The sequence below is a fragment of the Physcomitrium patens genome, chromosome 22, assembly GCF_059467195.1.
Source record: "Physcomitrium patens ecotype Gransden chromosome 22, ASM5946719v1, whole genome shotgun sequence".
Taxonomy (NCBI): Eukaryota; Viridiplantae; Streptophyta; class Bryopsida; order Funariales; family Funariaceae; genus Physcomitrium; species Physcomitrium patens.
This window is the reverse complement of record NC_143431.1, coordinates 13,208,355-13,280,443: the sequence shown is the minus strand read 5'-3', so window position 1 is coordinate 13,280,443 and position 72,089 is coordinate 13,208,355. Positions and strand designations below refer to the sequence as shown.

General features: G+C 29.3%; 1 long non-coding RNA gene and 3 other non-coding genes across 4 annotated transcripts; all 4 read right to left on the bottom strand.

The window, feature by feature from the left end:
- Window positions 1-33,762: 33,762 nt before the first annotated feature.
- Window positions 33,763-35,763, bottom strand: LOC149986661 (uncharacterized). The gene is made up of 2 exons (XR_016500091.1): window positions 34,671-35,763; window positions 33,763-34,516 (listed from the first exon to the last, which is right to left on the bottom strand). It is a non-coding gene; the product is annotated as an uncharacterized LOC149986661 (long non-coding RNA).
- Window positions 34,811-34,898, bottom strand: LOC112275423 (small nucleolar RNA U36a). Its single transcript, XR_002967736.1, has one exon. It is a non-coding gene; the product is annotated as a small nucleolar RNA U36a (small nucleolar RNA).
- Window positions 34,939-35,060, bottom strand: LOC112275425 (small nucleolar RNA SNORD14). Its single transcript, XR_002967738.1, has one exon. It is a non-coding gene; the product is annotated as a small nucleolar RNA SNORD14 (small nucleolar RNA).
- Window positions 35,114-35,203, bottom strand: LOC112275410 (small nucleolar RNA Z103). Its single transcript, XR_002967723.1, has one exon. It is a non-coding gene; the product is annotated as a small nucleolar RNA Z103 (small nucleolar RNA).
- Window positions 35,764-72,089: the final 36,326 nt, after the last annotated feature.

The window sequence follows — 72,089 nt, the reverse complement described above, 5'->3', positions numbered from 1 at the left end:
GAAGAAAAAATCTTTTGTAGAAAAAATATATTTTGGATGATTTTTCTACAATTTGGACATTTTATATAAAGTGAAGAGGTTTTGAAAGCCAAGAATTTGTAGGTAAGTTGAAGGTGGAATAAATCACTTGTTGGAGTTTAGTCAATAAGTTAAAACTGAACTCTCTACAGCTAGATATTCTATGTATTTTTAGATTTCAAATCATACTTCATAACACCAAGTAAAGACAACTTGGTATTAGATGTATTAAGTAGAAAAGAAGAGTTTATAGAAAAGAAGCTCTATGATAAAATGGCACTAAAGACAATAGTGTATTGTAATGAATCTTTTTTCTTAAAAAGTATTAAAAAAGATTATAAAAAAGATGAAGTTATATTTGAAATAAAAAAAATATTTGCTCAAATCAAAACTATAAAGAAACAAAGAAGATTCATGGGAGTCTCTTCTATAAAGCATGGACTTATTTGATTAAAAAAAATTATATTTTATGAGCCATAAGATAAATAGAGAAGAAAAGTAATGTATAAAGTATATGATTTTTTGTGTAAAGGACGTAAAGGTGTAAAAATCACACTAAAGGATATGACAAAATATTACTATTGGCCTTCTATAAAAAAACATGTAGAATAATATGTAAGAAGTTGCTTGATATGTCAAAAGAATAAATACTCTATACAAACAAAAGTAGGACTTTTGGAACCATTTCCATTTCTATTTCTATTTTATAGAGATATCTCAATAGATTTCATAATCAACTTATTAAAATGTAGTGAAGATAACTTTATATTACTAATTGTTGATAAGTTTAGTAAGACTGTTAGATTCATATCAATGACAATGTTTTCAAAGGATTCAAAAGAAGAATTGGAAATTGCTCCAAAGATAACAGTAAATCTCTTTTTTAATGGACAGATCTCTTTGTATAAAGTGCCAACCTCAATTGTGAGTAATAGAAATGTGAAATTTATAACTCAATTTTAGTAATATATTATAAAGAAGTTGGATTCTAAAATAATCCTAATAATTTTTTGGCATCTATAAGAAGATAGCTAAACTAAAAGGTTCAATAGAATTCTTTCAATCTACCTAAGGCACTATGTGGCAAGTGACTATAAAAATTGAGTCAAGTAATTTCCTATAGCCGAGTTCAATTATAATATTACTTAGAGTAAATCCTTAAAAAATACACTTTTTTAAGTGATTCATGGTTTTAGTATATTCAGGCCAATTGACTTGATAGGAGTTAGGCAAAGTCATGAAATAACTTTTGGTATCTATTCAGTAGAAGGAATAAAGTAGATGGCTAAAAGAAATGTTATAATAAAAATTTCCAAATCTAGGCTTGAATTAACTCAAAGAAGATATAAGAAAAAAACTTACAAATATAAGAGAGATGTGTATTATATAAAAAGACACAAGGTGTGGTTGAACACAAGTAATCTTATTTGCCTAGCATATCTCACTTCTAAATGGACTTAAAAGAAGATAGGCTCTTATGAAATTTAAAAGAATGCTACACAAAAATGTATATGTTTTGGATATACCAAAAAGATTGAAGTGGCATCTGGTTTTTTATGGAAGTATCTTTAAGAAATTTGTGGAGGATGTGAGAGGCTGTCACAAAAAAAAGACAAAGTTTTCACCTCAAAAAGAGGTGTAGGATCAAACCATAGATTAAAAAAATATAATACTTGATTAGAAATAACTAAATATTAAAGAAATTGAATTCTTATAATATTTAGAAAATTAATACTAATAAAAAATTTAATACTTATAGACTTAGTATAAAGATCAAAAAATTTGACCTTGTCACTTGCTTGTTTAAAGAAACTTGTGAAAAAATTGAGGAGGTAAGATTAGCCAAGGCATTCTTGATATTTAAAAAAATACCATGGCAAAGTGGCAAAAGAGTAGTTGAAAGGGCCACCTTCTTCACTGCAAGATTAATCTTGTACAAAGACACAAGGTATGGTACAAAATTATTAATAACTAGGAGTAAGTCTTAGGTGCTTTAAAGAAAAGACTTGTGATTTATCTTCTCCTTAGAGTCTAAATTATAATTTATGCTTAATTAGAAAGTCAAAAGTCAATTTGAGAGTAAAAGGCAACACCTGAAGTAACTTTCAAACTTTGACCTTAAGAAGTCACGTTGTTATATTATGTATATTCTTGCATGAGAATGCATTGGGCATCTATTTGTAAAAGATAAATAGAAATGCAACGACAATCCTATTGAGTCTTATAGAATTTTAAATAAACTTTAAATAATCTTTAATAATATTAATCAAATTTTATCCAATTCAAAATAAATTTAAAAGAAGTTAAAAAAGAAAAACAAAGAAGTCTTAAATTAGTTTTTAAAAAAATAATAAAAAAATCTTTAAAGAATGTAAAAATAAACCTTTAAAAAAATAAAAATAATCTTAAAGAAATATTATAAATAGAAAATAAAAAAAATAATAAAGAATCCTAAAGAAATATTAAATAAATCCTAAATAAATCCTAATAAAATCTTAATTTAATCTTTCTTAAAATTTTAATGAATCTTAATCAAATTTTAGATCAAATCTTAATTGAAATCTTAATTAAAATCCTAATAAATCTTAATCAAATTTTAGGTCAAATTCTAATGAAATCTTAATGAAATCCTAATGAAATCTTAAATCCTAGACCAACCTTAATGAATCCTAGTAAAATCTTAATTAAAACCTAAAAAAATACTAAATAAATCTTAATCAGATCTTAATTAAATCTTAATCAAATTTTAATCAAATTCTAATCAATCTTAGTCAAATCCTAATCAAATTCAAACAAAATCCTAATTTCTAATCAAACCTTAGATCTTTAATCAATCCTAATTAATCTTTAATCAATTCCTAAATCTTAAATAAATCTTAATAATCCTATAGTAAATTAAAAATTCAATAACTAATGATTGAACTATTGATTTGGAGCTATAATTTGAACACTTTACAAAAACTAAATAAGCAACAAGTATAAAAGATTTGAAGAAGATCACACATATCAATAGTAAGCAAAGCTTCCAAAACCTCTTAGTTGTTGGCTGCCCTCCTTCTTTGATTTGAATGTTGATCTTTCAATACAAATTTTTCCTTGCTTAACCATTCAATTACTCCACAATTTAGATTATACTTAAACATTCTATTCTAAATTACTCTCATCAATTTTTGATTCAATCAAATTAATAAATATTTTCAAATCACCAAGTCCTTTATTAATCCTAAATCTCAATTATTTGATATTATAATCCACAAAAACCTTCAAATTCTTCAATCTAATTATTCAATTGACTTTAAATTTCTTACACACATCCACAAGAAGCACAACAATAAACTTTCCAATTTTCACTTGTAAACACATTATAAAATTCACAAAAGCTTAAAATTTGTAAATTTTATTTTATTTTTTAAAATCTCAATCCATTGAATATATTATTAACTTTAAAAATCTCTCAAAATCTCAATATTATATCAAGTGACATAAAACTAATACTCAAAAATCTCTTCTTAAGTTTACTTTTAAATTCCACTCTTTGATTTACAAAAGTACTTTAGAATCGCCATAAGGATATAATTTTATATCTTAGGATCTGGTTTCGGCTTTGGTTGACAACCTATCTTCTTTAGGTATCAATTTTTAGTAATTTGAAATATTTTTTACTTTATTCTATAGTTAATATTTTTTTAAATATGCTTATATTAATTTCTTATTTTATTTACTTTGATTTGGATTATTTCTATTTTAATAAAAATAAATATAAGTTTCTTTTAAAAAAATATTATTAAGATTAAAAATTTTATTACCTTTTTACTAAATTCTTCTATAATAATATTCATATTTTTATTTTTTACTCTGTAGTCATATTACCACATGACCTCCATCCTCTCAAAACTTGTGCATCTTTTGGTATATACCAAATAATTCAAATCTTATTTGCTTCATATTATGTTCTCTATGTCTTCATTTAAATCATCTTCATTATTTTTGCTATTCAAGTTAAAATCATTTTATTTTCTTGAAATATTTTATTTTTTCTATAAGGCTTGATAAATCTTCACAAGCTAAGATTAAATATCTCATTTTTCATAATCTACTTGTGATTATAATGAAATCAACAATCCATTTAAAATAAATAGCTAAAGAATATTCTTGGTATAAACCATCTTCATGACATATATTAGAATATGTTTGATAAGTTTCACACAATTCTACATACAAAGTATTATCTCAATACATTTTTTTTTTCCAATATTATTCTTTAAGTTTAATAAGAATAGTACAAATTTTCCTATATCATGCCCATAAACTATTGTGAAATTATTTTAGTAATTTTTGTTGCTCTTCCATATTTCCTATCACTTATTGTGGCATCATGTTCTTTTCTTTGATCTTTGTAATATCTTCTGGTCTTTAAAAAGATTCAAATGCAGAATAAACCTCTTTTGAATTAATTTCTACAATCTTATCATTATCTTCTAATTCAATAGATATAAGTAATTCTAAAAATATTTCTAATCTATTTTCTCCATAAACATATAAAATCTTCTTATTATCTTTTAATATCTCTAATTCATATTTATATATATATATTTTAAAACTTCAACTTTCTTATACATAATACTTCTATTTTTAAAAATATTAATAAAGCTTGTATCAAAAGCACCTACATCTTGCAAGAGTACCTATCTTTTTGTATCTTAATAATCTTTCTTTATAGTGGTACTTTTTAAAAATCCTTAAATCCTTCAACAACTCTTAACAATAGCTTCTTCCTCAAATTATCTTGATTTCATTCATAATTAGGAGACATAATTAGAAATTATACCACTTTTCTTTCATCTTCACTATGTATCTATAAATAAACTAAACCATTATCAAGTACTTTTGTTTCCATTTGTATTGCCATAATATATGGTTGTCCTAAAATTATTGGAAATTTTTTTGTATCTTCAACAAAAAAATGTTATTATATTGTAACATCTCCAATCTAGATTTTAACATTTGGATAAAATCCATATGATTTATTTTATATATTATTAGCTCTTCACATTATCCATCTATGCTTCATATGAATTGGCCATCTCTATTTCTTAGACATAAGATTTATTTTTGAATTGTATAGTTGCCTTTGTCTAATGCTTTTGAGTATAATCACTTGAAGCTTCTATTTCCTTGTCAATATAATCCTCAAAATGAACTTCTTAAATATAACTATCCTATTCATTTGTTGATTGCTTGTAACCATTATCAACCTCTTCTTTGTCCTTGTATATCTTTGTATCAATAGCATGATTTATTTTAGCTTCACCTATTATTTTTTTATTTTTTTTATTTTTTACAATTCTGTTAATAATATCATAAAATTCCTTATTTGCAATTTCTAAAATCTCTTTTAATGTGAACTCCATTTTAGCATTTAATACACATTCTTCCAACATCCTTTTTAAATATGTTGCTATAATATTAAAAAGTAGTCTACAAGTTATTGATTTATTTTTATTCTTTATCTCCTTTTTTTTTTCTTCCAATGTAATTGAATTATTCTTTGTTGGTAATTTTTACAAAGCCATCTCATGAACCTTATTTCCTTGAATTTACTTCTTAGAAGGATTTTCTTCTTTTGTATCATCAATTTATTTTTGTCGCTTTTCTTCTATTAAGGTTTCATGTTGGCTCTTCTTAATATATACATGAATTAAAATGGTGTCTATAAGATCTTTCTAACTTGTTGTACTATATATTATTGCTGTAATTCTTAATAATGCTTTCCAAGGTGTTTTTTTTTTTTTTTTTTTTTGTATTATAGAAATGGTAAAAATTCAAAATCCTCTTATTTCTATACTTTCATCAAAGTCGTCATCTATCCTAATACCATAACTTGTATATTATAGTGTTTCTACTCTATTTGTTACTAAATAGTCTTGAACTAATACTTTCATACCTCCTTTATTAAAATTGGTTTGAAAGAAGTCTCTTATATCTTTTAATACCATCTTTTCATCTTTTCAAAAAATATTTCCTTATTTGGTACCAATATTAATTTATCCACCTTTAATAATTAAAAATATTACCTTTAAAACTACTTTAATAGCTTTATTTTTTGTAAATTCTTATTAGGCCACTTAATCCATTTTAGAGATAATTTCTTTGTAAAAAAATTAGTGTCTTCTAAGAAATATTTTTCTTTTAATGCATGTAAAAATTTCTTTCATAAACTCCTATAATACTTTATAATTGATATAAAATGTTCTCTTATTTTTGGTACTATGGCAAGCTCAAATAATTCAATCATCTACTTCTTAAAAATTTGATTTAATTCTATTTTTTATATATAACATCTTGAATACTTTAAAATATCTCTTCTATCAATTTTATCAACTTTGTTATCCACTGCTTGCAATACTTTAGTTGCCAAAGCGTCTTTGCAATTATCACTTTGTTATTGTTGCATAGATAATTTAAAAGCTTAAAATATACTTGCAATGATTGGATTTATATACATAACTTGTCTTTTAGTAGAAACTCCATTAGAAGCTCTATTTGAATTTCTTTCCATAGCTCTTTTAAAACTCTTACTCTTATTCTCCATTAAATAAAAAAAAAATAATAAAAAAAAAAACTCCAAGACCTTCTACCTCAAGCTTTCACGTTGGATTCAACACTTACGTTGTCATGTTGTGATTTGGTTACTATATGAAAATAATGTAATTATATATTTAACATATAATTTACTAAGTAACATGGTGAGAGCCATGTCAATAGATTTTAGTTGGTTGAAGAATATAATTTGATTATTACCTTGAAAAGAGGTTGTTTAAAAAGATTACTATAGAATTTGTATAAATTTAATTTTCTTTTGATAGTGGCTTTTAAGATTGGTTTTGGTTGATAGTAACTTCTCAATATTTAGAGCCACCTTGTTAGATATTGGTGACTTTTGAAAACTTATTTTGGTTCTCTTATATGGTGTTTAGAGCATAAATTATGTAAATCTTATAAGAAAAAGGATTGAAGGATTTTGGTAGCAAAGGGAGTAATAAGGGCACCAATATAGATGAATGGAGATGGATGATGAAAATCTCCATTCTTATTGGTCAAAAATCATGACCAATGGACTTTGAGGAGGCTGCCCCAGGCCATATTAGGGATTAGGATTAGTTTTTTGGGGCATTTGAGCTTTGAAGGCTAGGATCAATAAGTTTAGTTTTTTTGCTATGATTTTGGTATAAAACTTATATGATTTGGAGTTTATATGAAGGAGATATAGGCGCTCAAAGTTAAGGTGTTGATTTGGGAGCTATTGTCACTCTTTTTGACATAACGCACGCATACAAAGGACAATTGAGGATCGATGACTGCGACTAGAGAAAGCAGTTTTGCGGCTATACTTTTTGCTTATTGCTTGCTGGATTCCAAGTTGGAATGAAGGAGTTATTAGATTTTGAAGTCAGCATATGCAATCTAATGGTAGTAAGTGACCCGATTTACTAGTGGTTGTGTCTTGAGCTATATCTTGAGCAATTTGATAAGATTTTAACTCAAAATTTCAGGAAATGTGTAAATTCATGTTAATAAACTTTTCACATAAGTTTGATGACATTTGAATATTGGATTCTTAAGATATTAAGAAAATAAAGCTCGGATTCTTGTAAATTAGGGTTTAAAGTATTTACTATGGTTTCTTAGATGCTAAATGATCGGAAGTAAATTTGTCATTGTTTTATTTTGTGGTAAAATTTAAAGGTGAATTCTACCTATCCTATAAATTTTAGACAAATTGAACAGTTAGATCAAGAGTTATGAATTTCTAAAGTTCAAGAAGAGAAAACCCTTCTCTGGAAAAATATGTTTTGAAGGGATTTTGTTATATTTTGAGTTTTATGCAAAATAAAGGAGTTTTGGAAGCTAAGACAAGATTCATATAAAAGGTTTAAGCTACACTCTCTACAGCTAGATACCTAGTGTATTCCCAGATAACAAATCACGCTATATGATAACGTCATATTATATGTGATCTTATTTGAGAATGCATTGGGCACCTAAATATGGAAGATAAATAGAAATGCAACAACAATCCTTTCAACTCTAATATAATCTTAAATAAATTTTAAGTAATCCTTAATAATCCTAATCAAACTTTAATCAATCCAAAATAAATTTAAAAGAAATTATAAAAGAAACAAAAAAAAAGTCTTAAATTAATCTAAAAGAAAAATAATAAAAAAATCTCAAAGAAATATTAGAAATAAAAAAATTTAAAGAAATAAAAAATAATCCTTTAAACATATTAAAAATAGAAATCTTAAATAAAGCCTAAATAAATTCTATTTAAATCTTAATTTAATCCTACTTAAATTTTTTATAAAACTTAATCAAATCTTAGGTCAAATTTTGTTTAAAAAATTAATTAAAATCTTAATTAAAATCCTAATTAATCTTAATCAAATTTTAGGTTAAATCTTTATGAAATCCTAATAAAAATCCTAATGAAATCATAATGAAATCCTAATGAAATCCTAAATTCTAGACTAATTCTAATGAATCTTAGTAAAACTTTAATTAAATCCTAGAAAAACCTTAGAAAAATTCTAATCAAATCTTAATCAAATCTTAGTCAAATCTTAATTAATCTTAATTAATCTTACTTAAAAATTTCTTTATAAGTTTGATCTCAAATTTCACTCTCTAATATATAAAAGAAACTTAGAATTGTTGTAGATGTACTATATTATGTTTGAAGATTTGATTTTAATCCAAGTTGACAATTGGTCCTCTCTAGGTATCAAAGTTTTGGTAATTTGAGATAATTTTTGCTATAACCTATCGCTAATTTTTTCTTAAATATGCCTAAATCAAATTCTTATCTCATTCCACTTTAGCTTATTTATATCTCTATTTAGTAAATAATAGTTCTTTCTATAAGAAATAGCATTAAGACTATACTTTTTGCTACCTTATTATAATTTTTCTTATTCTTTTACTACATCTTTTTATTAGGCTCTTCTATAATAATATCCATATTTTTTTATTTTTTACTATATTGTCATATTATCACATCACAATATTGTGGAGCAATATCTCAATAGAACCTCAAACTATGACAAGTTGGAACTAGAATTGTGGTGTAGTAAACCTAGGATTGTACTACATCTTGATGCAATGTCTCAACATGATATAGTGCCACAAAGTGCCCTTATGTCAAGATATGACTATTTCCAAGACAAAAGTCTGTTATCATTCCATTTTATTTTGAAACCTCAAAGAAACTTTATTACATTGTTTTGGGCCTGTTTTCATATTTGTATTTAAGTGAGTAATAATATTTAATTGGATATATTTATAATTGAATAAGAATTCAAAATGAAGCAACATTACACATTGTAACTTGCTTGACTGGGTATTCTATATTTTTAATTCATTTTGATTTAAGTAGCTAAATAGTCTCTTTTACTTTCTCTGGATTTGAATACTATATGACATTTATCAATAATTTTTCATGTTATATCATGCTTTGGCTTCTCCATCAAAAGAACAAATGCTTTCATGTCTTTAGAATATTTCATATATGGATAGGAATCCAAATAAGATACAAACTCTAAGTTCTTTGTTCCAATCAAAGAAAAAAATAAATCTTCTTTGATTTTAATCAATATTTAGAAATTTATAGTATTCAATATTAAATTACTAGGGCATATATTCTTTGTTAAAATGGCATTGGAAAACAAAGAAATTGCACTCTTCTCAATGCCATTAGATGTATGCTCTATGAAGCTAAATTATTACAACCATATTGAGGCAAAGGTGTCATATGTACCACATACTTTCAAAATTTTTGTCCTATCAAAATTATTTCAAATGACACAACTTCCTTTAAATTATGACTCAAAAAAAATCAAATATTACTTATCATTGCATTTTTGGAAGTCAGTGTTTTATAAAAAAATTTTATCTACTCTATATTAAACTTAACAATAAAACTTATGAATTTAAATTACTTGATTATAACTCCTTTAATAAAGGATATAAGCTTCAAAGAATCATCAATGACATGCTTCTTATATCAAGAAATGTTGTATTTTAGAAAAAAAATGTCACACATTTTTTTCTTAATATGTACTTTTTAAATCTTCATGACCAAATAATTTTAACAGATTTGTGTATTTTTTAACCTATAGGCTCTTCTATTTTAGAGCCCATCTAAAGCAACCTTGGGCTAAGACTTCATAATTATCTAGAGCCTCTTCTAAGTAGTCTAGGACCTCATCCTAGTTGTCCAATACTCCCCTTTAGTTGCTTTGGCATAGCAAACTCCTATGGCCACTTGGAATTTTCTTTCATAAAAAACCTACTTAGTCTAAATATTCTCTTTAAATGAAATTTCCTTAGCTACCTCTGCATCTCCTCCAAAAAAAACTCACTAAGAAGTAGCTATAGATTCCTTAAGTTGTAGGCAGTTCCACAATTCTTGCTAAGTGACCCTACTATAATAATCCTTGAATTGCAAGTAGACCCACATCCAACACAAAGTGACCATGAGTCTCTTGAAATATAAAAAAACTTCTACCTTGTGCTAGAAGGCAATAGATTCTTTTTGTTCTAATTTGTGAGCAATTCAACTTTTGAAGACTCTTTTTGCTTGATTTCTTTACTTGTGCTAAAGAATGTCAACTTGCATGAATATGTATTAGATCCCATTTAAGATTGAACCTCATACCATATCTTTGCAAGTATATTTAATCTCCCTACTTGCTTAGAACTCATTCTAAATCTAATCTAAATACTCAAGTAGAAGTTGGTGATTTATTTCCTACTATTCCAATATGATATTCTTCTCAACATAATAAAGATGTCTCTTTATTTTATGATCCTACTAAAAATTATACCATGGAGTCTCTTCTTTCTAATACTAAACTAAGTAAAGTAATGTGGTTGCTCGTTTTACTTATTCCGAAAGGAACCTCCCAGAATAAACCTTTATAGGGAAATTTGAACACGGGGAGTGACTAGTTGCTTAAGCGTTCACGTTAGGGTCACACAATTAATTACCTCCTATGTATCGTCTCTATTTCCATTGTCTAAGCACACAAGGAAACTATAATCTCTCCTTTCACCTTATCAATCTCTTCCTTACAACAATTCAATCATACCAATAACTGTTATTTCCACCAATATATCTTCACTCTTATAATCTCCAACTGTAATACCGCAACATCACAGCTTCAGCACACAATTATCCTCATTCCAATTACCGGAATTCTTCACACAGAACTACCATTCACATTACAGTGTTTCACACAACCACAGATTCATTCTTTCTGCTGAACTACATTCAAATTTCAGCATTCAATCTCTCTTCTTCTCATTCAATAATATATAATTCCAATCACACTTTCATTCCATGATTCACTTCACAATATTCAGAAACTCTCAATACTCTTATTTCAAAGAACATAACAACAAAAGAAAAGAGGTAGCACCAAGCTTACCCTGGCTCACACTATCACAGTAATGGCCGTTTCTTCCTCTCTCTCATCCTCCTTATCCTACCACGAGATACCAACTGCTACATCTCTAATGAAAACTACTTTTCCTAACTATTCATCCATTTTAACTACTGAACTACCTTTCCAACAGTCATCTATCCATGTTTACACTATAAACTAAGTATCTACAAATCAGCAAATAACTACTTATTCTACAAGCAACAAAAAAAAATTACACTTTAATTATGATTTCTATTGTTTTTATTCAACCTACAAGCTATTCTCAAGCAATCAATTTTCTAAAAGAATCTCAATGGCAATTGGCAATAGAAGAGTTTAATTTTCATGTTGTCAAAGCTATATAGTCGTTTGCCAAACTTCCTATTAATTGTAAGTCCATGACTTAAAAATGGATATTTCAAATCAAGCTAAAAAATTAAAAAGTCATTGTGAAGGTAAAATTTATTTTTCAAATAAAATTATCAAATGGCCTCAACTAAAAATTGCTTGTAATTAGTAATATAAAGGAAAAAAAAATAACAAGAACAAAAGAAGAAAAAATAAAAAATAATCGAAATAAATAAAATCAAGTAGTTACACAATCTAAAACTTTATTACAATCTGTTCATTGAATTTTTATTTAATAAAAAATAAGTATAAAAGTAAAATCTATTTTTATAAATTTAATTTTCTTATCTTTTCAATGATATAAGAAATATATAAATTTAAATTACTACAAATTATGAAAGTTTAAGAATAACAAGTATATAAATAAAAAATTAAGTAAAAATATTTTATTTTAAAAATATTTTATTTTAAAAATATTTTATTCACAGATCAAGGATTTGAGCCTCATTAAGGCTCACATGTAGTATATATGGATGTATGAGAGATTCCATGAGGCCTTAATCTTATCCTCCTAACTACCTTTAAGGTGTTATAATCTATGTGGAACTTATACACCTCCCTTCTTATAAGGACTACATTTGCTATTGATCATTCTATTTTCTACTAGTAGATCCAATATTTTTATATTTTTGACTTAATCATAGTATTAAAAAAATCTAATTAGTCTAGGAATCTTATGTAACCTTCAAATCTTGCTCCATTTCTTCATAATGGCTCCCACAATAGTAAAACTCATTTTTATTAAAGTCTTAAAAATTACTCTAAACATTCTAAGTAAATTCTAAATAAATTCTAAGTAAATTCTAAAAATTCTTGTAATATTTCTATAATTCTAATATCAATTCAAAGCTATTATTTCCTATCTTGATAATTTTTTATAGTATAAAAGTAATTTAATCCATTATAAATCTTACTTTCTATATAAATAACTAAAAAGACATGAGGTTTTTTTTGATACTTCTTCTAACTATTAATTAAAATTTTTAGTTTTTTATAAGTAATACATATAAATAAAAGGCCAATATAAATATTTATCTTAATAAATAATCCTTCATATAGGCCATAAATTCAACCAAATTTTGAATTTGGATCATAGTAAAACTTTTCTCTATTGTTCAAATCCAATCCATTTGTGTTATCCTTGCTTTGATGGTTCAACTTGATTTATATGTCCATCAAATGGACATTACAATTGCTTTCTTAAATAGACATCTTTAAGAATAAATTTACATGAAGATTTCAAAAAGAGTCATCTCTGTTCATTTAAATATGGTGTATTGACTTCATAAGTTTTTTTATGGATTAAAAAAATTACCTTATAAATAATTTAAGGTGATCAATATTTCTCTCATTACATTTAGATTTGCTAATTTGACAGTGGATGGCAATGTATATCATGTCAAATATAGCTCAAAATTTATCATTTTTACCTCATACATAAACAATACACTCATTATAAGTAGTAGCATGTTATTTCTTAGTAAAATTATAATCCAATTCTATGCACATTTTCTTCTTTCACATTCAAGCAAAGTTCATCATATTTTGAGTCTCAAAATAATCCGCAATTGTACTCAAGATTGGCTTTGCATTTATCAATGACTTTATTTCATTCAAAAATTATAAGAATTTGGATTTATTGAGTCCAAGCAAAAGACCACTCCTCTTGCCTTAGACATTAAGTTATCTTTTATCAATTTCTTAACTATCAAAGATGAAAACCATGAAACTAATTTTTTTTTTCTTATATTAATGTTATCGGGTCTTTAAATTGATCTACAATTTGCACATAATCCAATCTTATTTTTGTGACAAGTGTGTTGAGTTAATACATGCATATTCTCAGTGAGGTTTATGTGTGGGCTTGTAAACATGTATTCTATTATTAATGAGGCTCAATAAACTATAACTTCAAGTATTAATAAGAACTATAGACTTTGATGCCACTATATAATTTATCTAATGCAGATTGGATCAACGATTTGAATGAATGGTACTCAACATTAAGCTATCATTTTTTATTGTCAAAGTGTGTAGTTAACTCAAGCTCCTTTCATCAAAGGTCAACTATACTTTTCAGCACAGAGATAGAGTACATAGCCATAGTCATTGTTGCTTCCAAGTTGGTGTAGCTATAGCATCTATTATATGACTTCAATTAGTTCAAAGTCCTAACTCCTCTGATGGTGATTCATTACAATAATCAATTGGCCCTTATACTTGTTGATACAATAAAATTTTATTCAAGAAGAAGGTATATTAATATTTGATATCACTTTATTCAATAATTATTTATCCTTAATAAATAATAATTTTGATATCTTTTCACACTTAATATAAAAAAAGATTTAATTATCAAGTTATTTTTTGTACCAAAGTTCATCCAATACCTACTGTTATTGAGCTTGTTTAGAAGAGCAAACCTAGCCTCACCATGATATGGTTAAGAGGATGTAATAGAATAAATTATTCATTAACGATATTCATAAGATGAGCAATTAGGATGATGATTAGAACTCATCCAATGTAGAAATACAAACTTTCAGAAATATCTCCCTTTATAGATTATACATGTATAAATACACATAATTTTTTATGCATTCAATATAATATTATCTTATTATATAATTTATTATTATATTATTTATTATAAAAATATTATATTATTCTAATATCTAAAATCAACTAACTCTTGTCCAAATATTTGTGCTTATAGGTTTATGTAAAACAAATAGTAAAATGGGTCTTTTACAACTCAAGGAAATTGATGTGAGTTTAGAAACAAAGACAAACGTACTATTGAGAACTGGTTGTATCACAAGCTTTGGCTTACAAAAGATGCACAATTTGAACCACATCAATTTGAGTTTGTTATATATAATTTTGAAGCATTATTTTTTTTTATCCTTCCAAAGATGTGATATTACAAAGATATATTAGGAATGTGTAAATTTTGGGCATTTGAAAATTAGCAAGGATAGATAATAAAGATATTAAAACTAGTATCTTTTAAAAATATTTTATTTTTTTTATACATATTTTTTTTTGTATAAAAAAAATCCATGTTGTTTCAAAGGCTATAATCAATAAGAAAAATAAGTCTTGGAATTTTAATTTTTTTCTTAAAAAATAGAGCTTTTTTCTTCATGATATAACTTAACAATAAAGATATTATGATTTAATAATAAAACCAAAGAATTTGCTATTGCCAAATACAAGTAAAGTTATTTATTGGAATTTAAGTTATAAATATGAAGTGGAAATAGTAATAACATTGTTACTATATAATTTTGATAGATTTAAGTAAATTTCATATCATAGATATATAGAATCTAAGAGAATTGGTTATAAAAACCAACATAAATTTTTAAGTTTATAACATAGTAGTTTTATGAAACAAATAAATTTATTTGTATATATCATATTAAAAACTTAAAAATCTTAGTTTTATTGCATTTAATTTGAATCTTTTATAAAATTATATGTTATGATATATTTAATAAAAATTTTAAAAAATTAAACTATTTGATATCATCTTTTAGTATAATAAGTACTTTGTAAAACTTTAATAAGATTCTTAAATAGAATCTATTTTATTAGAGATCAAAAATTATTCCACCAATCTAATTTCTTTTACATTATTTTTAATTTTTTTATGTATTTTGTAAAATATTGATTGTCATAATTTGTAAAAGCTATTACATTATAAAATATTGACATAGTCATAAAATATTTTTATTTTTGTTTTAAAAAAAACTTTTGTTATATTTTTTTATATGATTCGACATGACTATTGATGTTATTAGAAGTCTAAAGAAACTTAATTATTCTTTTTCTAAAAGTAAAAATTATTAGAGGTCAAATTTTTTATCTTATATTATCAATGTTGTCATGCCTTCATCATCAATAGTTACTTGTTTTACTTTATTTCTATCCGTCAAATTTTATAATCTAAAATATATAAATAATAATTATATTTTGATGTTTTAAATAGTATTATTTTTAGCTTCGAGAGATAAAAGATGGTAATTTTAAATCATAAAGAAGATCAGTTTATAGTTGAAATCAATAAATCTAACCTTACACATAAGATATATCATTACATATTCAATTGACATTTAACTTAGATCACGTTATATTAAAGATATCCAAAATAATAGATATATTAGAATACTTAGAATTATACATAACTGATTGATTACACAAGGAAAAGTTAAATCTAAAACATCACATTATATTGAGGAATTTCAATCTCTTATAGTCATATTTACTTCAAAGATATATATTTTGTTAAATTCTATTAATAAAATAATAAAAATATTATTAAAATATATACTAAATATAAATCTAATATAATATTAGAATAGCAATTAATCTAAAAAATTCTAAAAAATTCTAAAAATATATAATATTAGAAAAAAAAATTCACAAAAAAAAGACTATATCAAAGATATTTTGAATAGAAATTGGAACATTAGTGTGAATCACTCAATTAACTCACTTGGATATTTAGCATAAAAAAAATATACTTGTTGTACTTAAAATCATAGATTTTACAAGTGAGTAGTAGAATTTTTAAGAAAAAATAGAAAATAGATTGCCAATAGTAGATATGTAGTCTAGAGTAGAATTCATTAAGACAAATTTTCATGATGAATAGGTTTTTTGTAGTAAATATTAGATGATGACCTATAGAAGTACTCTTCGTTGTCAAAAGGAAAAAAAATATGTATTTTATTTATATTTCATAAAACATATATATATATATATATATATGTTAAAAAAATTTAAAAAATTAAAAATAAATAAAAAATAAATAAAAAGATCAATAAAAAAGAAGGAAGAAAGAAAAAGAGAAAGAGAAGAGAAAAGAAAAGGAAAAAGGAAAAGAAATAAATAAAAGAAAATAAAAAGGCGATCAATGTGGGACAAGAGGCTGTCTCCAAGGTGAGACAACTTCTTTGTCAATAGAGGTTTGATCGCTTAGATTCCTCCCTCTAGTGTTTTTTTTGTTTTGTTCTTTTTTTTTTTTTTTGATTTGTGTGATGTGTTCTAGAGGCTCTAATCTTCACGGCGTGTTTTTTTCCATGTGAATGTCTTGCTGAATTTGTTTATTCATTTCATCGAAGTGTTGCGGCAGCCGTTGCAGCTGGTGCATGTGGTAAAGATTGGCGTACTGTAGAAGCGGCCCAAGAAGGCATGAGACAATCTTCTCTTTTTGGTTGTTGCAATGGACAGCAATACCTTGTATATTAGGTGTAAGCGCAAGCATCAAGAACGACTGTGTTTATTTTGGTTCTAGGTAATGCAAAGCATGAGCGGCGGCTGGTGTCACAATTGTTGTCGGCTGCTTCCATTTTCTTCTCCTATCGTTGTCAACGTTATCGGTGGCTCGTAAGCGACGTCGAGCATCCTTTTTTTTTTTTTTTTTTATTTTATTTTATTTATCAAGTAGGCATGGAGGTATTACTTGCATAGCTAGAAGGTGTTCAAAAGGATCACGTCATTGTGCGATTGGCCTTAGAGGAGCATCAACAATCTTCTTACTTCCAATGCAAGCAAGGTCTTCTTCTGTTGCGAATTGGATGTAAGAAGGGAAGCTAGCAGCAATGCAAAGTGGCTATTGGATCTTGCAGTGGGCCTCATCGACAAGAGTTCAAATCAATAGTCATGTTTTAGGGGTTCTTATCATTGATGGTTTCTCCACACTAAGGTCGAAGCACAGAAGCTGGATGTTGTCCTTGAGGAGCAATGCATAAAGATTGATAAGACGCCGCATTCCTCTGCGGTGGAATGGTGCTATGGCAATTGACCCTCCTCTCTTCTTCTTGTTCCTGTTTTTTCCGTGTTATTGAAGCTATGTACTAAGCAAATCATATCTTTTTGTTCTTGTTTTTTCCTTTGGTGAAGGAAAAAAGAATTGTTGGTTGTTTCTATAATCAACAATAGTGGCAATCTAGGTACTGTGGAGGCAACATGATATGTCTGCAGTAAGGATCACAACACACATGTTGCGTTGATCAAGATAGGACTGCATCTAGCTGGCTGATCTTCATTAGCTCCAATCTTCAAATTTGATTCCTTCTTGTTTTTTTGTGCCTTCATTTCTCTTATTCAGTGGCTATACTATGATTGTGAAGCTGCAAATTACTATCGCATTGTAATGTTGCTTGTCCAAGCATGGAAGTTGGATTGTAGACTGCTTATGTTCTCGCAAGGTTGAAGCTTGCTTTGAATATTGAAGACATGGTTGCACGTCAAAGCTGGGTGTAGAGCCCGATAACAAAAATCTTCAGAGATCGGCAATACAGGCTTACTTCAATTCATCATTATCATCATTGGGCAAGTCCACTTGATATGTCTAAAGATGCTGCGATAGATGGTGCATAGGTGATGACGACATACTACAAGGCCATTGACTTCATGTTCTCGTGAAGAGGAGTGCTGACTCTTTGCAGTGATTAAAAATTGGCTAGATATAAGACAAGTTCTTGCTTCTGGTATAGAGAATTTAAGGAGTAGGATAATGACGTTTTAGGAGGTAGAATGTGAGTTGAGACCCATTGGTAAAGTTGCAACGTCATAGTCATGAGAGTCAATTCAAGATTGTTAGTTGCAGATCAATAGAATACAAAGAACTGGATTGTAGTAGTTAAAAAAAAAAATAATAATAATCTTGATCACAATTGGTAATTGAAAAATCTTATGTTAGACTGGCTTCTTAGATTGCATAGTAAGAAGACCAAAGAATGGAGGGCTTTAAGTGCTAAAAATTAAATAAATAGTCACTCAAAGATACTAGAATGCTATTTGGGCATTTGTTGCAAAAAATCCACAACTTGTAGAAGAGGTGTTAAGTAACAGAACCACCTTCACAATATTGGATAGGGCTTATCATGTTGTGGCTTCTAAATGGATGAAGCTATATTAAGTTGATTGAAGTAGATGCGGATGAATTAGGTTAGAGAAAAATTAGATTAAAATGTTGACTTTTATATTAGATGAAAATTAAAGAATTGAATGACTTATTAATAGATGAATCTAAAAAATGAATAATAAGTCATTTATAGATGAGAAGTTATTTGCAGATGATAAATTATAATTATATGATTTTTTATATAAATAAAAAAATAAGAAAAATTAATAATTAAATCAAGAGTTTATAAGAGGAGTTCTTGGGCATGCATATTGTGGATAGAATGCGATTGAAATTATGAACTAATGATATAGATTTTGCTTAATAACTTGGGATTTTAAGAAGATTAAAAAGTGAGTTGATTATGATTAGAATTAATATCCAAATAGCCATTCTCAAGTTCTATCTCTAAACAAATTTTTTACTTAGCAAAAGAACGTTGGAATTGTTGTAGATATATAATTTTGTGCCTTAGAATCTAATTTCAACTCAAATTCATAATTAACCTTCATCAAATATCAATTTTTGATATTTTGAGATAATTTTTATTAAAATCTATTTTTAACTTCTTCTTAAAGATTTCAATATGATTTATTTTATTAATATCCTACAAAGTCTCCAAAAGGAGCTATATTTTGATTTGATACCATTCAAACTTATTTATACAAATCTTAGTGACCAAATTGTAATTTTCACATTCTCTAGATTTAAATAATATATTACTTTCATAGCCAAATTTTTTAGCTACACATCATATTATCTTTTGTATAAAAGTAATTATTATTAAGTATTCAAAAAAATTTATATATATATTAAATACCAAGCTTGAAAAAAAATTAAAACTCTTAGATTTGATCAAAGAAGAAAATATCTTTCTTCCAAATTTAATTAAAATCTTATTTAATGCTACCAAATGTATGTTTCATAAAGACAAATTTATCAAAACTTAATAGAAAAAAGTTTTCATATATACTACTTACTTCTATAATTGATGTTTTAAGCCATTTCAATTGATACTACCTCAATTGAACTATTGATATCTCACATCTTAGAGTATTTAAAAGAAAAGTATATTTAAAAATATATGATGAATTTTAAATAAAACTTGACAATCATTCATATGAGTGTATTCTACTTGATTATAGCTCCAAGATCAAGGGATACAAGCTTCACAAACTATACAATAAATAAATGCTTATCTTTTGTGACGTCAGATTTAAAGAGAAATATCTTTCTAATAGTATCAAGGAAAAGAACTCAATAAAAGCAAATAAGCAAGTAAGATTTTTTCAAAGAAGTGTAACAAAATATAAATAAAAAAGTATGTATTATTAAAAAGAAACTAAAATATGTATTGCTAAAAGATAAGAAAAGTAGACACTCTTGAAATTAAACTAGAAGTAAGAAAGGAATTGATAAGAGAGAAAAAGACTTTATCTTTACCTCTATATATACTATCTAACTATAAGCTATGTGGCAACATTCTATAGGACCTCTAAAACATGTTAACTTTGCATAACACATATTTTAACTTGTAAGACAACTTTTCTACATAGACACTACATAATTAGCTTATTCCATAAGTTATCAATATGTATAGTACATGGTTAATTTGTTCACCAAGTTTCTAACCTATCAATCAATTATAAAGACATATAAAAGAAAAGCAATGTCTATAAGTTGTTACAAAATTAATCTATTTTTATTTACTTCTACTTATTTATATCATCTAAGTAATAATTATAATAAATATATGTCAGTGATATTACACTTCTTTTAAAGGAAAAGTTTGACAAAGAGCGGTGATCACATGTTGAAAAAGTCTAAGATGTAGCAAATTATATTTGCAACGTATTTTAATCTTTGTTTCTTTTGAAGGTAGTTGATAGGTCTTTTTAGCCATTGGCAACATCCTATTCTATGACAAAAAGATCACCTTATTATTTGATCATCATAAAAACCTTCATAACTTCCTTCAAACAAAATATTTATAATATTATTATGACTCGTTTCTACCTCAAATAAAATCACCAAATATCGAGACTCTCTTTTCAAGTTGTGATACGAAATATGTTGTATCTTGCCATCTATTCAAGTAAAAATATATTGCTCTTGAAGGTCTTCATTTCTCCTAAAAGCTATAATAATCGCAATGTCTCCTTTGGTAAGTTAGCAAATGATGGTTCTTCACTTGAATTTTTTGATTGTGGTGTTGCATCTCTTGAATGCTATAATTACATTGAAACTACAAATAAGAATAAAAGATAGAATATAATCTTATTTAAATTATATTTCTTTTATAGAAAAGATTTACTATTCTTTATTTTAATTTTAATCGACGTTGTTAATAAAAAGCTTTGACCTTCTTTGTAGTATTTGTAAGATTTTTTATTGGCTTTTATGTGCATTTGCTAATATTATATCTGTACCAATAAATAAGATATTTCAACCTAAGTTGGTGCCGCCTTGAGTCTAAAACTTCTTTTACCTCAAATTCTTGAATATTACCTACTTCTATAGGAGGCGGTGGTATTTACCTTCTTCTTGAAATATTCACTATCTTATATGGTTCTAAAATAAATACATTATTGTGTTGTAGTTCGGCTACTATGTAAAAATAATATACATATATATTTAATATATAATTTATTATACAATATAATAAAAATGATGTTATTAAATTTTAGTTGATTTTAAAGTATGATTAGATTATTACTTTGAAGTAGTTAGTTTAAAAAGGCTATTATTAAGGTTGATTTTATATTGATAATAATCTATATATATTTAAGGCTACCTTTATTAAATACTAGTGACTCTTAAAATCTTATTTTATTTTTTTATTTAATATTTAAAGCACATATTATACAAATCTTATTAAAAAAAAAAAGATTAGAAAATAATTACTATATAAAAAAGAAGTAGTTAGGCCAACCATATGAATGAATAGAGATGGATGATGAAAATCTCCATTTTATTTGCCAAAATTCATATCCAATGGACTTTAAGGAAGCAACTTAAGGTCTTATTAGAAATAAGGATTATTCTTTTACAACCATTTAAACATCAAAGATTAGGGTCATCAAGTCATCAAGTTTATATTTTTGAGTATGATTTTGATAAAACTTTTGTGTGATTTGTATTTTTTTGAAGAAGATATAGGTGCTCAAAGTTAAAAGGTCAATTTTATACCTATTGTCATTCTTTGGGATATTTTGAACATATAATAAGCGTTCTTGAGAATCAAACTATGCGATTAAAAGTTTAGTTTAAAGAGCTACATTTTTTATGCAAAAAAAAAGATTTAAAAATAATTTAAAGAAGCAATGATTACTTGAAGATAAAACTTTCAAATTGAGAATTGTCAGTGAGTCGATTTCATGAGATATTTGATTGTAGCCATATCTTAGGTATTTGGATAGATCTTTGGATAAAACTTTTTATAAATGTATATTACTATGTTTTTAAGCTATATTCCAAATTTTGTAGCATTTGTATTTTGGTTTTTTAAGATATAGAGAAAATAGTACCAATTAATTATAAATTGAATTTAGGGCACCTACTAGGATTTTTAAGATGTTAAAGAATTGAAAGTAGAATTATGGTTTATTTTTTTATGATAAAGTTTAAGAATAAAGTATAAATTATCTAAAAATTTGAAAAGAAACTAAAAAATTGAATCAAGAGATATGAATTTTTAAAATTCAAAGATAAAATATTTTGTAAGAAAAAAATATTTTAAAAATAATTTGATACAATTTAGGCATTTTATGCAAAGTAAAGAAGTTTTTGGAAGCGAAGATTTTATATATATGTAAAAAATGAAGTTATGGAGCTATGAAAAAATTCTGATATAAAGATAGATTTTTGAAAGGAAATTATGGATTTTCTTTGAGCTTAATAAAGATCTAGCTTACCAACAAATGATTAATTATGACTTAGTATAGTAAAAAATATTGGGATATTTCTAGATGCTTTAGAAAGTCTTAAGTACAAAGCTACTTAAATATTAAAGAATTTTTATTAATAGAATATCTTTTGATATTATTGTATTTATTTATCTTTTATAATAAAAATATATTACTTATTCGAACTTGGTCAATAAGTTAAAGCTAAACTTTCTACAACTAGATACCTAATATATTCCTAGATAGAAAATTATACCATACAACAATGTAAAATATGGGATTAATTTTTATAGATTCTAGCAGATGTAATTGATAAGTGATTAAATTGACTTATTCACAAATAGAAAATGATCCAAGTCTACAAAAATCTAACTTATTATAAAAGAAAATAGTTTAAATACTATGATGAAGTAATCATACCTTATCACCAATGTGGAAATGAGGTTGTTCCATGCAATAGGCATTGTGAGCATAATTAATAGCTCTAATAGTTAGTTATAATTACTTTTGTGATTTTCAACATATTTTTACTAATTTTTATACTAATAAAATTAACTTATGGATTTAAATTATTTTATTTAATTAATTAAGAATTTATTTGTATTATTAGGTTGTTAATTATAAAAATACTTCTAATTATTAGATTGAGTGATTATTAAAGATTCTAAAAATATTAAGTTTAGAAAGTCTATGATTTTTTGATCTGGTTTAAATTCTCTTTTATTACTAAAATTAGAATTTTAGTAGAATATTTCTTCTAAGTTCTAAAAATTATAACTTGAATTAATCCAAAATCTTAATTTTCAATCTCAAGATTAATTCCTAATTTAATTATGTTTAATAAATTCCTTAAGTCTAATTCCTATATCTTTTTATTTAATTTTAAGATTTTTTAAGCTTAACTTTCATGCCATAATTTAAATGAAATAAAAATATAAAGTCACTCAATATTTTGTGCTTTTGAGAAATATTTGGTAATCATCTTTTTCTAGTTACCAACTTTTCAATAATGTAAGCCATAAGCAATTTAAAGAATAGACGGATTTTTTGCAAATTTCCAAGTAGTAAGGAGTCTATTGCCCTTGGTAATGTAAGAGAATCAATTTTGAAAATTTATCACTCGGTGACCTTTAGCTCAACTTTAATGTGACTTGCTATTATGAATGCAATTTGAAGTGTACTTTATTAGAAAATTTGTGTCATTAACTTCAAAGTTATAACAAATTTTTGATGATTTTTAAAGTGAGGATGAATTTTCTACTTCAATAGTTTAGAATAATTAACTTCAAAAAAATATAGCTTAATACCTATTGATGTTTTGTCATCAAATCCTTTTTCTTTAAAAAAAAACTTACTAATTTTAGTTTTAGGAAAAAATTAGAGTTGCTAACTTTGAATCACTAGCTAATTTTTAGTGAATTTTTAAATAGAAGGAATCTATTACCAACCTAGCATAAGTATTTCTATTTGGAAAAAAACCATATCTCAAGCATTTCGGGTCGGATTTCCACAACATTTATGAAAGTAGAAGCACACTAGAGTTGATCTTGATCACATCAAATTTCACATACATTGGAGTCTCAAGAAAGTTTCAATGAATTTTTGAGTGGCAAAAGTGGCTGCCTACAACTTGACAAACTGAAGATATGTTAATTTTTTTGTCTCTAATCATCCTCCAATTACATTCTTTTAACACCTAATCTACTATATTAGTTCTCATTTGTTTTATTATTATTAATAAATATAATTTAATAATTTTTGAGAATTTTTTCCTCATTCCAGTAATTAATGGTAAAGTTTCATCTTTTCATCGATCTTTATATTTAAAAGATAAATGAAAATAAAAATTATCCTTATCTTTTTATTTTCACCTTTTACTTTTTATTGTAGTTTATAAATTTTATTTTTTACCTTTAAATTTTTTTATTATAGTTGTTTTTAAATTTTTCACTTGATTTTTTAGTGATTAATTCTAACTTATTTTATTTTATTTTATTTTATTTTTATTCGTAATTTTTAAAGTTTAAGCTGGATCAAATAAACCTTAGAAGAAAATTGACTTATTAGACTATAAAGTTTAAGAATTCATAAAAATCATATATTTGACTTATTGTATTTAGTTGGATTAATTATGATTATTATATCATTTATTTATTTTTATTTTTATTTATTTAGTTATTTAGTTATTTTTTATATTTATGATTTAAGTGCCTATATTGGTTAATATTTAATTTTAATCTAAGTTACAATTGAATCAAATGGAACTTAAGAGAGAAAAGAAAAAATTGCTCATAGGCATCTACGTTATTCTTTTGTTGTTTTTAGGATTCTTTTAATTGTGCCTTCATTATAATTCGAATAAATGATTTGTCATATTTTTTGCTGCAAGATTATCAACTTTTAAAAAGTCAAAAGCATCAAATAATGGATGATAATCATAATTAGTAAAAAAAAAGTATTTGTTGTATAGAAGAATGTACTGTATTATTATAAGCAAACTTTACTAATAGCAAAAAAATTGTTCAATTATCTTATTGGTAGTTGATGGTACTCCTCAAATATTGCTTCAAAACTTCATTTATATGCTTTATTTGTTTATTAGTTTGAGGATAGAAAGCTAAAGATAGTTTTATATCTACTTTTAAAATCTTGAAAAGCATTCTTTAAAATCTTGATACAAATTGGTTTTCTCCTATCCAATATAATATCTTTGGATAATCCATGATAGCAATAGATATTGTCAAAGAAAAGCCTAGCTATTTTTTCATCTATGATAGATTTCGTACATGATAAAAAATGTGCCATCTTAGTGAAATAATCTACTATCGTGAATACAGAGTCATAAAAACTTGAGATTGGAAGCTCCATGATAAAATCTATAAAAATAAAAGACTATAATTATTTTGGAATGGATAATAGTTGAAAAAGTCTGTAAGGTTCATGTTGAAGAATTTTTAAACATAAACAAACATTACAGGATTGTATAAAATCTTTAACTGATTTTCATATTTGAAGCCACCAAAAATTCATAAATATTAGTTCTAAAGTGTCTTTTTCCTAAAAAGCCATAATGAACTTGAAAAATATATAATTGAGCTTCTGTCAAGGACAAGAACATAATAAAGACAAATAAAAAAGTGAGACTTCTCTCATAGAAATATGACAAAATAGAAATAACTTGATATATATATTAAGAAAGAAATTGAAATGGCTATTGCCAAAAGCCAAGAAAACTAAAGACCCTTGAAACTAGACTAGAAACAAGAAAGATGTTGACAAGAGTGAAGAAGGCTTCACTCTTATCTCTATATATACTATCTAACTAGGGGCTACGTGGTGACGTTCTATAAGACATCCAATATGTGTTGATTTTATAGGACACATGCTTTGACTTACAAGGCAAGTTTTTCTACGTGTAGGCCACATAGTTAACTTGGTCTTCAAGCTAACAACATGTGTGGCACATGGCCAACTTGTTGACCATGTTTCTAATCCCAAAAAGTCAATTAAAGACACCTATTAAGTCAAAGAAGCATCTAAAAAGCTTCTAGGAAGCTTCCATATCAAATACAATAGAATTAATTTATTATTACTTACTTTTATTTACTTCTATTTATTTATACATGTAATTATTGGCTTACATGCATATGTCCGTGACATTACCTTCTCTTCTAGGGATGAGTTCCACGAAGAGCGGTCATCATATGTTGAAAAAATCTATGATGCAACAAATTATATTTGCCACATACTTTGATCTTTGTTCTCTTCGAAGATGATTGATAGGGCCACTCAACCATTGGTAGTGTCCCATATCAGGGCAAGAAGACCACTTAGTTATTTGATCATTGTTAAGGCCTTCATAACTTCCTTCGAATAAAATATTTGGAACACCATCAAGAGTTGTTCCAACTTCTAGTAAAATCACCAAACATCGGGAGTCCCTTCCCAAATCGTGATACCAAACGCGTTGTATCTCGCCATCTATTCAAAAAGAATATGTCGTTCTTGAAGATCTTCATCTCGATTGCGTCGTCTTGAAGGTTGTGAAAATCTTAATATCTCATTCGAGAGATCAGTAAATAAAAGCTCTTGAGTTGAATCTGCTGGTTTTTGGTTTTTTATCTCTTGAGTGTGACAACTACAAAGAAGCTACAAACAAGGATTGAAAGTAGAATGTTATCTTACCTAGATCTTGTTTCTTTTATAAGGAAGGTTTTTATCTTAATTTTGATAGATGTCGTCAATGAAAAGCCTCTACCGCCTTTGCTGCATTTGCAAGATTCTTTACTGGCTTCCATGTGCATTCACTAATATCATATCCGCACCAATGGAGAAGATATTCCAATTTATTTTAGTGTCGCCTTGAATCTAGGACGTCTTCCACTTCAAACTCTTCATTATTGTCCACTTCTATAGGAAGAGGTAGAGCTTGTCTTCTTCTTGATATGTCCACTATCTTATATGATTCAAGAAGAGACACATAGAATATTGGATGGATTTTCATTGACTCTGGTAGATGTAAATGATATGCAACTAGTTTGATTTGTGTAGAAATAGAAAATGGTCCAAGCCTTCCATAGTCCAACTTGTCACAAGTATGAGTGGTCTTGATATTGTGACGAAGTAACCATACCTTATCACCCATGTGAAATGGTAGTTGTTCTTTTCAATAAATATCCGCATTGACCTTTTATTATTCTTGAGCTTCTTTTAATTGTGCCTTCATTGTTGCATGTAGCTCTGACAAATGAATTGCCAAATCTTTTACAACAAGATTATCAACTTTTGAAAAGTCAAAAGTATCAAGTCGTAGATCATAACCATAATTAGTAAAGAAAGGAGTTTGTTTTGTAGAAGATTGTACCATGTTATTGTAAGCAAACTCTACCAATGGCAAAAGAATTGTCTAATCATCTTATTGGTAGTTAATAGTACATCTTAAATACTGCTCCAAAACTTAATTAACACGCTCCGTTTGTCCATCAATTTGAAGATGGAATATTGAAGATAGTGTTATATCCACTTTTAAAATCTTAAAAAGAATCCACCAAAATCTTGATACAAATTGAGTTCCCCTATCTGATATAATATCCTTGGGTAATCCATGATAGCGATAGATATTGTCAAAAAAGAGCTTAGTTGTTTCTTCACCTATGATAGATTTTGTACATGGTACAAAATGTGCTATCTTGGTAAAATGATCTACTATCACAAATATAGGATCATCAAAATCTGAGATTGAAAGATTCATGATGAAATTCATAGAAATAAAAGACCATGGTTGTTTTGGAATGGATAATGGCTGAAGAAGTCGATAAGGTCAATGACGATGAGTTTTTGATCTCAAGCAAACATCACAAGATTATACAAAATCTTTGACTACTTTCCACATTTGTGGCCACCAAAAGTCCCTAGATATTAGTTCCAAAGTTTTATTGTACCCAAAATGTCCTACTACTAGAAAGTCATGACGAGCTTGAAGAACATGTAATCGAGCTTCACCTTTCGGAACATATATGCGTCCTTCAAAATATAGTAGATTCTTCTTGAATTCAAACTTAAAAGTATCATAAGACTTTGAAGGTTTTCACTTCATATCACAAATAAGAAGATCAAAAGACATACTTTATTGAACTTACTTAATGAAAGTTGAATCAATAATTAGTATTGATTTCATTGCTCGAAGATGAAGATGCTCTCGCTTCAAGAGAATTATTCATTGTTGATCAAAAGCAGCATCTCTTTTCTTTGTTGCAAGATAAGATCGTCTACAGAGTACATTTGACAAACCTTGTTGTTTTCTTGATCAATAAGTGATCTTGAATTTGAATCTTGACAAAAACATACTCCAACTGGCTTGGCCACAATTCAAAATACGTGCTAACATAAAATATTCAAGATTCTTGAGATCCATATATACTATGACTGGGTTAGAAGCACCTTCTAGATAATAGTGCAATTCTTCAAATGAATCCACAATTGCAAGAAGTTCTTTATCGTGGATCTCGTAGTTAATCTTGGCTGTTGAAAATTTTCTAGAATGAAAAGCTATTGGATAAAGTTTATTATCTATTCCCATTTGTGACAATACGACACTCAAAGCAAAGTCTGATGCATCTATTTTCATAAAAAAATGGCTTAAAAAAATTGACGCAATAGAAGTTTGGTGCAGAAAAAAAACTATCTTCAAAGCTTCAAATGTTATTTCTGCTTCTTGATTCTATTGAAGTTTGTCTTTGCAAGTCAAACATGTAAGTAGAGCTGCAACTTGAGAGAAGTCTTTGATGAAGATCCGATAGTAGTTGATAAATTCCAAAAAGCATTGAACATCTCTTACCGTTTTGGAGATCTTCCAATCCATAATAGTTTAAACTTTCTTAGGATCCATCATAAGTCTATTATTTGAAATGATGTATCCTAAGAAGTCGACTTGAGTAGTGTGAAATACACACTTTTCTATCTTGAAATAGAGTCCCGCATCTCTTAGTTTTTGTAATACTTGACAAACATGAAGTTCATGTTCTTTTAGATTCTTAAAATAGATTAAGATGTTGTCTAAGTAACAGACAATAAAATCATCTAAAAACTACCAAAAGACATCATTTATTAGATGTTGGAATACTGTTGGTGCATTTATAAGTCCAAAAGGCATAACGTTGTATTCAAAATGTCCATACCTTATTCAAAACGCAGTCTTACATTCATCTCCTTCTTTGATGCATATCAAATTGTATACTCCCTGCAGATCTATTTTTGTATAGATCTTAGCTTGATTCAACTAATCAAGAAGTTCAGATATCAAAGATAGCAGGTACGTATTTTTTATAGTGATTTTATTAAATCCTCGATAATCAACATACATCCGTAATGATCTATTTTTTTTCTTCACAAATAAAATTAGAGCTCCTGCTGGAGATTTGGAATGGCATATGAAATTCTTGGCCAAATTCTCTTCAATATACTCCTTGAATTGAGCTAACTCATTTTGAGATAAATTGTAGATTGGTCCAAATGGCAGTTGTGCTCCTTCTTAAAGGTCAATTGAATAGTCATAGGAACAATATTCTAGAAGAATATCCACATTCTTTTCCTTAAATACATCTTGAAAATCTTGATATTGGCTTGAAATGCCACTTGAAGTCTTTCTACCAATAGAAACAAGTGTGGCATAAATGACATAAGATGATCCTTTTTTTGTAGCATGCAAGAAAGTACTTACACCTACAAATATAGGTTTAATTATACTAGACTTATGACTTTCTATTTGATTAACTACACTCTTAGTTATACTTTCAAAAAAGTCAAGACTATGAGAAGTCCAATCTATTTTAGGATTATAATTTTTTAGTCATGATAAACCTAAAATGATTGGTTTAGAAGGAGATCTAATAATATTAAATATTATAAAGCTACTATGACCATTAGTTGCTATTTCTATAGGAAGGGTTTCATGAGTAACATCTCCTAAAGACAACAAACAACCATCTATGATTTCTAGATGAACAGGTTTAATTTTCTTTACTAAAAATATGCTATGTCTTTTAGCAAATTTTTCATCTAAGAAACATGCTGAGGCTCTTGAATCTAGCAAGGCAGAGGCTTTGAGATGTTAAGGTCCTAGAATAACATTTATTGTAAAACATGGAGAGGGTTTTGAGGAGAGGATAGGACCTTCACTAGGCATTGTACAAAGTTCCAGCCACACGGTTCCTATTGTAGTTGGACAAATTCGTTTTTTGACATGCTATCTTCTTAGATCGTCATACTCTTCATTTTATGGTTGTGTCGTTTCTTTGGACAGTGTTGAGTATTATGCTTAGGTTTTCCACAATATAAGTACAATCCTTCTTGACGACGACAAGTCTTTTCTTGCTCAGTAAGAGGTTTGAAACGTACTGCGTCAATTTACATATCCTCTACTTCTAAATGTATCTGTTGAAGAGATATGGGTATTGGTATTCAATAATAGTAATGTTGAGGTCCACTTATACAGTTCTCAGATTGAAATTCAAAAAGGTGATTGTCGCACTTCACAACAAAGTCAATTACTTGGCTCAATGTTTAAAGATCAGGTAAGTTAAGCATTAATTTTTTTACCTCATATTGTAATCCGTAGAGAAATTGGCTAATAAGTGCAGCATCATCCCACTTGATATCAATTGTAAGTTGTCAAAATTGTGAAGCATACAACGTTACTAATTGATTGCCTTGTCGTAAAATATGGATTTTATTGGTTGGAACATGAATTGCATCATGTTTTCCATACATGGATCAAAACTCCACCAAAAAAGCCTCTAAATTATCCAATATTAGATCTTGTCATTCAAAAAATGATGAAAATCATGATAATACTGAACTTGTAAGAAGCGTACCAACGAATCTAACTTGCTATCTTGGAGTTGGATAGCTTTGGGATTGAAGTTCAATCACAAGTTGTACTTGATTTATAAATCCTCAAAACTTGGATCTGGTGCCATCAAACTTCTTGGGTAGGACAATTCTTGATTTTCTAATATTAGAAGGATGTTCCACCATAGGAAAAGGGACATGATTTGGTGCAGATATTGAAGCAACTCCAATCATTTCTATATCTTCACTTCCTTCCAATCTTGTTGTTCCTTATAGTGGTAAATTGAGTTGATGCATCACAAGTATTAACTTCTTCAATTGCTCTTGCATTTGTGCCATTGCACTCTTCATTTTAGCAAGTACTGCTATGATAACACTTAGAAAAGAGAAGATGTCTAATATTGTTTATGACAAATAGAAGAGAGGACTTGAGAACAAAGAAAATACTAAAGACAATATCAATTTAGAAGAGGGTAATCCGCAACTTCTAATATGCTTGTGTCTTATCATGAAAAAGGGATAATCCACTCTTAATCAAGTTTTGATAAAGCTTTGATATTGTAGGTGTACTCTTATCAATCTGTCAAGGATAAGAATATGATAAAGACAAATAAACAACTGAGACTTCTCTCATAGAAATATGAAAAAATAGAAATAACTTGATATATATATTAAAAAAGAAACTGGAATGGCTATTGTCAAAAGTCAAGAAAACTAAAGACCCTTGAAACTAGACTAGAAGCAAGAAAGATGTTAACAAGAGTGAAGAAGGCTTCACTCTTGTCTCTATATATACTATCTAATTAGGGACTACGTGGCGACGTTCTATAGGACCTCCAATATGTATTGACTTTATAAGACACATGCCTTGACTTACAAGGCAAGTTTTTCTACGTGTAGGCCACATAGTTAGCTTGGTCTTCAAGCTAACAACATGTGTGGCACATGGCCAACTTGTTGACCATGTTTCTAATCCCAAAAAGTCAATTAAAGATACCTATAAAGTCAAAGTAACATCTATGAAGCTTCTAAGAAGCCTCTATACTAAATACTATAGAATTAACTTATTTTTACCTACTTTTACTTACTTCTACTTATTTATATATGTAATTATTGGCTTACATGCATATGTCCGTGACAGCTTCATATTTTAGAACATATATGCATCTTTTTAAATATAATAGATTATTCTTCAATTTAAATTTTGAAGTAGCATGAGGATTTGAAGGATTTTTTTAATATTATAAATAAGAGGATCAAAAGATATATTTGATTAAACTTATTTAATGAAAGTTGAATCAATAGTTAGTGTTGATTTTATTGTTGGAAGATGAAAATGCTCTTGCTTCAAAAAAATTATTTGTTGTTGATCAAAAATAGCATCTTCTTCTTTTGATACAAGATAAGATTGTCTAGAGAGTACACCTCATAAACCTTGTTATTTTCGTAGTTGATAAGTAATCTTAAATTCGAATCTTGACAAAAACATGCTCTAATAAGCTTTGTAATGATTCATATTTATGTTGGTATAAAATACTTTATGTTCTTATAATCTATATATATGGTGATTGGACTAAAAGCACCTTCTTAATAATGGTACTATTCTTCAAACAAATCCATGATTGTAAGAAGTTCTTTATTGTAAATCTTGTAGTTGATCTTGCCTATTAAAAAAAATTGGAATAAAAAGCTATTAGATGAAGTTCATTATTTTTTTTTTTTTATGATAATATTACATCTAAAATAAAGTTTGATGTGCTTATTTCTATAAAAAATGGCTTAGAAAATTCGGTATAATATAAGATTGGTGTAAAAACAAAGATTATCTTCAAGTCTTCAAATGTTACTTCTGCTTCTTGATTCTATTGAATTTTACCTTTATAAGTCAAACATTTAAGTAGAATTGTAACTTGATAGAAGTCCTTAATAAAGATTCAATAGTAATTGGTAAATTCCAAAAAATCATTTGACAACTCTTATTATTTTTGAAATCTTCCAATCCATAATAGTTTGAACTTTTTTAGGATCCATCATAAGTCCATTATTAAAAATGATGTATCTTAAAAAGTTGACTTGAATAGTATAAAATATATAATTTTTATCTTCATATAAATTCTTATATCTCTTATTTTTTGTAATACACAACAAATATGTAGTTCATATTCTTTTATATTCTTATATAGATTAAGATAGTTTTTAGATAATCAATAAAATAAATTGTCCAAAAACTCTCAAAAGACATCATTCATTAGATGTTGAAAAGTTTCTAGTACATTTGTAAGTCTAAAAGGCATGACATTATATTCAAAATATCCATACCTAATTTAAAATCTAACCTTCTATTCAATTCTTTTTTAATATATATCAAATTATATGTCCCTTATAGATCAATTTTTATATAGATCTTTGATTGATTTAACTAATCAAAAAATCCAAATATCAAAGATGGTGGATATAAGTTTTTGATGGTAATCTTATTGAGTCTTCGATAATTGACACACATTTCCAATGATCCATCTTTTTTCTTCACAAATAAAATTAGAGCTCTTATTTGAGATTTGAAATGGCATATAAAGTTCTTATCCAAATTCTCTTCAATATATTCTTTGAATTCAGCTAATTTATTTTGTGATAAAGTATAGATTGATCCAAATAATGGTTGAACTCCTTCTTCAAGGTCAATTGAACAGTCTTAGAAACAATGTTCCAAAAAACATTTACATTGTTTTTTTAAAATATATGTTGAAAATCTTGATATTGACTAGGAATATCATTTGAAGTCTTTTCACTATAAAAAATAGGTGTAGTATAAATGACACAAGCTATCATTTTTTTGCAGCATGTAAGAAAGCTTTTGCACCTACAAATACATGTTTGCTTGCACTAGACTTATAAGTTTTTATTTGATTAGCTACATTCTTAGTTTTACTTTCAAAAAAGTTAAGTTTATAAGATATTCAATCTATTCAAGGATTATGTTTTTTTAATTATAATAAATCTAAAAATGGTTGAATTAAGAAGAGATTTAATGATATTAAATACCACAAAACTACTATAATCATTAGTTATTATTTCTAGAAGAAATGTTTCATGAATAATATCTCCAAAAGATAATTTTCTGTGTTCTCTTTCTATTGCAGGTTCACTTGCTCCTGCACTCTTCGCAATTATGTGGAGTCATAGCGAAGGAGAATTGTTTTTCATTGCAACTCATTTTGTCGGATTCGTCATTTTGTGCATTGGACCTCTTTCGACTCCTTCTCTTGGATATTTCGTACTTCATATTTCGATGACGAGGGTTTAAGTATCAAATCATTGAGAAGAGTGCGGTTGTGGGTCTTCGGGACAAGCGAATCTCGTGGGATGAGCTCTCAGAGGTACACCCTTCCGGTGTCCTGTTTCACCCATTCACCGTGCACTTACTCACCTGCTCACTGCACAGGGCTCCACATCGTGAGTCTGGGTTTTCCGGGGTCCGCCTGCTTCCATTCTGCCATTGACGAATAAACCCAAACAAAAACATAAATAAATGAGCACGCCTGACTCGCTTGACCACGCATCCGACATTCCTCCACCCCATCCACTCACCCCTTGCAAACCTCAGTGTGTGTAACAATGGAATGATCACAGGCTCGAAAGCTTCACTCCGCTTTTGTCATCATCGGTTCCTCGCAACACCTCACTCCCTCCCCCCGACTCCCCACGCTCTCTGATCGCTCCCCCGTGCAAGGCTCATCCGAAGAAATTCAACCATTTTGTCCGTTTCACCTCAGCGGGTTTCCCCTCAGAAGCGCGGGCGTTTTCTAATCATCGCCAAACACGGCCCACTCACTCTACCACTCTACCACCCCCACAGAGTCTCAGATATCCAAGGAAGGTTTGGAAGCTGCATTAGCTCTCCAGCCCGGCGGGGCGAAAGCTTTAGGCGGCCACTGCGAATTTTTGAGAAACAAGCCTATGAGTTCATCGTCACCGACTCTGCCCCCCTACCTCACCGCCTCACACCCACCACTCACCCACGCAACTCCCCCAGGGATCAGATTTCTGGCTTGGCTCCTTGGAGCATGAACGCACAGCTCGAATCAGTGTCGATCATTTGGGGAAAGTATCCTCATATCCCCATGTCACCTACCACACGCTAACGTCACGCGCCTCACCCACGCAGGCTGCTCAGAGTCGGCCATGGTTTTATGGTTCGATTCATGCCAAGCGGTGTCCTCACTGCTATTCAGTAGAGGGAGCTGTCAATCCTCACCGCAGCCTCCGTTCGCCCAACAAACGCCACACCGCGCCCGCGCCGCCCCCCTCCCCCGCATCGACACATCACCGCGCCGGGAAGGGACGCAGGGGAACCGCCTCACACACTCACAGAAACACATCAGAAGCGCAGGGACGCGTCACTTGCTTTCGCATCGGAGGGAATCCGACTAAGAATCTGCACCTCATCCTCTGCGACCACCCCTCGCTCGGACTCTCAACATCACACACAACTCGCCACGCCTCGGACCCTGTCCCGACTCCCCCTCCACCACCGATGCCCTACCAAGTCCTCCCCGTCCCATTGCTGCCCGACCCACTCCCGCACCTGTTTCGATGCTGGCACCTCACCTACATACATATACTGCTCATTGGCACCCCCACGGCGCCTAGCACTGACCCCCAGCCCTAACCCTAACTCTCCAATCCAACGCGACCTGCCCACGGTTCCACCCAGCGCACCCGTCACCCCCCCGCCCACGACCGGAACCCTCCGGGTCCGCCGGCGCGCGCTGGAGCGACAAAGGTTCGGGGTGTGCCAGTCCGGACGTTGCAGCCGCGAGGAACTCTTCACGTCAATTCTGGGTTGGATTCCATGCTGGGTTCTCAACCCAACCCTCCCCTTCTTTTCTCTTGGTGGAAGTCATCACGTTTCATGTGATTCTGTTGTTTGTTGTTCTTGTTTTTTCTTCCTTCCTTTTCTTTCTTTGAGCTGTTAGACATTCTAAAGTGTTTCAATTCCTGTCTACTTAATGCCAATTTTTTCCAATTTCACTATGAAATTTGCTGGATCTCCTCACAAAATCTACATTTGCATATCATGGTTTGTGTGCATAAAATCATGATCCAAGCAAATTTTATGTGGTTAATTCAACAATATTTGATTGTGCATATTTTGTGTATGTATGTAGGTGCTTATATATTTATGTATGTACATATGTATATATGATGCAATAGAATATTAGATTTAAGAAGTTAGAAATTTGCGATTATTTTAATGTTCTAGATCATTTATATTCTTTGGAATAATTAGGATGTATTTTTTTTTTATTAGAAAGATCAAGTAGAAGCATGCCTCAGTATCATTGAAATATTTTATATTCTACAAAACAAATAGACTTGAATGAAATATGAATGTGTTTGTATTTAGTTCAATTGAAACAAACAAATTTTGTTTAAATCCTATTTTATGGTCTCATATGTGGCTTCTAACATCTCTTGATGTGCAACCCACCAAATAGCAATTGGATTAATATCTATTTTAAAAATTACTTATATTTTGTACTTATAATCTTTTTCTCTTTAAATTTGGAGATTATAATTTCTTATCGAATGTTGTAGAATTTTTTTGAATAGCCTAATCATCATTAGCAGCCACAAACATAGTACAACGCCTTTGTCTTATTCAAAACCACTGACAAGATATGACTTCATAAGAATTTTAGTTCAAGAGGGCTTCTTTATGTAAGTCTTTAATTTTTATTGACACTAAGAATGTCAACTAATAGAAGAAGCTTCTAAGATGAAATTCACCAAAGTAAATGAACTTTTATACATCTAAGAATAATTTTATGTACAACTTATTTTTATATACATATATTTTTAATTTACATGCTATGCTTATATTTATGTTATGACTAAATTTACTTTAGATACAATTACTTAAAGTAAGGATTCTTATTCTTCTTTCATAAATAAATCTTTTAAAATACATTCAAATTTATCATACAAATTATATTAAATTATTTCTTTTTATAAAAGAATTAAAAGTGTACATTTGTTTGAGCATCATATTATATTTCTCTTACTCAAGTTAATTGATATATTAATTACTACAACTAACAATATAAGTATAGTTAGATTTGTATGCAAATATTTATGATTGTTCTTTTAAATAATTTAATGTATGATTAAAATAAGTACAAATTTCTTATTTTGGCTTGGTGTTAGTAGTTACATTAATATTTTTATAACAAATCCAACTAACTTGAAGAATAGTAAAAATTGAAAATGAAATAGTAAGAAGCCATATCATCTATTTACTCGACCATGATGTCTATACTTTTCTTCTAGTTTATGCTATTTGTTAGATTTTAGCTCTTACAACCTTCAAGCTTGTAAAATTATTCTTCTACTATTTTTGTTGCTATATGAAGCACTTTATAAGATAAAGTGTGAAAATTTTAATAAATGGACTCATGGCATTTTTTAAACATTCAATTGTTGATGCAATTTAAAATGGCCACTGATAATATTTAAAGATTTACTTTAGAACTAATCTATTGTTTTAACATTATCCATATATTTTTTATGCTTCAAGTCAAAATTTAGCATTGAAATTAGTTTATATAAAGCTTGGCATGATTGTATAGGAACTACAAAAGAACAATCATGTTATTGTGTTGTTACACAACTATTGGGTGAAAGAGAAAAATATGGATTTTATTATAAAAAAATCTAATTGAAGAATATAGTAGCAATTTTTATTAAAAGACATAATTAAAAGATAAGAAGATAGAAAAAATATTTATTGTTAATATTGCCTTTTATAAAAATAGCTTCTACTCTCTATATAAGACCATAAATTAGTTAAAACAAAGTCGATTAGCAATAATAATATTATAAGTATCTTTAGTTAGAAATAAAATGTAGCTTTTATCAAATATTATCTAAAACAATTAAAAGTTGATATTCAAAGAGGACAAATAGTGAACCAAGGTTGAAAATAGACTTTAAGATAGAAAATTATATACCTACAATAATGACCAAGTTCTTTTGTTGATAAGAAAGCAATATTAAGGAATTAACTAATTATGATTTTTTTTAATATTTGTTTTGATTGATTTGAATAGATATGGACTTTGTAAGAGCTTTGTAAATTTAAGCTTGTTTTAGGTTTTTTGAAGTTTTATGAAATAAAAAAGAATGTATATTTTGTCAAATTTTTTTGAAGATTGTAGAAAATCGATAAGTGAAAATTTGTAGAATTACAAATCTACTTATTTAACAAATATTTTTAAAATTTAAATTTAATAAAATTGTTAGATCAAAGATTGTTAGAGATCAATTGGTTTATAATCTTAGAAATTAGATTATAAGAGTTAATAAGGATTTCTATGATCGTGAGAAGTTTGTTGGTTATATTAAAGTAATTTTCTTCTAAGTTGATAGTGATTTTAGTTTAGGATATTTTTACAAAATTTTAGGGCATTTGAAAGATGCAATAAAGAGCTATGGTTGTTGGAAGATTGATATCAATGTTAAAAAATAAGGGCAATCAATTTTGAAGCAAATTAAGAGTTTTTTTTTATTTCAATCTATAAGTTCAATTTTCAATTAATTTTTTATACTTGTTGTTAACTAATAGATTGAAATATATGCAAATCTCAAAGAAAGACCAACTATTTAATTAATGATTATTGAGGTTTTAAAACTAGTATAGAATTTAGTTAAGATTGATAAGAATTTGATATAGATTTGATTAGAATTTGGTTAGGACTTTGATAAGAAATATTGAAATTTACTTAGGATTTTATTAAAATATATTTAGATTTTAATAAAGTTTGTTTATATTTATTTAGAATTTGATAAGAGTAGCTTTAAAAATTTATTAGAATTTATCAAGATTTATTTAGATTCTATGAAGATTTATTAGATATTACTTAAAGTTATTTTTAGGATATTTGTTATTTCTTTAAATTTTTTAATTATTTACTATATATATATATATATATATATATATATTTGAAATTCTTTTTGGTTTATTTAGTAGTCTTTAAGATTTTATTGAAACTTTCTTTAGGATTTGAATAAGGTTTGATTAAAATTATTAAGCCTTAATTGAAATTTATTTAAGATTTTATTAAATTTTTTAGATTATAAATTTGTTTCAAAGTACAAATTTACCTTACATAATCAAGTACTAAGAGCATTTCTAAATACAACAATATATAATACAATAATTTATTAGAAAAATATATTTCTCTAAAAAGCATAAAAAGTTGGTCAAAGCTTAAAAAATATTTCTAAGAACATGCAAGAATCAATCTAATGCACAAAGACATACACACTTATTGGGAATTCTAAAAATCAAGAGCTTTAATAGCCACATGGAAAAAAAAATTTACTTTCAAATATTGCCTAAAATATCGAAATTAGTCTAATTCAGATCAAAATTTGAATTATTTTAGAATTTTAGAATTTACACAATTTTGTGTATAATTATGTGATATTTAACCTTCAGTATTTATTTAAAACCTTTTATTATTTATAGCTTAGAATGTAGAATGAAAAACTTTAAGTTTTGGTACTACTATATGCTCTCTATTTCTAATCAAATATAAGTACTTATAGTGAATTTGTATAATATATATTTATGTATTAAGATTTATAGAAAATGTATTGAATATGTACTTAACTTGCAGTTAAATTCATGTATTGCTTAGCATTGCAAGTTGCTTCATGAGCTTCTACAAAACTATGATATTCTTTAATTTGCTGTTACAATCTAATATTTGTAGCTCTTCATGAATTAATTTTGAATCAAAATAGCAAGTTTATAATTCATCATGTATTCATTTTTTAAATTAAATAGGTATTTTTTTAATTTTAATTTTAAGTTTTATTACTACTTAAATTCCAAATATTCAAAGAGAAAAAAGAAACATGAATAAAAATTAAAGATATATCGTAAAATCACACCTTATTTTGAGATAAAAGTTAAAAATTAGTTTTAACATTTTTTATCGTTTTGTTCTATTATCTCAAATTATGAGGCTTATATATGGAAGACATGACCTTATTCATATTTTCCAGGTCCAAGTCAATATCTTGTATCTGAGATTTTAAATATTAAAATTAAAATCTAAAAACTTAAATATAGATATTTTAAGGTTTATTACCTTCATCATCCGTTGTCATATAGTAAATACCTATAATATATAAAAATTAATTAAAATATATTTTACATACATATGTCTTAATATGTGTTAGAATAGTTAATAAATTAATTTTAAGAGATTGGATATAATAATCTTTATTTTGAATTTTATCTTTTTTTTTTATAGTATTTAAATTATATAAGATTTAGATGTTTAGCATATAGCTTTAAGAGAAGGTTGAAGCCTAAGGATGAAAATCTAAACTACTAGGAGGCTTATGGAAAGGGATGAAATCAAGACATGGTTGGATGAAGGCAAAAGGTAAAGATCTTTATCCCTATTATTCAAAGACCATGCCTAATGGACATTCAGCAAGCTCTCTACGTCCATAACAAGGATTAAGACAAATTAAGAAGAAGCATTTGAAAATCAAAAGCAAAGATTATAAGGTTTAAAGTTTGGACTACAATTTATATGCAAATTTTAGAGGATTTGGAGTTAAGGTAATGATGTTATAGCCATTTGAAGTTAAGTTATTGTTTAAGATATACTATTGTTATTTTGAAGATACAAAGAGATTCATGATAGATTTTGGAAATCAGGTAGAACAATCATAAGGGTGATTTTAAGATCTACATCTTATATGAAGGAACTTTTGCATTTAGAATTTATATGAAGAATTTGTAGAATTTTAAAGATAACACATGTAATTCAAAGGCAGTAAGTAAGTCATTTTGTTGATAGTAATAGTTGGAGCCATATCATGAGTTTTTGGTGTCATAATACATGGCGTTTGGCTTGAGAATGCATCGAGCACCTGGATGTGGAAGATAAAAGGAAAATTACAACAACAAGTCCTAACAACTCTAATAGATTCTTAAACAAATTACAATTAAAGATTAGCAAATATAATCAAACATCGATCAAATTCAATCAAAATTTCAAAGGAATTATATAAGAAACACAAAGTATTCTTAGAGACCTTTTAAATAAACATAAAAAATAATATAAAAATTTAAAAATATACTAAAATAAAAATATTAATTAAATCCTAATCAAAATCTAATCAAATTCTAGTCAAATCTTAGTTAAATTCTAACCAAATTCTAAATAAACTCTAGTAAAAAACTTAACAAATCCTAACTAAATCCTAAAAAAATCTTAATCAAATCCTAATCAAACCCTAATCAAATCCTAATCAAATCCTAATCAAATCCTAAACAAAACTATAATTGTTGTTTTACTTATTCTATAAATTTTTTTCAAAATTAACCTATAGAAGGGGATTCAAACACAAAGAAAGACTATCCGCGTGAGCTTGCATATCAGGATCATACAATTAATCATATTCCGAACCACTAAAACACCAACAAATAATACAATATTTTCTCCCACTAATAATACTCCTTCAGTAGCTGATAACAATAATGTGCAATCTTGCACTCTCAGAATACTACTCAAAATACATAAATTCCATCCAACACCAGAAATAATAATCTTCCACTCCAACCAATCTTGATTCATATAATTTCTATAATTACAAACTTCTTTTGTCAAAACATACACAATTCTCAATTAACAACAATAATAATCTTCCATCCATAATCAATCTTTTATAGAATCTGATAACAAACTTTCCATATCTTTTCATAATAATTCAATCACATAATACTCTAATTACGTACTAAATATCTCATAAATCAATCTCTAATTTATTCCACAGATTCACTGCATAGTATTCAAAAACTATCCATTACTCTTCAATTACAAAGAAATCAAATAAAACAAAGAGGTAGCACCAAGCTTAGCTTGGCTTATGACTATCATTGTGTGACATCTTCCATATCTTCTTCAACTTACTTATGCTTTACTTTTGAAATTTCAGATTTTAACTGTTATTCTTTACTTAACCATTTTTTACAACTAATTCAATCATCCAACCTATTGAATTAACAACCCTAGAATTGATTAATTTACTTTATCTATATCTTATAAAAACGAATTTCTATCCATTTTATATAGCTCCACTCTTAATTGTGCAACGTCATCGCAAACATAGAATTGATACATATCTAAAAAAAACTACTTAACAAAACTCTATAAAATTGCTATCTTTGGTCCACTTAATTATTCAATTTTTACATTATCTATTTTTGATTCTTCCAATTTTGGTTCCAAATGCAAACTCTTATCCTCTTTCAATCCTTCCATCAGCTCCTTTCTTAATTTGGATGAAAGGTCTTCATTATACTCTCCCAATTCACAGACTTGAGCCTCCAATTTCGATATCTAGGCATCTCTCGATTCCAATTGGTACTAATACTAATTCATTCCTTTTGGAATGTCAAAAATTAGCAACATCAATACTTGAGATTGACCACTATTGACTAAATCATTTGCCAATTTTGTCACCTCAACGTTCAAAGCTTCAATTTTAGCCTTCAACCACTTCGTTTCACATCTATATTAATCACTCAATATTGCTTTCTCTTGTGCTAATAACTCTACATTTTTCTATTTTACTTACAACTGGTACTTGACTTTCTCCCGTTTCAAATCCCATGTCTAATGACACTGTAATAATTCTTCCTGTTGACCTTCTATGATTTGTAAGATGCATTCTTTTTCTTTCGTCTAAGCTTCTTATTTCTATAAAAACCTCCACTCTAATGACAACTTGGAGTCTATATTCTCTTAAATGATCTATTCTTTCTTTGCAATTCTTTGGTTCTGCTTTGATATCACCTTTTTGTTTGCCTCCAATTCCTATGTGATATTGCCTTCTATATCCAATACTCATACCATGTAATGTAATTACAAAATGTACTTCAATAAAACATTCTTAAGGTATATGCCTTCTGGTAGTCGGTCCTATGGAAATGCCAACTAATTGATATCTAACAAAATCGATGTGAGAATAGAGAGAATTTGCCTCAAAAAAGTATAGGGCTCTTGGCTACCACCAATTGCTCAATCAAGTCTTGAGATAAGAAAGACAAAATTTTTATATATACATATAATATTTTTATGTACTAATACACCAAATACATAAGTCTTAAGTTCCTAAAAATACCCAAAATATGATAAAATCTCTAAATCCTTAAATATCCTTATGGGGTATTATTCTCAAACTTTAAAAACTCATATCTTCCAATCAGACCATCCAAATACACTCAAATTTTATAAAAAGTAGTAATGTACTTCTAAAAACTACCACAATAAATTTCAATTGCAAATACATTGCGGATCTTAAGATATCACCAAAATCCTAACAGAAGCTTCAAACCCTAGTTTTTTTATGCCCACATGTAATTTTCTTCCTATCTCACAAACCAAGCATTCAAATGCCCCAATATTTATATGTATAGCTTCTTTACATAATAATCTACCTTCTCAAAAAGGTTTGAGTCCAAAATTCATCCAAAAACTCAAGATATGGCTCCAACCATTACTATGAACAAAATCACTTACTTACTACCTTTGATTTGGATGCGATGACTTCAACTCTCTATAACTTTTTTATCTAAATTCTAAATTCATCAAATAGTATATGAAAAGTGTAGTAAAAAAAGTTTTCTCTCCAATCCTAGTCACTAATCTTTTGTTGCTCTTCGTAAATGTATGTTATGCCCCAAAGAGTGACAGTAGATACGAAATTGACACCTTAACTTTGAGCACCAATAACTCCTTCATAAAAACTCCAAATCACATAAAATTTGCACCCAATCTGTACCCAAAATCCTAAACTTGCTTATTCTAGCCTCTAAAGCTCAAATGACTTCAAAAGAGAAATCCTAATCCCTAATAAGGCCTCAGATAGCCTCCTTGCAGCCAATTGGGCATGGCCTTCGACCAATAGGAATGAAGATCTCCATTCTTTGCCTTCATCCAACCATGTCTTGCTTTCATCTCTTCCAATAAGCCTCCCACTAGTTAAGATTTTCATCTTTAGGTTCTAATCTCTTCTCAAGGCTTCATATTAAATATTTAGGTCCTATAATTTTTTTATATGCTATAATAAAAATGAATAAAATTCAAAATAAAGTTTTTTACATCTACCTTCTTTAAATTAATCTATTAACCAGTCTAATATACACTAAGACTTATGAACATATTATATATCTTAACTAATTTATATATACTATAAGCAATTATAATATGACATCGGGACTTCATTCTCCTCTTCCACCGCAAAATGAATCAGAGCCAGTTCTATTACAACTTCTGGAATTGCCTCTTATACCAATAAATGGCTGTATTCTCCAATTTCATGTATTACATCTCTTGAATTGATAGTCAGTGCTAATAAATTCCATTCATCTAATTGAGGTATTAGTAAGGGTACATTTCTCTCTGCTATTGGTATTACTTGACTTAATGTATATGCAATCATTGCATACACATAGTTGGAACAGAGCAATTCTATAAACTTCCCTATTTTGTGTTTGACTCCCATTTTCGTATGAATACGGATTACTACATAAGCTATTCAATTAAACACCATCCCTTCAAGTGTTCCTACCGCTGCAAATAATAACTATCTTGACATATATATGGTGTGTCGGTATAAGCCTAAATGCCTCAATATGAAGCGCAACCATTTTATGAGTTCTAGTATAATTGCCTCAGCCATCTGCCAACCTTGGTTCTTTTCAAATGATAATATTTCACCTTTAAAAAACCTTCTTAGGTTGAAATTGTTTGATTCTTTGATCTCCATCGCAAGCTCTCCAATTGAAAGATACAACACCTTTTTTAGGATCTTGTCATTAATACCAATAATACGTCCTTATACTATGCTTAATCCATCCTCTGGATCATAGTATGTGATGTATTCTTCTATTAATGCCATATTAATTAAAGGCAAGCTATCTGACCTTCCCAAGAACTGAAACATTTGCATATTTTAAAAATCTCATATTCTTCTTGGCATCCAATAGATTTCTAATTTTATAGGCTTCATATTAGTAACGATTACTATGAATGGTGGTTCCAAATTACATTTAGCTTTCATATTTTGTCCACTTTTTTCTCTGTCCGTAATTCTCTTTACACTTTCAATCCCCATGTTGCATACTCTTCCAAGCTCTAATCGTCCATGCTACTCTCTTATACTCCCAAAACATAAGAAATTGTAACATAAAAAAATAATAACAAAATGTGATATTACAGAATGACCTTGAATAGGTGCCCCACTCTTATTCTTTTATTTAATGGTGATAATGACAATATGATACCTATACTGTCCATTTCTTCCGCTGTCCCAATTAACCTACTACTAATTATATTTCAACTATCCTTTCAGTTGCTTCTACATTCTAGTCCACTTAAACCAATAATTGTAGCCCTAAGAAAAAATTGAAATCCGTCCCAGGTTTTAAATATAATATAGCCTAAAATGGTTCCCGTCAATACGTGTACTAAATTGATGGCCCATAAAATATTCCAATTGGACCAACCTATTTAAAAATCCTTCAATCACCCAAAACGGACTATGCAATCGGACTTGAAATTCTTCTAGAATTTTTTTAAAATGACTATCATAAAGTAAGACCAAATTATTGAGCATAAAGCTCTTAAGTCACAGTTTACTATTGTAATAACTCTTCCATCATTCTTAGGTAGCTTCCATCATTCTTGATCTTGTACTTGTCCGTCAAAACTACAATTGTAGAATTAATGAAATGGGTTCCGCAATTACAAACTAATTCTTTAAAACACCCAAATCAAGTATTTACATTATCATGTTGTGTTGCAACAACCTCTGTCTATTTGATTATATAGTCTGTGGCGACTAAAATATACCATTTTTGTCTATATCTCGATACTGATGCAATTGGTCCAACAAAATCAATTCTCTATTTCTCAAATGGTGCTTAGGCCAAAATTGGGACTAATAGCATGGCAGAAGTACTAATTGGTCGACCAATTCTTTGACATGGATCACATTGACAAACATATTGGTGTGGATTTGAAAACATTATTGGCCACCAATATCCAGCCATCAAAGCTTTTTGAGCAGTACTATTACCAGCAAAATGTTTACCACAATTATCCAAGTGGCAACCATCCAATATCGACTGTACTTATCTTTGAAAGATATAGCATCATAAAATGCCATCTTTTCCTTACTTATACATAACATCACGAATCATTGTATATGGTGCACTTTTTAAAATTAAGCATTTCTTAAGTTTCTTGCTAAATATAAGTGAAAATGTTTAGAATATCAAAAACTAAATTATTTTATTATACTTTGGTGAAATCACATCCACAGCAAATAAATCAACAACAAAAAGTATATAAAGAATAGGTTTATTACCCAGGACATTACATAGCCAAGATAAATAGTTAGCGTTCAGATGGTTCTTCCTAGGTCTTATGATAATAGTAGAATTGAATTCATGTAATAGTAATATCCATCTGGCAATGTGTCTACTCAATTGAGGCTTATTAATTATGTATTTTAGGGCATCATAATCCACATAAAACATGAATGAATAATGCAACAAATAATGCCAAAATTTTTGAATCAAATATATCATATGCAAAGCTTGCCATTCAATAGTAGTATAATTTTGTTCGACAGCCACCAATTATTGATTGGAATAATATATTATATGATCTAAGTCCTTTTCATCTTTCTGACTTACCACAGATCTAATAGCAACATTGGATGCATCAACATTCACATGAAATAGCTTTGTCCAACAAAGGATCACTAATATTAGTACAAATACTAATTTTTGCTTCAATTCTTTAAATGCCACTATACATTCTTTGGTCCAAACTAGACTGGTCCCATGTGATAGAGGTTTCTTTAAAAGATTAGTCAAAGATTGATAGATGAGTGCAAACGAATGAATAAATCATCGATAATAATTGACATGGCCGACAAAACCACAAACACTTAATACTGTCTCTAGTCTTCATATGTTTATTATGTGCTAAACTTTATTTAAATCAATGGTAATATCATGTCTCGAGATTGTATTCCAAGAGTTTTCTAGACGAAACACCAAATTAGTATTTATCAGAGTTTAATGATATTCCATTGTCATATTATAATTGCTTATAGTATGTAAAAATTAATTAAGACATATAATATGTTTGTAAGTCTTGATATAAATTAGAGTGGTTAGTAAATAAATTTAAAGAGAATTCATATAAAGAAATTTATTTGGAGATTTATCTATTTTGATTATAGTGTTTATTTTATGTAGGATTTAGATATTTAGTATAAAGCTTAAAAGAAGGTTGGAGTTTAAAGATGAAAGTTTAAACTATTAGGAGGCTAATTGGAAAGGATGAAAGCAAGGTATGGTTGGATGAAGATAAGGGGTGGAGACCTTCATCCCCATTGATTGAATATCATGCCCAATAGGCTTCAAGGAGGTTGCTTGAGGACTTATTAGGAATTAGGATTTTACTTTCAAGAACATTCGAGCTTTGGAGGCTAGGATCAGAAAGTTCAGGATTTTGGATATAATTAGAGTAAAGAATTTGTGTGATTTCAAGTTTTTTTGAAGGAGACATAGGTGTTCAAAGTTAAGGTGTCAAATTTGTATCTACTATCACTCTTTGAAGCATAACATATGCGTACGGAGAGCAATGAAAGATCAACGACTGGAGTTGGAGAGATCACTTTTTTGACTACACTTCATATATATTATTTGATGAATTCCAAGTCTAGACAAAAGAGTTATAGGGCATTGAAGACAACTTATATAATTCAAAGGTAGTAAGTGAGTCATTTTGTTGATAGTAATGGTTGGAGCCATATCTTGAGTTTTTGGACGAATTTTTGGCTCAAAATTTTCATAAATATGTATTATTAGATTAAAAAGCTATAGATCAAAGTTTCATGGTATTTAAATATTTATTTTGTGAGATATGAAGAAAATAGTACTCACGTGTATATAAGCGAGTGTCACGGCCATAATCATGTAAGCTAATAATTACATATAGAAATAGGTAGAAGTAAATAAAAGTAGATAAAAGTAAGTTAATTCTATAATATTTAATATGGAAGCTTCCTAGAAACTTCTTAGATGCTGCTTTGACTTCATAGGTGTCTTTAATTGACTTTTTTGATTAGAAACGTGGTCAACAAGTTGGCCATGTGCCACACATGTTGTTAGCTTAAAGATCAAGCTAACTATGTGGCCCACACGTAGAAAAACTTGTCTTGTAAGTCAAGGCATGTGCCCTACAAAGTCAACACATATTGGAGGTCCTATAGAATGTCGCCACATAGCTCTTAGTTAGATAGTATATATAGAGACAAGAGTGAAGGCTTCTTCACTCTTGTCAACTCCTTTCTTGCTTCTAGTCTGTTTCAAGGGTCTCTAGTTTTCTTGTCTTTTGGCAATAGCCATTCCAGTTTCTCTTTCAATATATATACTTGTTTATATATATTTTGTTACCTCTCTTTGAGTGAATGCTCACTTGTTTGAATTGTTTTTTCATCGAGTTCTTATCCTTGACAGATTGACAAGAGTGCACTTACAATATCAGAGCTTTGTTTTTCTTGAGTAAGAGTAGATTACTCCTTTCTCTTGACAAGACATAAGCATATTAGAAGTTTGCAGATTACCCACTTCTAAACTGATATTGTTCTTAGTATCTTCTTTGTTATCAAGTCTTTTCTTTTTCTTTTGTCTTGAGCAATATCAGACAAATTTTTCTTCTTAGTATCATTATGGCAGAGCTTGTTGAAATGAAGAGTACAATGGCACAAATGCAAGAACAATTGAGGGAGTTAATGCTTGCGATGCATCAACTCAATTCACCAATACAGGAAAGAACAAGAATAGCAGAAAGTGGAGATATAGAGATGATCGGAGCTGCTTCAACATCTGCACCAAATCACATTCCTTCTCCAATTATACAACACCCTGTAAGCACTAGAGAATCAAGAATTGCTTTACTCGAGAAATTTGATGGTACAAGATGAAAGTTTCGAGGGTTCATCAATCAAGTACAATTGGCAATTGAACTTCAACCGCAAAGCTATCCAACTTCAGGATCACAAGTCAGGTTTATTGGCACTCTACTTTCTGGTTCTGCATTATTGTGGTTTTCATCTTTTTTTGAACAACGAAATCCAATATTGGACAATTTGGAAGCTTTTTTGGGAGAGTTTTGATCTATGTATGGTGAATACGATGCAATTTGTGTCGCAAAAAACTAGATCCGAATTCTACGAGAAAGAAACCGCTCAGTAACAATGTATGCTTCACAATTTCAACAACTTGCAATTGACATCAAGTGGGATGATGCTGCACTCATCAGTCAATTTCTTTATGAATTGCAATACGAAGTAAAGAAATTGATGCTCAACTTACCTGATCCTCAAACTTTGAGTCAAGCAATCGATTTTACGGTAAAATGTGACAATCGACTTTTTGAATTTTGATTTAAGAGTCGTACATGGGAACCTCAATGTTATTACTCAATGGCAATATCAGCATCTTCGCCAAACGTACATTCGAAAGTAGAAGACATGCAAATTGACGCGGTACGTTTTAAACCCCTAACTGAGCAAGAAAAGATTCGTCGTCGTCAAGAAGGATTATGTTTATACTGCGGAGAACCTAAGCACACTGCTCAACATTGTCCAAAGAAACGACGTAACTATAAAATGAGGGGTACGGCGGTCAAAGAAGACAACATGTCGGAAAACGGATTCATCCAGCTACAATAGCGACCGTGCAGCTGGAACCTTGTACAATTCCTAATGAAGGTCCTATCCTCTCCTCAGAACCCTCTCCTTGTTTTATAATAGACTTATATTTAGGACCTAAGAATTACAAAGCCTTTGCTTTATTAGATTCGGGAGCCTCAACATGTTTTTTAGATGAACAATTTGTTAAAAGTCATGAAATACCTTTTGTACAGAAAACTAAACCCATACATGTAGAAGTCATTGATGGCAGTCCTTTGTCTTCTGGAGATGTCACTCATGAAACTTGCCCTATAAAAGTAACAATAAACGGTCATGTTAGCTACATAGCTTTTAACATAATTAAATCCCCATCCAATCCAGTTATTTTAGGTTTATCCTGGCTAGAAAAATATAATCCTCGAATAGATTGGAATTCTCGTAAACTTGACTTTTTCCAAAGCATTATTAATAGTTCTACCAAGCAAATAAAAAGTTATAAATCTAGTATAGTAAAACCCGTACTTATAGGTGCAAAAGCATTTATATACAAAGCAAAAGAAGGATCAACTTTTGCTATTTATGCTGCACGTATTTCTGAAAGCGTAAAGACTTCAAGTGGCATTCCAAGTCAATATCAGGATTATTAAGACATTTTTGAGAAAAAAAATGCAAATATTCTTTCTGAGCATCGCCCATATGATTGTTCAATCGACCTCAAAGAAGGAACTCAGCCACCATTTGGACCAATTTACAGTTTATCGCAAGATGAGTTGGCTGAACTCAAGACATATATTGACAAGAATTTAGCCAAGAATTTCATACGCCATTCAAAATCTCCAGCAGGAGCTCCAATTCTATTCGTAAAGAAAAAAGATGGATCTTTGCGAATGTGTGTTGACTATCGAGGACTCAACAAGATCACAATCAAGAATAGGTATCCATTACCTTTGATATCAAGACTCCTTGACCAGTTGAATCAAGTTAAGATTTATACAAAAATAGATCTAAGAGGAGCATATAAACTAGTACGAATCAAGGAAGGAGATGAATGGAAGACTGCGTTTCGAACCAGGTACGGATATTTTGAATATAATGTCATGCCTTTTGGACTCACGAATGCACAAGCTGCTTTTCAACATCTCATGAATGATATATTTCGTGAATTCTTAGACAATTTTGTCGTCTGCTACCTAGACGATATCCTGATCTATTCTAATAACGTCGAAGAATATGAAATACATGTTCGTCAAGTATTACAAAAACTTAGAGATGCGGGATTATACGCCAAGATAGAAAAGTGTGTATTTCACACTACTCAAGTTGACTTTTTAGGATACATCATTTCAAATGATGGTCTCATGATGGATTCTAAGAAAGTCTAGACAATCATGGATTGGAAGATTCCAAGGACAGTAAGAGATGTCCAATGTTTCTTGGGATTTGCCAATTACTATCGGATCTTCATGAAAGACTTTTCACGAGTTACAGCTCCACTTACACGCTTGACCATTAAAGACAAATTCCAATGGAATCAAGAAGCGGAAGCTGTATTTGAAGCTTTGAAGACATCGTTTGTATCTGCACCAGTTTTATATCGTGTTGACTTTTCCCAGGCATTTTTTATAGAAACAGACGCATCGGATTTTGCCTTGGGTGCAGTTTTGTCACAAATAGGAACAGATGACAAACTTCATCCGATAGCTTTTCATTCAAAAAAATTCTCAGCAGCCCAAATCAATTATGAGATCCACGATAAAGAACTGCTTGCAATCGTGGATTCCTTTCAAGAATGGCGTCATTATCTAGAAGGTACTTCTAGTCTAGTCACTATATATACAGATCACAAGAACCTCGAGTATTTCATATCAGCACACGTGTTGAATCGGCGTCAAGCTCGTTGGAGTATGTCTTTGTCAAGATTCGAGTTCATTATCACTTATCGGCCAGGAAAACAACAAGGTTTGTCTGATGCATTGTCTAGACGTTCTTATTTTGCACCAAAAGAAGGAGATACAGTTTTTGAGCAACAAAGAACGGTCCTCTTGAAACCGGAGCAATTTCATCTCCGAGCAATGAAATCAACATTGACTATTGATTCAACTTTTCTCAAGCAAACCCAGTCTAGTATGTCCTCAGACCCTCTTGTTCATGATATTGAGAATAATTCTTTCAAGTCTCATGATTCTTCTAAGTTTGAGTTCAAGAATAATCTATTATATTTTGAAGGACGCCTATATGATCCAAAAGGAGAAGCACGTTTACGTGTTCTTCAAGTACGTCATGATTTTCCAACAGCAGGACACTTTGGATATAATAAGACTTTAGAACTCATATCAAGAGATTTTTGGTGGCCACAAATGTGGAAGTCAGTCAAAGACTTTGTACAATCATGTAATATTTGTTCAAGATCAAAAACTCCTCGTCATTGACCCTACGGACTTCTTAAGCCATTACCTATACCAGAACAACCATGGTCTTCTGTTTCTATGGATTTCATCACAGATCTTCCAAGCTTAAGATCTTATGATTCTATATTTGTAATATTAGATCGTTTCACCAAAATGGCACATTGTGTGCCATGTACAAAATCTATCACAGGTGAAGAAACAGCTAAGCTTTTCATTGATAATATCTATCGCTATCATGGATTACCTAAAGATATCATATCGGATAGGGGAACTCAATTTGTGTCGAGATTTTGGAAGACCCTTTTCAAGATTTTAAAAGTGGACATAAAGCTATCTTCGGCTTTCCATCCTCAAACTGATAGACAAATAGAGCGCGTAAACCAAGTCTTGGAGCAGTATTTAAGGTGTACCATCAATTACCAACAAGATGATTGGACAACCCTTCTGCCATTGGCAGAGTTTGCTTATAATAATACAATACATTCCTCCACGCAACAAACACCTTTCTTTGTCAATTATGGCTATCATCCACGACTTGATACTTTTGATTTTTCAAAAGTTGATAATCTTGCAGCAGAAGATATGGCAAATCGGTTGTCAGAGTTACATGCAATAATGAAGACGCAATTGAAGGAAGCTCAAGAACGACAAAAGATGAACGCAGATCTATATCATAAGGAGCAACCACAACACAACGTGGGTGATAAGGTATGGCTACTTCATCGTAATATCAAGACCACTCGTCCTTGTGACAAGTTGGACTATCGAAGGCTAGGACCATTTTCTATTTGTGCACAAATCAATCCAGTTGCATATCGTTTACATCTACCGAAGATAATGAAAATCCATCCAGTATTTTCCGTGTCTCTTCTTGAACCATACAAGATAGTGGACATACCAAGAAGACGACAAGCTCCACCTCTTCCTATAGAAGTGGACAATAATGAAGAGTTTGAAGTAGAAGAAGTCTTAGATTCAAGGCGGCGTCGAAATAAGCTGGAATATCTTGTCTATTGACGCGGATATGATATTAGTGAATGCACATAGGAGCCAATGAAGAATCTTGCAAATGCAGCAAATGTGATGGAGGCTTTTCATCGACGACATCCATCAAAATCAAGATGAAAACCTTTTTTATAAAAGAAACAACATCTAGGCAAGATAACATTCTACTTTCAATTCTTGTTCGTAGCTTCATTGTAGTAGTGGCACTCAGGAGATGGAGAACCAACAACCAACGGATTTAACTCAAGAGCCTTCATTTGCTGACCTGCCGGACGAGACATTACGATTGTCACAACCTTCAAGACGACGCAATCGAGATGAAGATCTTCAAGAACGACATGTTCTTCCTCAAATAGATGGTGAGATACAACACGTTTGGTATCACGATTTGGGAAGGGACTCCCGATGTTTGGTGATTTTACTAGAGGTAGGAACAACTCCTGATGGTGTTCCAAATATTCTATTCGAAGGAAGTTACGAAGGCCTCAACAATGATTAAATAACTAGGTGGTCTTCCCGCCCTGATATGGGACACTACCGATGGTTGAGAGGCCCTATCAATCATCTTCGAAGAGAACAGAGATCAGAGTATGTGGCGAATACAATTCGTCGCATCATAGATTTCCTCAACATATGATGACCGCTCCTCGTGGAACTCGTCTCTAGAAGGGGGGATAATGTCACGGCCATAATCATGTAAGCTAATAATTACATATAGAAATAGGTAGAAGTAAATAAAAGTAGATAAAAGTAAGTTAATTCTATAATATTTAATATGAAAGCTTCCTAGAAACTTCCTAGATACTGCTTTGACTTCATAGGTGTCTTTAATTGACTTTTTTGATTAGAAACGTGGTCAACAAGTTAGCCATGTGCCACACATGTTGTTAGCTTAAAGATCAAGCTAACTATGTGGCCCACACGTAGAAAAACTTGTCTTGTAAGTCAAGGCATGTGCCCTACAAAGTCAACACATATTGGAGGTCCTATAGAATGTCGCCACGTAGCTCTTAGTTAGATAGTATATATAGAGACAAGAGTGAAGGCTTCTTCACTCTTGTCAACTCTTTTCTTGCTTCTAGTCTGTTTCAAGGGTCTCTAGTTTTCTTGTCTTTTGGCAATAGCCATTCCAATTTCTCTTTCAATATATATACTTGTTTATATATATTTTGTTACCTCTCTTTGAGTGAATGCTCACTTGTTTGAATTGTTTTTTCATCGAGTTCTTGTCCTTGACAGCTAGGGTTTAAAGCTACTGTTAGGATTTTGGTGATATCTCAAGATATGTATCGAATTTGCCATTGAATTTTTTGTGGTAGTTTTTGAGAGTATATTAGTACTTCATGTAAAATTTTAGGTTATTTGGATGGTCCAATCATGAAATATGAGCTATTGAAGTTTAAAAAATATTTCTTATAAAGATATATAAGGCTTTAAGATACTTTATCATACATTTGGGTGTTTTCTTGATACTTGGACTTATGTATTGATGTAATTGCCTTAAAAAGAAAAACGTTATATATATAAACTTGGTACTTTTATATTTTAGACTTGTTTGAGCATTTAGTAGCAATTAGAAGCTTAGTGCTTTCTTGAGGCAAACTCTCTCTATCCCAATACCGTATGTAGTACATTGATCCAAACATTTACTTAGGTATTTCAAATGATCTTATTTTTTACGAAAAATATAAATATCATCTAAAAATATCTCTATAAACATTCATAAGTAATCCTGAAATGCTTGAATCATCATCCTTTAGAATGTAATTGGAGCATTACTTAACTCAAATGGCATAACGTGATTAGCAAATATTCCCTAATCTGTAGTAAAAGTAGTCTTTAGCTGATTTTTTTTTTACAATTTTAACTTGATTATAACCAAAAAATCCATCTAAGAAAGAATATCATTCATGCCTTGCTACGGCATGTAATATACTATCCATAAAAGGTAATGGAAAGTAATCTTTCTTTGTAGCTGCATTTAGTTTCAAAAATCCTAACAAATTTTGATTTTTCTATTCTTCTTTGGCACCATCATAATTAAAAAAATCCACTCATTTTTTGGTACCAGATAAATAAAACCAACTTCAATAAACTTGTCTAATTTCTCATTCACTATTAGGAAATATTTTGGATAAAGTCGATGTTGCATTTGACGGACAAGTTTAGCATCCTCCTCCAAAATGCTCTGATGCTCACAAATTTCTGCAGATACCTTTCAAATTAGCATAAGTCCAAGCAAAAGGAGATTTATGGTGAATAAAAAATTCTTTCCAATATGTCAACTCCTGATCCTAAATATTTTTATAAATTTTAATGGTCCGAGGTATTTCATTTGTTGCCAAGTTAATAATTTGACATAAAGGTTCAACTATCTTTTCCTGTTTCAACTCCCTCATGGATTTTGATCTATTCGTCAAATCCAACATATTGGAGGTACTCAATTCTGATTCCATTGCACTAATCCAATGCACATCATATTTGTTCATCCAATCTATAATAACATGATCCAAATTTTTCATATTCGGTAGGTATATCAAATATTCTCTCAGTCCTCTATATTGATATACCACCCCATAATATTGAGTTGTCTCAAAAGATACTCCTTCTTTTGGTACAATGATGTCTTCATCAAAACTGAGCTCATCATCAGATATCAATTCAGATGTTGGCATTTGAGATTCCTCAAGATAGTGTATTAGATACATTTTTAATATCATCTTGTCTCTACCTTTCCCAATTGTCAAAGTACCATGATCCTAATTGTTCTTGGCTTTTGCTTGATAAAGCCAAGGTCATTCCAATAAAATTGGATATAATAAAGTTAAACATTGTAATTGAAAAATAATATAGTCTATTTTGTATTTAATACTAGTAAATATGGTTTGAATATTTTATAAGTTATCCATTGGTTTAACCCGACTATGATCTGCCATCTATAATACCAATGTCGTACGTACAAAATAAGCTAAGTCTAAAGCATCTATTATATTTGCGTTCATTAAATTGATACTGGAGCCACTATCCACTTGGACTTCAGAAATCATAACGCCATCTATCAATACATCGATGGTTGGCACGTTTGGATTAGAATTCAAACTAACCTCAAGAACTTCTTTGTTGCGTTGCTTACACCATGTTAACAATGAATTCAATATAGAACAATACTCTAATGCTACTGCTAGAAGTTGCTTCATTGAAATAGAAGGCTGAATAGTGTCCATATCTTTCAGAATGTCATAAGGCTCCATGTTTAAAGAAATTTCCAATGCTCTCTTTCTTTTCATTTGTTTTAGCTTTACTCCTTAATGTAATATATTTTTTTTTTCTGGACTAGGACTTTGAATAGCTGGAGGAGCTTTCTTGGAATGTCTGTCCACAAAAAGATCTTTTAATGGATAAGATGTATCTTTGAACTACACAAAGGATAAAACTTCTTTAGACTCAATCGAGATCTCGATGGGTGAAACCTCATTGGTTTGATGGGTTAGGTGTCATCATTGGTAAGATGCCCGGAATTAGATTTGATGTTCTTATAATTGGGTTGAATTGGTCCTTCGTAACAAATTCACCCAAGTATTGAATTGGTCCTTTTCTTTTTTGTTGGTTCTTGGTAAGTACTACTTCGAGACATTATATTCGATTTACTGAGAAATCTTATGGACGTTGATTATTACCTTCAATCTTAGTTTGTAGTTGGATCTCTTGATGATGGTTGTTGAAATTAAATAGAGCATTACACTGCTGATATGTATGCTCCAACTATTTATAATTTCCACAAGCTAGAATATAATCATCATTAGCTCTTGGATTAGGACATTTACTAGCATAATGGCCAATCTACCTACAATGATAACAACGAAGTGGTCTTCTTCCACCTCCATTAGGCATATTAGGTGTCTCTATCAGTATATATCGACTAGGCCTATTCCAAGTTGAATTGGTAAATGATCCCGGTTGTCGTGTTGGTATAGAGGTAACTAAAATTAATTGCGATGATGGAGAATATTGTTGATATCTCAGCTATTCCTTTACATAATTATGGTAGTTCAATGCAAAATTCGGATTATAATTCGGGCCTTGAAAGTTATTAAAGACTCAATTTTGTATATTTGAACAATTTTTTTTCTAGCCAAATGTATTTTTCATTTGAACTTGATTGATATTCCACTGAGTGGGTGGGATCATGGTCTGATTATCAAACTATTGTTATTTTTTCCAATTCCAACAATTAGCTACCAAAAACTTTCTTCTACAGAATGTACATTGTACCATCATTTGTGGAAGTGAGGGATATTCTTTCACAAAATGACCTTGGTCCTTACAATTACTGTACCATATATTGGACCTAATATTTGTAGGTTTTGGCCTCTTCTCTTTATCTTTTGCCATATTAATTGCCATTTCTTCTATTTTCTTAGTCAAATTTAATAACAAGGTTTTATTAAAATCCTTTGGAGCTGATACTATTGGTAATTCTATTGTAGTCAAAGATTGCTGCTGATAAGAGAAGTATAGGAACTACGATGTTGCTATTTTTGGTAGTATAGCTTGCAATGGAGTGACGTAAACTATTCTCTATGTATTGGTACTTGAATTGGAACATGTATCAAATATTCTGGGATAACTATTCACTATTCTATTTCATGCCGAGATTTGATAATCTCTTTGAATTGAAATCATAGTGACTCTCGTAGTTAAAAATTGGTCATAATGGCATTCCTTTCAAATCTTGGCTCAATAAATAGATGCAATTATCGTATTTGGTTGAGCTTCTTTTACAAACATTTTTAGTTTGGGTGGGTGCAATCCGTTGATTAATATGGACAATATAAAAGCCTTTGGCATTTGATGATTCAGCCACTTGTAGAGTATAAGTGCCACATGGCCATAGTATAATTCCTTTTCTCTCTTGGATTCATTTTGCTATTCATTAATCTTTCTTAAAATCGATCTTCAAAACCAATTAGGCAAAAATGGATTAAAAATGCATTCTTCAATGGATCCCAATTAGAAAATTGATCCACAGGTTGGCAGTTATACCATTCAATGCCATGTCTTTTAAGATTTCTAGAAACCATCGAAACCAAATAACTTCAGTTATGCCATTATTGGCTACACATGCGGTCAGGAACTGAGCGAAGTGTTGATCTGAATCTATACCTGGCAAGCCTCTAAAAGTAGCTAATGGAGCTATACTAGTTGTGCAATCACCCTCATCTCTCATTTGGACTACTATTGGAACTATTAGACCACTAGATGTCATTGAAGAGGACAATGTGTCGTTTAATCTTTTATTAAAATAACCACTACCTTTTCCAAATGTCTTTTCAAAACTTTTTAACCTCCTCAATTTACTATTATTATTCCTTAATAAATATATTGATTGAATTGAAGATAAAAATGATGGATTTTAAAATATGTTGAATTGGTTCTTATTGGCAAGCAATTTATGCCATTCTATGAAACTAATTTTAATAGAATCGACAGTTTCTACTATTAGAAAAGTATCCAATGGAGTACCTAATTCTTTTGTATTTCTTCTACTTATAGTTAACAAGCTCAAGAGGTATACTGTGCTATTGACAAAAGTTTCCATGAGTACTTTTGGTAATTTTCTTAATGGTATATATGTCTAAAATATTAGAGATCGATGAGCTTTTGGATATGCTTGGATATGTTGATAAACATGCAACCAGGGCTTAATCCAACTTTGTAAACGCTTCTTTTCTAACTTGTATTTTTGCTTATTTTGTGATAATTTTCTTGCTTGTACTTTTTCTTGACTTTTTTTCAATTGGTGTGTTTTCTTTACTACAACATTGTCATTCTGAATAACCATAATCTTTCTATATATACTGATGAATTTCCTTCGTAACTTCCATCCAACTACCCTTTTTCTTCACTTTTAAACCAATTTTAATTTTATAATCTCTTTGCGCAACATCCAAAATTACTCATTCAGTAACTAATTCCTAATACTCAATACTATTGTTGATTCCTGGCAGTGGTGCCAAAATGTGGTTTTTCTTTTACTTATTCTATAATTTTCTTTCAGAATTAATCTATAGAGGGAAATTTAAACACATAGAAAGACTATATGCATAAGCTTAAACATTAAGGTCACACAATTAACCATATTTTGAACCACTAAAATATCAACAAATAATACAATACTTTCTCCCCCTAATAATATTCCATCAACTAATAATAATAATGTGTAATCCTACACTCTCAAAAGACTGTTCAAAACACATAAATTCCATCTAATACCAGAAATAACAATCTTTTACTCCAACCAATCTTACTTCACATAATTTTTGTAATTATAAACTTCTTCTTTCAAAACACATAACTCTCAATTAACAACAATCATAATCTTCCATCTAGAATCAATCTTCCACAAAATTTGATAACAAAATTCCAATACCTTCTCATAATAATTCAATCACACAATCTCTAATTACATACTCAATATTTTATAAATCAATCTCTGATTTATTCCACAGATTTACTTCACAGTATTCAGAAACTATCCATTACTCTTCAACTATAAAGAAAACAAACAAAACAAAGAAGTAGCATCAATCTTAGCTTGGCTCATGACTATTATAGTCTGATACCTTCCATATCTTCTTCAACTTACTTATGCTTTACTTCTAAAATTCCAGATTCTAACCGTTATTTCCTACTTAATCGTTTCTCATAACTAATTTAATCATCCAACCTACTGAATTCACAATCCTAAGATTGATTAATCTACTTTATTCATATCTTAAAAAAATGAATTTCTATCTCTTTTACAAAAACCTAAAGAAACCTTAACCAAATTCTAAATAATTCCAAGTAATTCCTATAATAAATTTAATCTCAATAACTAATCAATAAACCATCGATTTTAATTCAAAATTTGTATACCTCTTAGCAATTAAGTTGACAACAAGCACAAAGTTTTTGAAGAAGATTGAACTCACCAAAAAGAAGATCAATCTTATTATTTGCTTGGATGTTGGCCGGCCTCCTTCTCCAATCTAAATGTTAAATTTTCAGCACCAATTTCTCCTTATTGAACTGTTCAATTGATCTTTAATTTTTCAAATATATAGGAAAATAAGTCTACTATCTTTATATATAATTTTCATTCCAATCCAACCTATACATTCTGAGAAAACTTAAAAATCCTCATTGGACCTAAAACTCTACTTCTTGAGACCTTGATCTACTTAAATCTCAATAATCCTCAATCCAACCTTTTGATCAAGCTCAAATTCACAACATATATTAAAAACATATAAATCCAAAAATCTCTAAAATTTTACTTGTGGATCTACTACCAAACTTATGAAATTCTTCAAAAGGTATCTCCTCTTTTATTTCACAAATCTAGAGTCATCCAAAACAAACCTTGACTTTGCAAAGCTCTTACAAAGTTAATACAAATCCAAATCACCTCAAAATAATGCTTATTGAAATCCTATCAAGTCTGCTCTCTAATCCCAATCTTTGATCTACCAAAGATTCTCAAAATTATCATAAGACCTCGACTTTGTGCCTTGATATCTGATTTCGACCCTGGTTCATAACTGCCCTCTTCAGATATCAATATCTAGTTTTTCTATATAATTTTTGTTGGAAACTACTCTTAACTTCTTTCTAAAGGTATTTATATTATTTATATTTTTAATCTACCTTACTTTGTTCTATTTGTGGTATTACAAAGTGAGTAGAAGCCTAATTTGCATAAAAGGTAATATTAGCACCTTTAATTTTTCTATCCCTTGACTATTATCTATTTTCTCAAGATAATTTTTTATAATATATTTGAAATAAGATCTTCAAAAATTTGATATTTTTTGCACATTTTCACATATTAGCTGTTTTAGATCATGACATCCACTCCCCCTAAACTCGTGCATCCTCCAACATGCACCAAATTTTGTATATTATTTTTATGTGGAATGGCCTTTATCTTTATCAAATTCTTGATCTTCAACTTATTCTTCTTTTTTCATCTCAATATCCCTTAGTAGATTTTGCTCTTCATTAAAACAAATGTCTTCACCTTTTTGTGTAAAGAATTTGATTTCCTTGCCTAATATAAGTATCTTCAATTCTATACCATCAAATTCTTGTAACAAATAGGTTCGATTGTCATACACTTGTTTCACATTATAAAGCCCAAATCATCTCTTTACAAATTTCTTAGCTGTGCTATGTTGATTGTCTAAGCTACTATCATTAACTAATATCCATTTACCATCTTCAATTACCTTAGATTATAGACAATGTTTTTTATCAAATCTTTCTATATTTTTTTTATAGCTTCTTTCAACCTCATTATTGCTGCTTCAATATCATTAGGTCTTCTTTCTAATTATTGAATCTGTAATTCTAAAAATTCTTTTGTATTGAAATTATTCTTCAAAGGTAATACATCATATGTAGGCTCTACTTCTTTTATTGGCATTATTGGTTTGTGTCCATACATTAATTCAAAAGGCATATAATATATTATTGAATTGTGAGTTGTATGATCTGTCCATAGTGCAAATGGTAATAATTTAGGCCATTCATGTATTTTTTCATTGCATGCCTTTACTAATGCCTTAACAATAAGTGAATGTCTATGTTCATTTTTTTCATTTCCTTCTGGATTATATGTTGTTGTTAATGAAAGTTTAATTTCTATTCTATTAAAGAATTTTTGTACTTCCTTTCCATCTAATTCACTCCTATCTCCTTTAATTCTTCCAATACAATCATACCAATAAATAACATCTTCCAATAAAAATTGGCATATATCTTCAGTATTCTTTGTTCTTAATGTTTGTCCTTCAACCATATTTAATATATCTTCTTGTGTAAGTACCAAATACTTCATTTGTCTAAGTTCAATTGGTATTGCTACCAAATCCACCACTCATTTATAATGTAAAGCTAAAGGATATATTGGGTGTAATCGATCTCGATGCCAAATGTTTGAATATACTTAAAAAATTTCATAAGATCTTACAAAATTTGTTGTATCTTTGTGCATGCCCTTCCACCAATATTTTTCTTCAACTTAGTAAATATTACCTAAATACCCCGATGCCTAGTCCATCAACTCTCATGGAATTCTTTAAAGATCTTTTATTGCATTTCAATCCCATGTACAACTTATTGTAGTATTCTAACCCTTTTTTGTGGATGCTTCCATAAAAATCTATTTTAAAGAAAATATCCATATACTTTCCTTCGAATCCTCTTAAATCCTTTGTCCATCCAATCTTCTTGCTACATTAATGTACTTAAGTATTTTCTTATGTACATCCATTCACCATCATATAATTCTTCTAAGAATAATTAAATTGATATAGCCAAAGAGAATCTATCCCTTCTTACATACAAAGTTGAATAAAAGTTGGTGTCAATATTTGCTTCATTATCAATCATAAAATCTTCATTATTATATTGTGTTCATGACAACATATCTACAACCACATTAATTTTTCTCAAAATGTACTTAAATTTAGGATCTATAGACTTTATATATACAATCCACCTTAACAATGCAATATCTGGTATTGAACAACTCGTAATCATGTCCAATAAAGATAATCAATCTGTTTTTATAACTATTGATGTACCAATCAAATACTCCCTTTTATTTTTCATAGCTATTACTACACTCCATAATTCTCTTTTAATTTGTGTATATCTCTTTTGTCTAGCATTCAAAATCCTTGCTCCAAACCTTATTACATATTTATTGCCTTGTTCATCATTTTGTCCAATTGTCCAACCCATTCTAATTAGACTTATATCCATTGTTAATACCACTGGCCTTTTACACTCATAATTTATTTTCTTTAAAGTTGGAGGTAAAGAAAGAATGTTTTTTTAATTTTTCCATAAGTTTTCTTTGTTCTTCTTTTCATTGAAATTTTTAATTCTTTCTTAATAACTCATATAATGGATCTGCTACATATGCAAAATGTGATATCTATATATGATAGAAAATATATGTTCCTAAAAACCTTCTTACTTCTATTGTTTTTGTACATTCTTTCATCTTTTTTATAACTTCAATCTTTTTTATATTTGGCTTGTACCCATATGATCTACACATATGTACTACCACCAAAACTTCCTTTAGTCCAAACATTGATTTTGCCTCCAATAAGGTTAAATGAACCTCTTCTAATCTTATCAAAATCTTTTCACAATCATCAATATGATCTGCCACAAACTTCCTATATCCCTTCGAATCCTAAGTCTCATCTTTTCTTTCTTCTTCACATCTCTTAATTGGCACATCATCTAAAAAAGATATTATTATATTTGGAATAAAATTTCTTAATATCTTATGCATTCCATTCATCATGTCTGCTATAGAATTTGTAGCTCCTTATGGTAAGGTACACATTCTTACCATTCTAATGATCTCTTCATAGTTGTGAAATCTCTACTTTGTATTGCCAATTGAAATTGATCATTCTCCAAATAAAGATCTCCCATAGAATAAATTTCTCTCCTTGCAAATGCCTCTACAAATTCATCCACCATTAGACTTGACTCTATTTTTTTAACAGTTATCTTATTTATCCATTGCATATTTTCAATAAACCTCAATGTTCCATTTTTCTTAGGTACTATGAACTATCAATTGAAATATGGTGTAATAAATGGTTATAAAATTTCCATCTTAATCTTTTCATTGAATATTTCAACTAGCTTTGGCAAATGGACCTTTGAAACTAGAAGTGGCGTCAAATTCCATGGTTCATGTGGAATTGTAAAAATAACCACAGATGTTATAATACTTGGATCAATGCATCTTATTTCATGTGATTCAAATGCAAATTCCTTTCTATGTCATGAAAGCATTTCTTTAAAATATTTGTCATCATCTCTTATTAAAAATTTATCACATTCAATTTTCAAACCATCTAATGTCAAATCATCCTTGAATTCATGACCTATTTTCCTTGGATCTCTTAAGTTTGCTTGTATAGAAGCCCTTTTTATCCTTTCTACAAAATCCGATGGTAGTGGCAATACCACTTATTTAACCTTTCTTACAACAGTCTATCACGGTGTCGTGTTGTGGTTCGGCTACCATGTGAAAATATATGATTACGTATTTAATGTACAATTTACTTAACAATATGATAAGAGCCATGTTACTAGATTTTAGTTGATTGTAGAATATAATTTGATTATTACCTTGAAAAGAGGTTGTTTAAAAAGATTACTATAGAATTTTTATAACTTTAATTTCTATTAATAGTGGCTTTTAAGATTGGTTTTGATTGATAGTAACTTCTAAATATTTAGAGTCACCTTTTTTAGACATTGGTGACCTCTGAAAACTTATTTTGGTTTTCTTATTTGATGTTTAGAGCATAAATTATGTAAATCTTTTAAGAAAAAAGATTGAAGAAGGGTTTAAGTAGCAAGGAAAGTTTAGGGCATCCATATAAATGAATGGAGATGAATGATAAAAATCTCCATTCTTATTGGTCAAAAATCATGACCAATGGGCTTTGAAGAGGCTGCCTGACGCCATATTAGAGATTAGAGTTAGTTTTTTTACGCCATTTGAGCTTTGAAGGCTAGAATCAGCAAGTTTAGGTTTTTGACTATGGTTTTGGTACAAATCTTGTATGATTTGGAGTTTATATAAAGGAGATATAGGTGCTTAAAGTTAAGGTGTTGATTTCAGAGCTATTATCACTCTTTTTGACATAACACATGCATACAGAAGGCAATTGAGGATCGGCAACCTCGATTGAAAAGAGCACTTTTGCGGCTATATTTTTTTTATACTGGTTGCTAAATTCCAAATTAAAATAAAGGAGTTATTGGATTTTGAAGTCAGTGCATGTAATCTAAGGGTAGTAAGTGACCCGATTTAGTAGAGGTTGTGTCTTGAGCTATATCTTGAGCAATTTGACAAGGTTTTAGTTCAAAATTTTAGAGAATATTTATATTCAAGTACATAAGTTTTATGTCATTTGAGTATTGGATTCTTGAGATATTAAGAAAATAGTGCTCAGGTGCTTGTAAATTAGGGTTTAGAGCATCTGCTAAGGTTTCTTAGATGCCAAAAGTTCGAAAGTGAATTTGTAGTTGGCTTTTTTTTTTGGTAAAATTTAAGGATAAGTTCTACCTATCTTATAAATTTGAGACAAATTAAATGGTTAGATTAAGAGTTATGAATTTCTAAAGTTGAAGAAGAAAAAACTCTTTGTGGAAAAAATATGTTTTGAAGGGATTTTGATATATTTTGAATTTTATGCAAAATAAAGGAGTTTGGAAGCTAAGATAAGATTCATATAAAAGTTTAAGCTAAACTTACTATAGGAAGATACACAGTGTATTTCTAGATAGCAAATCATGTGATACAACAATGGACATATACATGTAAGCTAGTAATTATCTAGATAAATAGGTAGAAGTAAGTAGAAGTAGTTAAAAGTAATTAATTCTATAATATCTTCTATAAAAGCATCCTAGAAGCTTTGTAGATGTTGCTTTGACTTTATAGGTGTCTATAATTAATATTTTGGATTAAAAAAGTGGTCAGTAAGTTGGCCATATGCCACATATGTTGCTAGCTTGAAGACCAAGCTAACTATGTAGCCCATACATAGAAAAACTTGCTTTACAAGTCAAGGCATGTATCCTACAAAGTCAACATATATTGAAGGTCTTATATAACATCACCACATTGTTGTATTACATGCCATTTAGCTTGAGAACACATTAGGCATCTAGCTGTGTAAGATAAAATAAGGTTTTGTAAGTATCCGAGTAGTCTAGTGGGTTTCAACCATTTAAATACAAATTGTTCCGGATTTCAATATAAAAGCTTACTCCCAATACAAAGTACTTAGAAACACTAGTTTTAATAACTTTGAGATATTATAAGTACAATTTTTTCTGTTATTTGTTAGTTTTATTTTTATTTTATTTATTTTATTTATTATATATTTATTTATTTATTTATTTTAAATCCTAATCCAAGACAACAAGCTTCGATAAGCTGAAATTCTCAAGTTGACCATCTGATTGTTATAAAACTTCTACCACTAGTATCTTTACAAGTCTTCTAAATGCTCAAGAAGTTCAATCCAATCCAACTTACAGATTGCAAGAAAATGTCGTAAATCTACACTAATGTCCCTTGACTGCCGCCTAAAAGTTGATGACGAACTGTAACTTATAATTTTTCCTTCTCTACTCATTAATTCTCATTCAAACTTTGTGTGCAGCTCCGCCTTTAAGTCCCTGACTTACCGCATCAGAATTCACCTTATTTCAGCTAAAAGATTTCCAGATCTTACAAAAATCCTAAACAACCTCAATATGCCAACTTCTGATACTTCTTTATACTAATGATCAAATATCCTCTATCCATACCGTTAGATTAATACAAATTTTTGCATGCACTTGGCATACTCAACAATCTAGACATGTCTAAAATTTTAACCACAGATGTCTCTCCAATTTTACAAAACAGTCAAGAGTATTAGCCGTTACTTTATTGCAAAAATCCAATTCACCAATACAAACACTGACTTTCAGCAATGACTACAAATCCTCCCAAACCCTATGAACTCAATTCTATATTTTTTGAAGGAGCTTGAAGCTAGCTCTCCAACTCCAAAATCTCGATCTCTGAATGCTTCTTCTTTTTCCTCTCTTTTCCTTTAACTCCGTGAGGCCTCTATTCTTTTGCCCTGGACTTCGAATTGCAACAGTAAACCGCGCTTCCATAGAATTTCTGCCTCTAAAAGGATCTTTCTCCGAAAAAGATGTTTCTCCTAAACGGCATAGAGAATGGAATAGTTTGAATGGAACCAAAGCCTCTATAATCGGAACCTCATTGGGTTGCCCAATCGAGTTAAGTCTCATATTGAGTAAGAGGCCCATAATTGGATCAAATTGGCCCTTCGTATCAGGCTCATCCAATTGTGAAATTGACCCTTTCCTCTTTTGTCGAATCTTGGTAAGAATAGCTTGGACACATTCCACCTGATTTATCGAAGTATCTTGAGGACCTTGATTTTTTCCCTCAATTTTTTCTTGGCTTTGGATCTGTTGATTCCGATTATTGAAATGAAACGGAGCATTATATTATTGATAAGTATGCCTCAACTGCTTGCTACTGCCACACATTGGCGCATAATTGTCACTAGTTTTGGGATTAGGACATTTACTAGTACAATGACCAATCTATCTACAACGAAAACAACGAAATGGTCTTCTTATACCCCCATCAGGCATATTGGGTGTCTCCATCGATATATACCTATTAGACTTGTTCCATGTAGGGTTAGAAAATGATCTTGGTCATCCCATTGGTACGGAGGATACTTGGTTCGATGACGCCACTGGAGCATACGTTGTTGTCACGTTTGGTAGTATAGCTTGCAATGGGATGATATTAACTGGCCCCTGAATATTGGCACTGGAATTGGACACTGTTTTTAACATCCAAGATGACTAAATATTAATAAAATCTTTTTCATTTATATTTTCACCATATAGTCGTATTACAATATGGCAACGTAGCATCTATTTAAATAACATATTGTAGAATAGATATTAATTTGTTTTAGAAAGATATTGATAAAATATATTAATAATCCATACAATAGGAAATTCAGGAGGACGGATGAGTGATTTAGTTCTTAAAAGAGGTTAATTACAGAATTACGGTTAAAATTTGGAGAATCAAGGGAAAGTATATAGGAGTTGTAGAAGTTAATTAAGGTACCAAACTATGATAGTCATGAGCCGAGGGCCATCACTGTGATAGTTGTGACGTGGGGTAAGCTTGGTGCTACCTCTTTTCTTTTGTTTGTTCTTTTCTTTGAATAAGAGGATTGAGAGTTTCTGAATATTGTGAAGTGAATTATGGAATGGAAATGTGATTGGTATTATTTGAAAAGAAGAAAGATAGAATGCTGAAATCTAATTGTAGTTCAACAAAGAGAATGAGTCTATATTTGTGTGAAACACCGTGATGTGAATGGCAGTTTTGTGTGAAGAATTCCAATGATTGGAATGAGGGTAATTATGTATTGAATGTTGTGAGGGTGTAGTATTACAGTTGGAGATTATGAGGGTGAATATATTGGTGGAAATAACAGTTATTGGTATGACTGAATTACTGTAAAGAAGAGATTGATAAGATGAAGGAAGAGATTATAGTTTCCTTGTGTGTTTGGATATTAGAAATAGAGATGATATATTCAAGAGGTAATTGATTGTGTGATCCTAACGTGAACGCTTAAGCAACTAGTCATTCCCCGTGTTCGAATCCTCCTATACGGGTTTATTCTCATTAGATTAATTTGGAATAAGTAAAATGAGCAATCACACATATATAGAGACAAGAATGAAGCCTTCTTCACTCTTGTCAACTCCTTTCTTACTTCCAGTCTAGTTTCAAGAGTCTCAAGTTTTCTTATCTTTTGACAATAAGTCATTCTAATTTCTTCTAAATATATGTACTTCCTTATTTCTATTTTGTTACTCTTTCTTTGACACAAATTTCATTGATTTATGCATCATCTTTTAGTTCATGTCTTTAACATAGTCTTATATTTTGTGTTTATATTTACTTCATATTTATCCATATATTCTTTTATTTTATCATGAAATTGCTTATAATGCTCATTTATTACCTTAGCACCTTCTTCAAAATTTCCATTCAATAATATTTATAAATCATCTATAATATCACCAAAATAAGATTTTTTAAATATCCTTTATATGAAATCATCTTCATCAATCACTCTACATTTTTTTAACTGATGTTTTATATTTTTGATATTTTTCTTATCTATTCTTCTAAAATTATTTATATTTTTAAATAAAATATATCCATCTTGTGATAATCTTGTAATATCTTCATCCTTTCTACTAGACAAGAAGCCTTCACTCTTTTTATCATTGCAATCTTATTTTACAATGGCATCTAGTAAAAATCCTTTGAGTCTTTAAGATCTTCAAATTCTTTGTGCATATTTGGCAAAAGATGTTCTCTCAAACTATCCCAATTTCTTCTATGATTTTCACAAACTATTAAAAATTGCACTGCCTTCTTTCCATCTTGACTTCTTATCCTTGCATAAGCTAATCCATCATCCATAAACTTTGTCTCTATTTGTATGGCAGTAGTATATGTTTGTCTTAATATAATAAGATATGTAGATATATCTTGGATAAAGAAATTTTTTTCATGAATAACATCTCCTATTATCACCTTGATATTTAGACAAGCTCTATACAAATCTATCTTTGAATTATTTTTTGCTCTTATCATCCACTCATGCTTAATATTAATAGGCTAACTTCTCCTTTTATATAATTTTGTTAACATTAAATTGATTTCAAAACCTTGATCAATCAATGCTACAAATGGTTCTTCTAATTCTCCCAATTTTACTAATTTTTTTTGTAATAGCCCTTATCCAATGACTTTGAGAATAATGACTAGAAGCTTGAATCATAGCTTCTTTCCTTGTAAATTTGACTCCTGAAACATCTCCAATAATTTGTATTTCAACTTTCTCATCTTCACTGCTTCCTATTACCTTTATGCCTTGTGCATTTGATATCATAGTATCACCAATAGATTGCTATTTTTTTTTATTCTATCAATAATAACTTCATGAAACTTACATTTTAAAATTCTTAGAATCTTATCAATTGTGCATTCAACCTTTCCACTTAAAATCCATTCCTTTAATATCTTCTTCAAATCTGTAACAGGTTCTATATCTGATTGTAATTTATAAACGAGAACCTTTGTTTTTTCTTTCACAATCTCCTTCTTCTTTGTAAAAATATTCTCTGTTGTCTCTTCATGCATAAGATTCTTTTGTTGTTGTGTTTTCTCTCTCCTTGTAATTCTTTTTGATGGCCCTTCATGATTTTCATCTCTCATTTGTTTTTTTTTTTTTTCTATTAATGCTTCATGTTGACTTCTTACAATATGAATATGAATTGATAATCTATCTAACGGATCATCCTATGCAGTATTTTACTAAATATTATTGCCAATATTTTTTAAATCATCTCTAATAAATTTTTTTTTTTCAGCAAATTTATTGCACTTAACTACAAAGAATTAAATTTTCTTTGATACTCAAGATTTATACTTAAACATTTGCTTGGATTTTCTTCCATCCAAAATGTTGATACTTCATTTCTTGAAATTATATGAAATTTAAAAGCATCTCCGATAAACACCTTCATTTCTTCTTTACTAAAATTTTCTATAATTTTTCTCCACTCTCTTTTAAGTGTATCATACCATCTTTAAAAAAAACAATTTCTTTGCATAGCACCTCTAAAAAATCTTCATACTCCCTTTTTGAATGATCAATATGCTAACACATCACATGCACCTATGCACTATACCTTCCATTGGTCCCAATTTTTGTCTTGTTGACATTCTTGATGTTTGATCCTTCTCCTTAAGTTTTGGAAATTTAATTTGTAAATCTCTCATTCTACACATGATTTCATCCATGCTTATTTCTTCTTTCTTTAATATAAATATTGAAGGTTGAATCATAGATGTAGGATGAGTAGAAGGTATTTTTACCTTAGATACTTGCAATAGTTTTTGAATACCCACCTTGTCTTTTCTTCTTTCTCTTTTTTCAAGTAACCCTATTATCTCTTCTACTTTCTTCTAATTTGTTGTCAATTCTTCTTCTTCTTCTTTATCTTCAAGCAAAATTTCCAACTTATCTTATAATTCTCTATTAGTTGCTTGAAGAAATAACTCCACTTTGGTTGGATCTAATAATTGTCTTTTTTTTTTTGATAAAGAAAAATAATACCTTTCAAACTCTCTCAATAATTTTGTTTCTTGGAGACTCTTCTTAGGTCTTTCAATCCACTCAAAAAATAGTTTTTTTGTGATCATATCACTATCTTTTAAAAGATACTCATCTTTTAATGCTTGAGATAAATTTTTCCATGAATCTCTAGATTATCCTACAATAGACTTCACATGACTTCTTATTTCTAATATAGTAGCCAATTCAAATAATTGAACCATCTCCCTTTCAAAAATATGCTTCAATTCTATTTTTTTTACATAAACCTTAGATATTTTATAATATTCTTTCCTTTAAATTGATCGATCTTGTCCACAATTGCTTATAATGCTTTGTTTGTGATACCTTCTTTGCGATCTTTAATTTGTTGTTGTTGCATGAATAAGGCAAATACCTCAAACATGCTTACAAAGTTGGGATCAAAATATACACCTTGTCCTCTAGTTGAAGCTCCTCTTCTAACTCTACTTGAAGTACTACTTCCAATTCTACATGAAGTACTATAAAAAACCCCTCCTTCTATCCTCTTACCTTCTTTCTCCATAATTCAAATAAACCAAGAATTTTTTCCAAATACCTTCAACCTCAAGCTTTTCAAGTCAGATTCACCAAAATATGTCATATTATGTGGCATTTGGCTTAAGAATGCATTGAGCACTTGGCCGTCGAAGACAAAAAGAAAATTACAACAATAAGTCCTAACAAATCTAATAGATTTTTAAACAAATTAGAATTAAAGATCAGAAAATATAATCAAATATCGATCAAATTCAATCAAAATTTCAAAGGAATTATATAAGAAACACAAAATATTCTTAGAGACCTTTTAAAGAATCATTAAAAAAATAATATAAAAATTCAAAAATACACTAAAATAAAAATCTTAATTAAATCCTAATAAAAACCTAATCAAATTCTAATCAAATCCTAATCAAATCCTA